This window comes from Arachis hypogaea, chromosome 13 (assembly GCF_003086295.3).
Source record: "Arachis hypogaea cultivar Tifrunner chromosome 13, arahy.Tifrunner.gnm2.J5K5, whole genome shotgun sequence".
Lineage (NCBI taxonomy): Eukaryota > Viridiplantae > Streptophyta > Magnoliopsida > Fabales > Fabaceae > Arachis > Arachis hypogaea.
This window is the reverse complement of record NC_092048.1, coordinates 104,159,740-104,231,828: the sequence shown is the minus strand read 5'-3', so window position 1 is coordinate 104,231,828 and position 72,089 is coordinate 104,159,740. Positions and strand designations below refer to the sequence as shown.

At 40.6% G+C, this 72,089-nt stretch overlaps 3 non-coding genes across 3 annotated transcripts; all 3 read right to left on the bottom strand.

Moving 5' to 3' along the window:
- Positions 1–29,773: 29,773 nt before the first annotated feature.
- Positions 29,774–29,881, bottom strand: LOC112739538 (small nucleolar RNA R71). The gene has a single exon (XR_003170472.1). It is a non-coding gene; the product is annotated as a small nucleolar RNA R71 (small nucleolar RNA).
- Positions 29,882–35,788: 5,907 nt separating this feature from the next.
- Positions 35,789–35,892, bottom strand: LOC112738487 (small nucleolar RNA R71). The gene has a single exon (XR_003169445.1). It is a non-coding gene; the product is annotated as a small nucleolar RNA R71 (small nucleolar RNA).
- A 22,568-nt stretch (positions 35,893–58,460) lies between these two features.
- Positions 58,461–58,567, bottom strand: LOC112739127 (small nucleolar RNA R71). Its single transcript, XR_003170067.1, has one exon. It is a non-coding gene; the product is annotated as a small nucleolar RNA R71 (small nucleolar RNA).
- Between the last annotated feature and the right edge of the window lie 13,522 nt (positions 58,568–72,089).

Below are 72,089 nucleotides of genomic sequence, written 5' to 3'. Positions count from 1 at the left end.
CTACCGAAGGTTGAATGCGGCCACTAGAAAAGATCATTTTTCACTTCCATTTATCGATCAAATGCTCGATCATTTATCCGGTAAATCTCATTATTGCTTCCTAGATGGCTATTCGAGATACTTACAAATACACATTGCTTTAGAGGACCAAGAAAAAAACATTTACTTGCCCTTTTGGAACTTATAGGACAAGCGTATGCCATTCGGCTTATGCAATGCACCAGCAACTTTCCAAAGGTGCATGATGAGCATCTTTGCGGATTTTCTAGAGTAATGCATGGAGGTATTCATGGTTGATTTCACGGTATATGGTGATTCTTTTGATCATTGCTTGGATAGTCTTGAAAAAGTTTGGAAAGATGTACTAAAACCAACCTTGTCTTAAATTTTGAGAAATGTCATTTCATGGTCAAGCAAGGCATTATTTTAGGACATATTATTTCAAAAGATGGTATTTCTGTAGATCCGGCTAAAATTAATGTCATATCTAGTTTTCCTTACCCCTCTTCCGAGAGGGAGGTCCGTTCTTTTCTTGGACATGCAGAATTTTATCGGAGATTCATCAAGGATTTTAGCAAGGTAGCATTGCCTCTCTCAAGGTTGCTACAAAAGGATATTGAGTTTGATTTAAGCAAGGAATGCATGGAGGCTTTCGACAAGCTCAAAGTAGCATTGACCCACGCTCCCATTGTGCGAGGGCCGAATTGGAGTTGGCCATTTGAAATAATGTATGATGCTTCAAATTTTCCGTGGGAGCCGCATTAGCACAACGCGAGGGTAAGAATCCATATGTCTTAGCCTATGCATCAAAAATATTAGATGGAGCCCAATCCAACTACACTACTACCGAAAAAGAACATTTTGGCCATTGTTTTTGCCTTGGACAAATTCCGAGCATATCTTCTCTGTTCAAAGGTGGTAGTGTACTCGGATCATACGGCATTAAAGTATTTGTTGGCTAAGAAGGAATCCAAACCGAGATTGATTAGATAGGTTTTATTGTTGCAAGAGTTTGACTTGGAAATCAAGGATAGGAGTGGTACGCAAAACCTAGTGGCGGACCATCTAAGTCGCATTGAACATACAAAAGGCGATACTACTCCTATCAATGATTCATTTCCCTTTGAGGGCTTGCATGCAATCTCGGAAACCATTCCTTGGTATGCACCAATCGCCAATTACTTAGTATCTCGCTCCTTCGCTCCTAATCTCTCCAAACATCAAAGGGATAAGCTAAAAAGCGAATCCAAATACTATGTGTGGGATGACTCATACCTTTGGAGATGTGGGGCAGATCAAGTAATTCGGAGGTGCATTCCACAAACCGAATTCCACTCAATCTTGGAAGCTTGCCACTCCTCCGAAGGAGGAGGCCACTTTGGACCTCAAAGAACGGCAAGAAAAATCCTAGATTGTGGTTTTTGGTGGCCAACTCTTTTCAAGGACTCTTCTCATTTTTATAAATCTTGTTCTCAATGCATTAGATTTGGTAATATCTCTAAGAAGGATGAAATTCCCCAACAAACTATGCTATTTTGTGAGATTTTTGACGTGTGGGGAATTGACTTCATGGGGCCATTCCCAGATTCTAATGGTTTCCTCTACATTCTACTCGCCATTGATTATGTGTCCAAATGGGTGGATGCAATACCCACCCGCACGGATGATGCTAATGTGGTCCTTTCTTTTGCGAGAAATAATATCATTTGTAGATTTGGGTCGCCACGAGCAATCATGAGCGACTAAGGTTCACATTTTTGCAACAAAAGAATGGACGGACTAATGAGGAAATATGGCATCATGCATAAAGTAGCCACGGCCTACCACCCACAAACAAACGGCCAAGCCGAGATTTCCAATCGGGAGATTAAATGCATCTTGGAAAGGATTCTGAAACCCAATAGGAAAGATTGGAGTGCCAAGCTCACCGATGCATTATGGGCCTACCGAACAGCATACAAAATGCCAATTGGCATGAGTCCCTTTCGGTTGGTATACGGCAAAGCTTGGCATTTGCCGGTGAAAATAGAGCACAAGGCGTATTGGGCCATCAAGGAGTGTAATCCGAGTTTGGGTGGAGCCAGAATTGAGAGGAAGCTACAATTAGCGGAGTTGGAATGTTTGAGGCTTGAAGCTTATGAGAACTCTAGACTTTACAAGGAAAAAATGAAAGCCGTCCATGATAGGAACATAAGAGGCAAATAATTCAAGGCCGGTGATCTTGTCCTTCTTTACAATTCTAGATTGAGATTGTTTCCCGGTAAACTAAAGTCAAAATGGGAAGGCCCATATCAAGTAGTGAAGGCGGAACCCTATGGGGTTTACCATTTGTGCCATCCCTCAAGTTCGGATATCTTCAAGGTCAATGGGCACCGTCTCAAGTTGTATTATGGTGAACAAATGAAGAGCAACAAAGAGATTGAGTTATTCCTTTTGGAAGATGCACCTCTTGGCAAAGAGCAATGAACAAGTGAAAGTCCAACTTAAGGACATTAAACAAAAGTGCTAGGTGGGAGACACCCCACCATGGTAAAATCTATCCTTTATACCCTTTTTGTATATAGCTTTTAAACTCTTAATTAGTTTGTGATTGCTTAGCTATAGTCTTCTTTGATTAGTTTTAATTGTAAATACCTAGGATATTTTACTCATAAAGCCTTGCATTGAATTCTCCATGAATGCTTGATTATGTGGTGGAAGAACACCTCTCTTTAGGTCTTGCATTGATTTTAGGTGTTTTTGACTTCTTTGGCTTGTTTGGCCTAAAAAAAAAGGGTGGGAGGGGGGTGGAGCACGCGTACGCGCACTGTGCGCATATGCGTCCATAGGCTTTCGCAACTTCTGGGCCATTTACTAGAGAGTTGTGCAAATTCTGGGCTAGCTTTGGGCCCTGGGCATAACCAACATCACGCGTGTGCGCACGAGACACGTACGCGTCCATGGTAACTCGCGTAAAAGCGCGTGTGCGCGCACTAGCCGCGTACGCGTCACCAATGCGTTTTGCGATCTTGGGCTATCGTCCAGAGAGTTGTGCCCTGGTTGGGCCAATTTTATGCTACTGGCCCAACTGAACTCACGCGTAGGCGCAGCTGGCGCGCACGCGTACCTCGACCATAATGCCAATCGACACGTCAGTGCACCGTGCGCGTCCGCATCGCTCACCAAATTTTATTTTCTGGTACATTTTCTCGAGAGTTGGGCCATAGTTGTGCCCAACCTATGCTGAGGGTACAACACATATGCACGTGCATGCGCACATGGCGCTCGCGCGCACACCCACATTTCGCTACTTCACGCACACGCGCATTGTGCGCGTCCGCGCCCTTGCTGATTTTACCCATGCACGTGCACGCGTGCATGGTGCGCGCGCGTCGGTTTCGCGGACCAATTGAATTAGAATGCGCCTTTCCCCTTCCTTTTCTTCCTTTCTTCTTACCACCACCCCTCTTCTTCACCTCTCCCCTCCTCTACCATCCCTACCTCCTCTTCTCTGCCACCACCGGCAGCAACCACCACCTCTGGCGGACCCACACCTCTCTTTTCTCTCTTCCCCCCTCTTCTTCTTCACTAACCTTTCTCTCACCTCCATACCCTATCTCATCTTCTCCCTCTCAAGGTACTCCTTATTTCTAATTTTTGTTTCCTTTTCCTTTTTTTCCATTCCCTTAGTTACATGCTCTTACTCTTTTTCTTAAGTAGTTGCATTCTTGTTCTCTTTGTTTGTTGCATTTTATTTCCTTATTTCTTTTCATTTTCTCATGGGTGTTCTTAGTAGAGTTTACTCTTGCATTGAAGAGTTTGTTTGATTTACGTGCTTTCTTTTATATTTAGTGGTGTGATATGATGATTGATGATGCTTTATGGGATGCTACATTGTCACTCTTCTCTAAGTTTTTGTCACAAAGGGATGCACACCAAAGTGTTTGATGAAAGACCCATATGACTTCTTGGAATTATGTATGCATTGAGCTTACTACATTTCTCGCTTCATTTCTCCAAGCTCATCCCCTGTTTTTCTCACCTCTTGTTGTTGATGTTAAGGGTTTGTGCTTCTCATGCTTCTTGTTTGCATGCCTATACCACTCATGCATCACATGCTAGTGACTAGCTATGATCTTCATTATTGCCTTAGTTACATGTTGCAGCTGTCATGTATCTAGGCCATTTATTCTCTTGTGCTTTATCACATGCATGATTATTCTTTCTTGGCACCTCTTTAAGCTTAATTTCACCACCTTTCCTTCTTTTCTAGATGGTGCTCAAAAGAGACAATGGAAAGGCGCCCAAGAAGGCACCATCACGGTCTACTAGCAAAGCACACCAAGGCCTGCGAGCTAAGCCCCTCCTCACCAAGACAAGGAGCATTGCTAACATTGATGTTTTAGAAAAAGACAATCCGGCGAGGGATCCGAACAACTTCCCCAACCGCTATTGTGAACTTGTCTACCCCTTGATCAAGCCACGGACCTATCATGCGGAGCCCCTTCTAGCCCCTTCGGCTCATGTCATACCACTCATTATGCCCTGTCTCGAACGGCGGCAATGGGAATTCCTATTGAGGAAGCCACGGGAGGCGAACTTGTCATGGGTGGTTGAATTTTACACCAACTACCACTCCCCTTCCCTTACATCGGTATTGGTGCGTCGAAGGCAAGTTTCTGTCACAGAGGAGGCCATTCAAAATGTGCTTAAGACCAGACCGTTAGCGGAAGGAGTTGATGCCTATCAAGAGATTTTGTCGGCACAGTGCGAATATGCGTTTAATTGGGATGCTATCCTTAAGGTCATTGCCATACCCGAATCATTCTGGATTCGAGGAAGGATGAGGCCCCGGCCCAAGGGCATTGACGCACATTTTCTCACCAGAGAGGCTCAAGCATGGGCCCAAATTCTAGCCCACTATGTGCTCCCAAGCACCCATGGCTCATCTATCACTGCCGAATTAGCCTTGTTGGTTTAGTGTGTCCTCACCGAGAGACTGGTGCACATTCCCCGTCTCATTCGCTAATCCATGGGCCGCATCCACGCTAAGGGGAATCTACCCTTTCTCGCTCTAGTGACCGACTTAGTTGCCGCAGCCGGTGTTCCCCGAGAGACCAAGGATAGAAGGGCCATGATCCCGGCGGATGGAGATGTTATTCCAAACGGGAGCTACCTTTACCCTCCGGCGGACACCGAAGAGCCATACTTATCCGTCCCCATGAACATCCCCTTTACATCTTCCGCACCACCAAAATCACCCATGCAATGCATAGAGGAACTACACAAGAAGCTTGACCGTTATGAGCGGCGTAACCAACGCCGTTACGCTTTTGTCAAGAAGCTTCTAAGTTGCCTAGCACCACCTATGAAAGAACCGGAAATTTCTACGTCCACCGGCACCGATAATGAAGAAAGCAACGATGAAGAAGTGGATGGACACTCGGAAGCCGATCAACCACTACGTCTCACTCAAGGCACAGAGGACCGTGCCAGCTTCTAAGTATGGGGAGGTCGGTCGGCCGACCGGTCTTTGTAGGTAACACCCGAATAAATTTCTTGAACCTCTTTTCTTAACTAGAGTAGATTGTATACTAGGTCTTCCATTTTTGACATCTTTTGCATATTAGTATCTCTTAATAAATCCACTTGGTTAGAGCAATGACTTCTCCCCTAGATAACTAGAATTTTAGGGCGACCCTACCAATTTTGAAATTTGAAAATCTTTTGATGCTTAGCTTGTTTGGAGGATGTATTTTGGAACATGGAATTAGAATTTGAGCTAAGAACATAAGCAAGCAAGTTTTGAGCCTAATGGTGTGGTTACATCTTATAACCACTTATTTTCCCTTCTTGTGTGCAATTCTTCTCCTCCTACGAATGTGATTTTTGATTTGTTTAATTCTATATGTCCATTATTCCTTGTATTCATGCATTTATATGATTGAGGCCATCGTTTCAATTAACTCACTTACCCAAATAGCCTTACCTCTTATCTTCCTTTGTTAGCCAAATTTGAGCCTACGTTTAACCCACTTTGAGCCAAATTTTCTTTTGGGACATTAGTTGAGAAAAAGGGTAAATTTGTATTTTCGTTGTAAATATTGGGAATTGGGTACATGCTCATGTATTGATTAAATGTGTAGACCTTATGCATTGAAAAAAAATAAAAATAAAAATGGAAAAAATGATGAGAAAAACAAAAGAAAAAAAATATATAGAAAAGCAAGAAAAGAAAAAAAAAAGAGAAAGAAATAAAAAGGGGACAAAATGCCCCAAAGTAAAGTTCAATAAAGATCAATGCACAAGTGTTGAGAAATGAAAAGAAAATGCATGAGTATGTTAAAAGTTAAAGAATGGGTAGTTAGGTTAGCTTTAATATTGTATAAGAGGTCAAAGGTTAGGTGAGAAGTTTAAGCTCATCAAAGATTCAAATTTCAAGGTCACTTGACCAAATATGCATCCTTACCTTGACCCTATCCCCATTACAACCTAAAGAAAAGACCCCATGATACTTGCATGCATGAATGGAATATATGTTGATTGTTAGAAGAAAAACAAATTTTGGAAAAAGCATGAAGTAGGGGAGGATTGAGTGATCAACCCTATACACCGAGCGAATAGAGTGCAAATACTTTCGGTGAGGGGTTCGAAGCTCAACTCCTTGTTCCCAGCTCTCGCGAGCGTTCTTCAAACAAGTTATGCATATTTACTTTGATGACTAGAATTGGTAGAGTTCATACATTGCCCATCATCTTGCCCTATGTGCATATACATATGTGTATTCTAGGAAGATTGAATTGCTCTTGGCCAAGGAGATAGTGGCTTACACCGTAGTGCATTCATGTAGGTAAATTGCATCACATGAGCCCAACGCCCTTGTAGTCCTTTGATCTTTTGCTTTCCCTTAGCATGAGGACATGCTATACTTTAAGTGTGGGGAGGTTGAAAAACCCCGTTTTTAGGGTTTATCATACATAGAATCTAAGGGTTTTATCAATGATCTTCCACACTTATTTATATAAAACTGCATGATTGTGTCTCTTTCCCATTTTACCTCATAGATAAAAATATGCTTCTTTTGCATCAAAATTGAGATATTGTAATCCTCCTCTATTACCATTAGATGCCTTGATCCGTTTGTTAAGTGATGTCAGAAGTTATAGGGCAAAAATGGCCAAAAGGAATGAAGGAAGCATGCATGAATGGAAGGAGCATGAAACAAATTAAAGAATGGAAGTTTGGACATGCACGCGCACGCGCACAATGCGCGTACGCGTGGATGCGCTCACCCAGAGCCAGCGCAGTGGAGCCGAGTGAGGAGCCGGCGTGCCTATATGGCTGGTCCATATCCCTTATGACGCTCGCGCGCACCGTACGCCTACGCGCAGATCGCAAAAGAACCCAAGGATGCGTACGCATGCAGTGCGCGTACGCGTCGATGTGCGCACATGATTTTTTAAATGAAACACGTGCCCAGCGATTTCAGGGGGTTCCCAAGCTCTTTTTTGGAGCAGATTTTGGAGGAAAAAGCTTAAGAAGACCAAGGATCAGGAGTGTTAGGACAATTAGTTACTGGTGCACGAAATTGTGATCTCTGGTAATGGCTCCAAAAACTTGGTGCTCTAATCTCAATTCATAATTTGTCACAACTTCGATACAACTAACCAGCAAGTGCACTGGGTCGTCCAAGTAATAAACCTTACGTGAGTAAGGGTCGATCCCACGGAGATTGTTGGTATGAAGCAAGCTATGGTCACCTTGTAAATCTCAGTCAGGCGGATAATAATTGATTATGGAGTTTTTGAAAATAATACTAATTAAACAGAAAATAGGGATAGAAACACTTATGTAATTCATTGGTGAGAATTTCAGATAAGCGTATAGAGATGCTTTCGTTCCTCTAAATCTCTGCTTTCCCGCTGTCTTCATCCAATCAGTCTTACTCCTTTCCATGGCTGGCTTTATGCAAGGGCATGACCGTTGTCAATGGTTACATCCCCTCCTCTTGTGAAAATGGTCCAAATGCTCTGTCACAGCACGGCCAATCATCTGAGGTTCCCGATCATGCTGGAATAGGATTCACCCTCCTTTTGCGTCTGTCACTACGTCCAGCAATCGCGAGTTTGAAGCTCGTCACAGTCATTCAATCCCAGAATCCTACTCGGAATACCACAGACAAGGTTTAGACTTTCCGGATTCTCATGAATGCCGCCATCAATCTAGCTTACACCACGAAGATTCTGTTTAAGAGATCTAAGAGATACTCATTCAATCTAAGGTAGAACGGAAGTGGTTGTCAGGCACGCGTTCATAGGGAATGATGATGATTGTCACGTTCATCACATTCATGTTGAAGTGCGAATGAATATCTTAGAAGCGGAATAAGTTGAGTTGAATAGAAAAACAGTAGTACTTTGCATTAATCTTTGAGGAACAGCAGAGCTCCACACCTTAATCTATGGAGTGTAGAAACTCTACCGTTGAAAATACATAAGTGAAAGGTCCAGGCATGGCTGAGAGGCCAGCCCCCATGATCTAAGAACCAGGCGTCCAAAGATGATCAAAAGATGTCTAATATAATAGTAAAAAGTCCTATTTATAATAAACTAGCTACTAGGGTTTACAGAAGTAAGTAATTGATGCATAAATCCACTTCCGGGGCCCACTTGGTGTGTGCTTGGGCTGAGCTTGAAGTCTACAAGTGGAGAGGTCATTCTTGGTGTTGATCGCCAGCTTTTGTGCCAGTTTGGGCATTGAACTCCACTTTGCAACTTGTTTCTGGCGCTGGACGCCAGAATTGGGCAGAGAGCTGGCATTGAATGCCAGTTTGCGTCCTTTAAACTTGGGCAAAGTATGGACTATTATATATTGCGGGAAAGCCCTGGATGTCTACTTTCCAACGCATTTAGAAGCGCACCATTTCGAGTTCTGTAGCTCCAGAAAATCCATTTTAAATGCAGGGAGGTCAGAATCCAACAGCATCAGTAGTCCTTCTTCAACCTCTGAATCTGATTTTTGCTCAAGTCCCTCAATTTCAGCTAGAAAATACCTGAAATCACAGAAAAACACACAAACTCATAGTAAAGTCCAGAAATGTGAAAACATCCCTAAAAGTAACTAGATTCTACTAAAAACATACTAAAAACAATGCCAAAAAGCGTATAAATTAACCGCTCATCACAACACCAAACTTAAATTGTTGCTTGTCCCCAAGCAACTGAAAATCAAATAGGATAAAAAGAAGAGAATATACTATAAATTCCAAACTATCAATGAAACATAGCTTCAATTAGATGAGCGGGACTTGTAGCTTTTTGCCTCTTGAATAGTTTTGGCATCTCACTTTATCCATTGAAGTTCAGAATGATTGGCATCTATAGGAACTCAGAGTTCAGATAGTGTTATTGATTCTCCTAGTTCAGTATGATGATTCTCGAACACAGCTATTTTATGAGTCTTGGCCGTGGCCCTAAGCACTTTGTTTTCCAGTATTACCACCGGATACATAAATGCCACAGACACATAACTGGTGAACCTTTTTAGATTGTGACTCAGCTTTGCTAAAGTCCCTAATTAGAGGTGTCCAGGGTTCTTAAGCACACTCTTTTTTTGCTTTGGACCTTGACTTTAACCGCTCAGTCTCAAGTTTTCACTTGACAACTTCACGCCACAAGCACATGGTTAGGGATAGCTTGGTTTAGCCGCTTAGGCCAGGATTTTATTCCTTTAGGCCCTCCTATCCACTGATGCTCAAAGCCTTGGGATCCTTTTTATTTACCCTTGCCTTTTAGTTTTAAGGGTTATTGGCTTTTTGCTCTTGCCTCTTGGTTTTAAGAGCTTTTGGTTTTTTCTGCTTGCTTTTCTTTTTCTTTCTATTTTTTTTTTGCCTATTTTTTTTTTTTTTTGCAAGCTTTGTTCTTTGCTGCTTTTTCTTGCTTCAAGAATCATTTTTATGATTTTTCAGATTATCAAATAACATGTCTCCTTGTCATCATTCTTTCAAGAGCCAACATATTTAACATTCTTAAACAACAACTTCAAAAGACATATGCACTGTTCAAGCATTCATTCAGAAAACAAGAAGTATTGTCACCACATCAATATAATTAAACTAAGTTCAAGGATAAATTCGAAACTCATCTACTTCTTGTTCTTTTTGAATTAAAACATTTTTCATTTAAGAGAGGTGATGGATTCATAGGACATTCATAACTTTAAGACAAAGTTACTAAATACTAATGATCATGTAATGAAGACACAAACATAGATAAGCACTTAACATAGAAAATGAAAAACAGAGAAAGTAAGAACAAGGAATGAGTCCACCTTAGTGATGGTGGCGTTTCCTTCTTGAGGAACCAATGATGTCCTTGAGCTCTTCTATGTCTCTTCCTTGTCTTTGTTACTCCTCCCTCATTGCTTTTTGATCTTCTCTTATTTCATGAAGGATGATGGAGTGCTTTTGATGTTCGACCCTTAGTTGTCCCATGTTGGAACTTAATTCTCCTAGGGAGGTGTTGATTTGCTCCCAATAGTTTTGTGGAGAAAAATGCATTTGAGGCATCTCCGGAATCTCATGGTGATGAGCTTCCTGTGCCTCTTGAGCTCCATGAATGGGCTCTCTTGCTTGCTCCATCCTTTTCTTAGTGATGGGCTTCTCTTCCTCAATGTGAATGTCTCCTTCTATGAAAGCTCCAGCTGAGTAACATAGATGGCAAATAAGATGAGGAAAAGCTAGCCTTGCCCCAGGGGAGGGCTTTTCGGCTATTTTGTAGAGTTCAAGGGAGATGACTTCATGAACTTCTACTTCCTCTCCAATCATGATGCTATGGATCATGATGGCCCGATCCACAGTAACTTCAGATCGGTTGCTAGTGGGGATGATGGAGCGTTGGATGAACTCCAACCATCCTCTAGCTACAGGCTTGAGGTCCAGTCTTCTTAATTGAACCGGCTTGCCTTTGGAGTCAATCTTCCATTGGGCTCCTTCCACACATATGTCCATGAGGACTTGGTCCAACCTTTGATTAAAGTTGACCCTTCTAGTGTAGGGGCGCTCATCTCTTTGCATCATAGGCAAGTTAAACGCCAACCTCACATTCTCTGGACTAAAATCTAAGTATTTCCCCCGAACCATTGTAACATAATTCTTTGGATTCGGGTTCTTACTTTGATCATGGTTCCTAGTGATCCATGCATTGGCATAGAACTCTTGAACCATGAGGATGCCGACTTGTTGGATGGGGTTTGTTAGGACTTCCCAACCTCTTCTTTGGATTTCATGTCGGATCTCCAGATACTCATTTCTCTTGAGTTTGAAAGGGACCTCGGGGATCACCTTCTTCTTGGCCACAACATCATAGAAGTGGTCTTGATGAGCTTTGGAGATGAACCTTTCCATCTCCCATGACTCGGAGGTGGAAGCTTTTGTCCTCCCTTTTCCTTTTCTAGAGGATTCTCCGGTCTTGGGTGCCATCAATGGTAATGGAAAAACAAAAAGCTTATGCTTTTACCACACCAAACTTAGAATTTTGCTCGCCCTCAAGCAAGAGAAGAAAGAATAGATGAAGAAGAAGAAGAAAATATGGAGAGGAGGGGGGAGGTGTGTTTCGGCCATTTAGGGTGGGTTTGGGTGGGAAATTGATTTTGAATTTTGAAGGTAGGTGGAGTTTATGAGGTAGGTTTATGGAGAAGAGTGGATGGATGTGAGTGGTGAAGAGGTGATGGGGAAGAGAGATTGAGGTGATTGGTGAAGGGTTTTGGGGAAGAGTGTTTATGTGATTGTGTGAAAGAAGGGTGAGAAGAAGTGGAGGTAGGTGGGGATCCTGTGGGGTCCACAGATCCTGAGGTGATCCTGTGGGTCCACAGATCCTGAGGTGATCCTGTGGGTCCACAGATCCTGAGGTGTTCAAGGATTTACAACCTTGCACCAAGTTAGGCATGCAAAATGCCCTTGCACACAACTCTGGGCGTTCAACGCCAGATTGGTGCTTGTTCTGGGCGTTGAACGCCCATTTGTTGCCCATTTCTGGCGTTGAACGCCAGAACCATGCTTGTTCTGGGCGTTCAGCGCCAGCTCTTCTCCAGGGTGCATTTCTGGCGTTCAAACGCCCAGATGCTGCCCATTTCTAACGTTCAGCACCAGAACCATGCTCTGTTCTGGCGTTGAACGCCCAAAACATGCTTCTTACTGGCATTTAAATGCCAGTAAGGTCTTCCTCCAGGGTGTGATTTTTCTTCTGCTGTTTTTGATTCTGTTCTCAAATTTTTGATTTATTTTGTGACTCCACATGATCATGTACCTATAAAGACATATAACTAATAGAAATATAATTAAATAAAAATTGGGTTGCCTCCCAACAAGTGCTTCTTTAATGTCAATAGCTTGACAGTGGGCTCTCATGGAGCCTCACAGATGTGCAGAGCTTTGTTGAGACTCCCCAACACCAAACTTAGAGTTTGGTTTTGGGGGTTTGACACCAAACTTAGAGTTTGGTTGTGGCCTCCCAACACCAAACTTAGAGTTTGACTGTGGGGGCTTTGTTTGACTCTGCTTTGAGAGAAGCTTTTTATGCTTCCTCTCCATGGATGCAGAGAGAGATCCTTGAGTTGTAAACACAAGGTTGTCCTCATTTAATTGAAGGATCAATTCTCCTCTGTCCACATCAATCACAGCTCTTGCTATGGCTAGGAAGGGTTGGGTCTTCCAAGGATGATGAATTCATCCTCATACTTCCCAGTATCTAGGACTATGAAATCAGCAGGGATGTAAAGGCCTTCAACCTTTACTAACACGTCCTCTACTTGTCCATAAGCCTATTTTCTTGAATTGTCTGCCATCTCTAATGAGATTTTAGTGGCTTGTACCCCAAAGATTCCCAGTTTCTCTATTACAGAGAGGGGCATGAGGGTTATTCCTGAACCAAGGTCACACAGAGCCTTAAAGATCATGGTGCCTATGGTACAAGGTATTAAGAACTTTCCAGGATCCTATTTCTTCTGAGGCAATGTCAGTTGATCCGGATCACTTAGTTCATTGGTGAATAAGGGAGGTTCATCTTCCCAAGTTTCAATGCCAAATAATTTGGCATTCAGCTTCATGATTGCACCAAGAAACTTGGCAGCTTGCTCTTCAGTAACATCCTCATTCTCTTCAGAAGATGAATACTCATCAGAGCTCATGAATGGCATAAGGAGATTCAATGGAATCTCTATGGTCTCTAGATGAGTCTCAGATTCCTTTGGTTCCTCAAAGGGAAGCTCCTTATTGATCACTGGACGTCACAGGAGGTCTTCCTCCTTGGGATTCACGTCCTCTCCTTCCTTCACAAGTTCGGCCATGGTGATTAATTCAATGGCCTTGCACTCTCCTTTTGGATTTTCTTCTGTATTACTTGGGAGAGTACTAGAAGGGATTTCAGTGACCCTTTTACTCAGCTGCCCCCCTTGTGCTTCCAAATTTCTAATGGAAGACCTTGTTTCATTCATGAAACTTACAGTGGCCTTGGACAGATCAGAGACTAAGTTTGCTAAATTAGAGGTATTTTGTTCAGAATTCTCTGTCTGTTGCTGAGTGGATGATGGGAAAGGTTTATTATTGTTAAACCTGTTTCTTCCACCATTATTAAAGCCTTGTTGAGGCTTTTGATCCTTCCTTGAGAAATTTGGATGATTTCTCCATGATGGGTTATAGGTGTTTCCATAAGGTTCAGCCATATAATTTACCTCTGCTATTGCAGGGTTTTCAGGATCATAAGCTTCTTCTTCAGAAGATGCCTCTTGAGTACTGTTGGATGCAGCTTGCATTCCATTCAGACTCTGAGAAATCATATTGACTTGCTGAGTCAATATTTTGTTCTGAGCCAATATGGCATTCAGAGTATCAATTTCAAGAACTCCCTTCTTCATAGGCGTCCCATTATTCATAGGATTCCTTTCAGAAGTGTACATGAACTGGTTATTAGCAACTATGTCAATGAGTTCTTGAGCTTCTGGAGGCATTTTCTTTAGGTGAATGGATCCACCTGCAGAAGTATCCAATGACATCTTTGATAACTCAGATAAACCATCATAGAATATATCCAGGATGGTCCATTCTGAAAGCATGTCAGAAGGACACTTTTTGGTCAGCTGTTTGTATCTTTCCCAAGCTTCATAGAGGGATTCACAATCTTTTTGTTTGAAGGTTTGAACATCCACTCTAAGCTTGCTCAGCTTTTGAGGAGGAAAGAACTTGGCTAAGAAAGCCGTGACCAGCTTATCTCAAGAGTTCAAACTATCCTTAGGTTGAGAGTCCAACCAGATTCTAGCTCTGTCTCTTACAGCAAATGGAAAAAGCATGAGCCTGTAGACTTCAGGATCTACTCCATTAGTCTTAATAGTATCACAGATCTGCAAGAATTCAGTTAAGAACTGAAAAGGATCTTCAGATGGAAGTCCATGAAACTTGCAGTTCTACTGTATCAGAGAAACTAGCTGAGGTTTCAGCTCAAAGTTGTTTGCTCCAATGGTAGGAATGGAGATGCTTCTTCCATGTAAATTGGAATTTGGTGCAGTAAAGTCACCAAGCATCCTCCTTGCATTATTATTATTTTCGGCTGTCATCTCCTCTTCCTGTTCGAAAATTTCTAAAAGGTTATCTTTGGATTGTTGTAATTTAGCTTCTCTTAGTTTCCTCTTCAGAGTCCTTTCAGGTTCTGGATCTGCTTCAACAAGAATATTATTGTCCTTGCTCCTGCTCATATGACAAAGAAGAGGGCACAGAAAAAATAATAATAATAATAATAGGGATCCTTTATACCACAGTGTAGAGGTCCCTGTGTGAGTGGAAGAAAGGAAGGGGACAAAGAATGTAATGTAAGGAAAGAAACACAAGGGTGAGGAGAGCAGAGAAGTGAGATGAGAAGATGTTAGTAGATGAATAAATAAATAGAATAAGATGAGAGAGGGAGAATTTTGAAAATAATTTTTGAAAAAGAGTTAGTGATTTTCGAAAATAGTTTTTGAAAAAGGTTAGTAGTTTTTTTGAAAATTAAAATAAAAAATTAAAATAATTAGTTAATTAAAAAGAATTTTTGAAAAAGAGGGAAGATATTTTCGAAAATTAGAGAGAGAGAGTTAGTTAGGTAGTTTTGAAAAAGATAAAAAACAAACAAAAAGTTAGTTAGTTAGTTGAAACAAATTTGAAAATCAATTTTGAAAAGATAAGAAGATAAGAAGTTAGAAAAGATATTTTAAAATCAAATTTTTGAAAAAGATATGATTTTGAAAAAGATAAGATAAGAAGATATTTTTGGAAAGATAAGATTGAAATTAGTTTTGAAAAAGATTCGATTTTTAAAAATCACAATTAATGACTTGATTCACAAGAAATCACAAGATATGATTCTAGAACTTAAAGTTTGAATCTTTTTTTAACAAGCAAGTAACAAACTTGAAATTTTTGAATCAAAACATTAATTGATGATCTTATTTTCGAAGATTAGGAGATGAAGATAAGAAAAAGATTTTTTTTTGAAAAATATTTTTAAAGTTTTCGAAAATAACTAAGAAAAATGAAAAAGATTTGATTTTTGAAAAAGATTTTGAAAAAGATAAGATTTTTAAATTGAAAATTTGATTTGACTCATAAAAACAACTAGATTTTAAAATTTTTTGAAAAAGTCAAATCTAATTTTCGAAATTTTAAGAGAGAAAAAGGGGAAGATATTTTTTGATTTTTTTTTGAATTTTTTTATGATGAGAGAGAAAAACAACAAAAATGATGCAATGCATGAAAATTTTGGATCAAAACGATGAATGCATGCAAGAATGCTATGAATGTCAAGATGAACACCAAGAACACTTTGAATGTCAAGATGAACATTAAGAACTTATTTTTGAAAAATTTTATATGCAAAGAAAACATGCAAGACACCAAACTTAGAAATCTTTCATGTTTAGACTCTATGGATGCAAAAATACACATGAAAAACGAGAAAAGATGCAAAACAAGAAAACATCAAGATCAAACAAGAAGACTTACCAAGAACAACTTGAAGATCACGAAGAACACTATGAATGCATGAATTTTCGAAAAATGCAAGATGAATATGCAATTGACACCAAACTTATAACATGACACATGACTCAAACAAGAAACACAAAATATTTCTTTATTTTTATGATTTTATGATTTTTTTTTGTATTTTCCTTTAATTTTTTTTTCGAAAATCATTTTGAATAAGAAAAATAAGGATTCCAAAATTTTTAATATGAATTCCAGGAATCTTATGCTCTTTAGTCTAAAGCTCCAATCAAAGGGTCAGGCATGGCTTAATAGCCAGCCAAGCTTTAGTTAAAATATGAGTGTAATTCATTCAATTTTAAGCCAAAACCTCTGTCCAAAAGAATTTAGACATGGTTTTATAGTCAGCATGCTTCAACATGCTTCATGAAACTCTAGAATTCATTCTTAAAAATTCTGAAGAAAAATATATTTTTGAAAACATTTTTATTTTAAATCTTTTTTTTTTTCGAAAACAAAGGAGAAATTTTTGAAATATTTTTGAAAAAATTTTTGAAAACTTTTTGAAAAGAAAACGAAAAGAAAGTTACCCAATCTGAGCAACAGGATGAACCGTCAGTTGTCCAAACTCGAACAATCCCCGGCAACGGCGCCAAAAACTTGGTGCACGAAATTGTGATCTCTGGTAATGGCTCCAAAAACTTGGTGCTCTAATCTCAATTCATAATTTGTCACAACTTCGATACAACTAACCAGCAAGTGCACTGGGTCGTCAAAGTAATAAACCTTACGTGAGTAAGGGTCGATCCCACGGAGATTGTTGGTATGAAGCAAGCTATGGTCAACTTGTAAATCTCAGTCAGGCGGATAATAATTGATTATGGAGTTTTCGAAAATAATACTAATTAAACAGAAAATAGGGATAGAAACACTTATATAATTCATTGGTGAGAATTTCAAATAAGCGTGTAGAGATGCTTTCGTTCCTCTGAATCTCTGCTTTCCCGCTGTCTTCATCCAATCAGTCTTACTCCTTTCCATGGCTGGCTTTATGCAAGGGCATCACCGTTGTCAATGGTTACATCCCCTCCTCTTGTGAAAATGGTCCAAATGCTCTGTCACAGCACGGCTAATCATCTGAGGTTCCCGATCATGTTGGAATAGGATTCACCCTCCTTTTGCGTCTATCACTATGCCCAGCAATCGCAAGTTTGAAGCTCGTCACAGTCATTCAATCTGAGAATCCTACTCAGAATACCACAGACAAGGTTTAGACTTTCCGGATTCTCATGAATGCCGCCATCAATCTAGCTTACACCACGAAGATTCTGTTTAAGAGATCTAAGAGATACTCATTCAATCTAAGGTAGAACGGAAGTGGTTGTCAGGCACGCGTTCATAGGGAATGATGATGATTGTCACATTCATCACATTCATGTTGAAGTGCGAATGAATATCTTAGAAGCGGAATAAGTTGAGTTGAATAGAAAAACAGTAGTACTTTGCATTAATCTTTGAGGAACAGCAGAGCTCCACACCTTAATCTATGGAGTGTAGAAACTCTACCGTTGAAAATACATAAGTGAAAGGTCCAGGCATGGCCGAGAGGCCAGCCTCCATGATCTAAGAACTAGGCATCCAAAGATGATCAAAAGATGTCTAATACAATAGTAAAAAGTCCTATTTATAATAAACTAGCTACTAGGGTTTACAGAAGTAAGTAATTGATGCATAAATCCACTTCCGGGGCCCACTTGGTGTGTGCTTGGGCTGAGCTTGAAGTCTACACATGGAGAGGTCATTCTTGGAGTTGAACGCCAGCTTTTTTGCCAGTTTGGGCGTTGAACTCCACTTTGCAACTTGTTTCTGGCGCTGGACGGCAGAATTAGGCAGAGAGCTGGCATTGAAGCCAGTTTGCATCATCTAAACTTGGGCAAAGTATGGACTATTAAATATTGCTGGAAATCCCTGGATGTCTACTTTCCAACGCAATTGGAAGCGCACCATTTCGAGTTTTGTAGCTCCAGAAAATCCATTTTGAGTGCAGGGAGGTCAGAATCCAATAGCATCAGCAGTCCTTCTTCAACCTCTGAATCTGATTTTTGCTCAATTCCCTCAATTTCAGCCAGAAAATACCTGAAATCACAGAAAAACACAGAAACTCATAGTAAAGTCTAGAAATGTGAATTTAACATAAAAACTAATGAAAACATCCCTAAAAGTAACTAGATTCTACTAAAAACATACTAAAAACAATGACAAAAAGCGTATAAATTATCCGCTCATCAGTTACATTTTATTTTCTAGAGAGAGAAGCTCCAACTTCTCTCTAGGTTTTCATCCTCCATTGCAAGTATCCTTGGAATTCTTGGTGAGATCTATTGACAATTAACTTTTTATTTTGCTACAAGTGTAGATCTACTCTTCTTCTACTCTTAATTGATGTTCTTTTGATTCAATTCCTTAGATCTAGATTTGGTATGCTTCGTTACTTTGAATTTGGATTAATAAATTGAGGTTTTATTCAATTGTTTGATTGTTGATGATTGTTTGAATTAGATAGCTTTGATTCAATTCTCTTCTCTCAATTGCATCATGTTTTCTATAATTGCCTACCAAATGTTTGTGATAATGACAACCTTAGCTATGGAGTAGATTTCTCTCACTTGGCTTAGGGGTTGAGTTATTGGAGACACTTGAATAGTTGATATCAATTGAAGATTATGAATTGAGAATTGCTAATTAAGTTGGAGTGCACTAAAGCTAGACTTCCCTAGGGTGAGACTAGGACTTGTGACTCAAGTTAGTTACTCTCATTTGACTTTCCTCCATTGTTAGGGGGTTAACTAAGTGAAGCAACAATCAATTCTTATAATAATTGAAGGAGACAATAATGATGGAACTTCCAATGCTAACCCTTGGCCAAGGCTTTAATTTCGATTAATTGTTGATTGCCTTGCTAGTTTAAATTCTTGCACCAATTCTCAAAACCATAAAAGCTTTCCTAATCAATGACGCACATTCTAAAGCAATTCCTAGGGAGAACGACCCGGGATCAATACTCTCGGTCATAGATTTTAGAATTGTTTGATGCGGTATTCGTGTGTTGGTTAGACTATACTCACGATCGGATTTATCACTAGTTTATAACCGGCATGAGAATATTTACATTCATCAGTACCTGCAAGAGACTCCGATGCTTAAGTTAGCAAGGGCTTTAGGCATGTTTTTAGTAGATCAAAATGTGCATATACCTGGGGGGTGCTAGTGTATTTATAGTAGAATTGATAACCACCTTTGTTGGAGTAGTTCCATATTTTCTGATGGATAAGCATTCCCTTTATCTTGGGAGTTTGTTGGGATCTACCTTCTAGATAAGGAAAGGATAACAGGAGAAATTTCTGGGGGTTGTTATCTGCTTCGGGGCAGGTAGAGCTTCGCCCCTTATATCGGTGTCTGACCTCCTTAATGAGGTCAGGTTTGTCATGAAGGCCACCTTTATTGGTGGGCCCTTTTGTCTTATTGAGCCTGGCTTTTATTTATTGGGTCAGGGTATAAATAGTATCCCTGCTTGAGTCTGGATCATTTATAGGTCCGGTTCAAGCATCTCGCAACTTCTGTCTTTCACGTTCATTTTGGTTCTTTTTGAAGGTCGGGTTTCCTGACATTCTTTGAAAAATTTGAATGTTGCCTCTTAATGATGGGTGAACGTTGCGCGGCAGTTGTTCTTTGGAATTCGCGCACGTTTAAAAAGGAGTAAAGGAGCCGTTTTTCCTATTGTTTCTTATAAAAACACTTTCTAGTTCTTCTTCTCTTTATAAAAATGGCAGTTACTCTTTGATCATTTCTTTTGCTTCCAAGATTTCTTTATCTTGGTTTCTGAAGCATTTTCGGTTTTTTCATCGAGAAGAGGATCGGTCATAGTGTTTGTCGCTTAGACATGCCTTCCCTCTTTTTCGTAGTCTTCCTCGAGGTTGTCTCTTGTCTTCTTTCTCTTTTCTTGGACTGTTACTCCTGCTTGCTTATGATTGTTTGTTTGTTTTTATTGAGCTTTCATCTCCACCGTCATTGCCCTTTTTCCTTTTGTTTAGAAAAAAGTTTACTTTTGACTCTCTTGCACTTTTTGTTGGAAAAAATGTTTATTTCCAAAATGATTCTGAAATATTCTATTTTCTCTGGAAGAACCTTTTTGTATTGCCGTAGGTGTTTACTGTTTGTGTGTTGTGTTACCCCTAATGGTGCCACTTTGAAATATGACGACGTTGTATAAGAGAAGCACCATTTGGTTGTGCTGTAGGAGAATTTTTGAAAGGAGTAGCTTTCTTTTTTATTTTGATGATTTACCCAACTTGTATTGGATGAGTTCTGAGTTCTTTTAGTAACGGTCTGCTTCACGATGTGTTATCTTTAATATGTCGACTAAGGTCCCTCCTACTCTTCGAGTTTGGGTAGATAGTAATGTTCTTAGTTCTATCCCTGTGACTGATAAAGAGTATTGTGATGAGTTCCATGGGCATCATAGTATATGTGAAAATAGGGAGGATGGGAGAAGCTATGTTTTAGAATGGCCTTTCTTCTATGCCTACGATTGTTTCTTCACTAGGCTAAGTGTCCGACTTTCCTTTATCGACTTTGAGATGGATGTGCTGCAGTCTTGTAACCTTGTCCCCTCTTAGTTACATTCGAACTTTCGGGCTTTCATGAAAAAGTACCAGCTCCTGTGTCGGGAGTTGGATGTCCGACCTACTTTAAACGTCTTCTTCTATCTTTTTGTTGCAACAAAACCTTATAGTTTCACAAAGAAGTCAGGGTGGATATCCTTCTGAGTTGTACAAGATTGGAAGGTTTTTTCTATCTTTGACAATTTTTTTCATAATTTCAAAAATTACTTTTTTAAGGTTTGGGATGCTGAGGATGTTCAACCTTTCTTTTTACCCGAGAACCAAAAACCTCCGTTCCCCCTGTACTGGCGAGATACCCTTATAACCGTTAGGTGTGATCTAGCCGAGTTAGACAACTTAGAGAGGGGTGTTGCAGATTTTTTGTTGGGTACTTGGCACTAAGCTCCCCATTTGAATACAAAAAGATATTTAGGAGATCCCAGCCTTCTGAAGTCCGATCTTGGTAGTTCCATTTTCCTTTACTTGTTGAATTCTACTTTTGTAATTGCCGTTTCTCACTGTATCCATTTTGTTTTGCAAAAAATATGGCTCCGAAATCTGCTATGAAGTTTTTCGGAACACTAAGAAGACGGTTATGGCTCAAAACCTCCAACAGCAAAAAGAGGTTGGGGCAGGATCCTCTGTCTGATCTTCCCCCAGGAAATCGAGGTCAGGTCCCTTCGATCAGAAGGTCGTCATTCCTACTCCTCTCTCCAAACTTATCCTTTCTGAGCCTTCCCTTCTGTCTCCTCCTTCAACTGAACCTCCCTTCAAAAAACAAAAATTGGTGGAGGAAGAAAGCATTTATACAAGGAATTTTGATGCCTTGGCTTGGGGGGAGAAGAACATCCTCCCCTACCATCATTTGAGCACGTACGATGTGGCATTTCAAAACCTCCTCCATACGGTTGGGGTGTGTACTCTAGGGAGTTGAGGAACTCTCCCATACAGGCCACGGCCAGTGCTTTGGTGGTGGCCCATGCTGATGTGTTGAGGTTGAACGAGATTAAGAAGGAATTAGAGAAGGAGGGGGAGACTTTAAGGACCGAGCTAGAAAGAACTCGGGAGAGAGTAAGCAAGTCAGAGGCTTCTGCTGCTCTGGCCGAGGAGAAGGCAAAGAAGTTTCGGGAGAGCTATACTCGTGTCTTTGGGGAGATGTTGGCATTGGAGGAGGAATTGGAGAAAATGAAGGAGAATTTGGTCGAGTTTCAGCAGTCAGCAACATTGGGGATGGATGAGATGTTCGAAAACCTAAAGGCTCAGGTTAAGGTCTTTGCTTCCGACCTTGACCTTTCCCTTTTTAATACAAACAACATAGTGGTGGACGACAAGATAGTCCTTGCGTCCGAGGAGGATGAAGAGGAGGAGCCTGCGCTGGATCCGAAGACCTTGGGGGCCTCAGGACGGGCAGACCTCAACTTTGGAAGGCAAACCCGAAGCTGGTGCCGTAGAGACCTCTCCTTCTCCTAAAAAAGATGATGTTACTTGCAAGGACCTCACTCCCCTTTAGGCTTTTTATATTTTGTTTCATATAACTGGTATGGCCCGACTTGTGGGCTTATAACACTTTAATTTCTTGTAATAGTTTATAGTTTTTCGAACACTTTACCTTTCACTTTTGTTGTTTTTTCAAAACTTTTATGAAGTAATGTTCAAAACTTTATTAGAGTTGTGAAGTACCCTTTTGTTAAACTCTTGTAGTAAGGTACAATTTGTTTTTACTTTAGAGTCTTAACAAATTCGAAAGTTTATTAATTTCCTTACATAGGTCCGACTTCAAGTAATCGGCCTTTCTTAAGTTACTTTTACAACTCATTTTTTATCCTTCCTGTTTGAGGTTGCTTTGTACGAGTTGTTTGTATAACTTTTTTCATTAACCTGTACCTCGTTGCTTCATCTTGCCAACCACTTTAGGTCGGGCAATGTATTTTTATGGTTTATCAAACTTAAATTAATGCGTTCAAGATAGGAAACCTTTGAAGAGAGAAATAGAATAGGAATTTTTATTAATATTTAAGAAATTCCTTTACAAAAGCATACTAGGGGTGTGGACATCTCTAGCCCTCGTGTTGGTGCCTCGTTAAAAAACCCTTGAAATCGGGAAAAAGAGTGCACCAATTGAGCAAGGTTTGCTGCTTAGCTGTAGTATTTTTTTAGGTTACAAGCGTGCCAGGACCTCGGGAGCTCCATGATGCTAGGGCATCTTGGCCAGTTTCACTAACCTTTTCTTTACTATTTTTAGGTTAGTTTCATGCATTTCTTTAGGAAATAAGCTAGTTTTGGGTAGATATTCACTTATGCCTTGATTCAAGCATACATTTTGTATTTTACATAATTTCATGAGGATTTTGCATAAGTTTAGTGACAAATATTATGTTGCATTACTCATGACTTGGACTAGAGCTTTGATGCACTTTATTGCTTGATTTCAGGACCAAAAGGAAGTAAGAAAAGGGGAGGTAACTTGCAAGGTTAATGAGAAAAGTGATTGCCAATAACACTCTCAAAAAAAAGCCATCAATGCCCACGTTAGAGAGTCACGTTAACTAAGTTAACGTGAACTCTAACGTGGAGAAGAGAAGTTGAGCCAACGTTAGTGACACTTAACATTGTCACTAACGTTGGCAATTACTCAGAAGTGGCCACGTTAGAAGCCACGTTAACCTAGTTAACGTGGCCTCTAACATTAAGGGGGGAAGAGAAGCCAACGTTAGTGACACTCAACATTGTCACTAACGTTGGCCTATGGTGCAAAGTACCACGTTAACTCCCACGTTAACTTGGTTAACGTGGAAACTAACGTAAGGGATGAAGAGTTGTCGACAACGTTAGTGACACTCAACATTGTCACTAATGTTGAAGTAACCACACAACCCCCAAGAGTCACGTTAACTTCCACGTTAACTTGGTTAACGTGGAAGCTAACGATGAAGAATGAAGGATGAGCCAATGTTAGTGACACTCAACGTTGTCACTAACGTTGGGATGGCTAAAGATGGCCACGTTAGAAGCCACGTTAACCTAGTTAACGTGGACTCTAATGTGAGACCTAGGGGCACATTGGAACGTTAGTGACAATGTTGATTGTCACTAACGTTCTCGAAGGATGGCAAGGGCCATGTTAGAAGCCACGTTAACCTAGTTAATGTGAGCTTTAACATGAAGCAAGAAGGGGCACACTGGAACGTTAGTGATAATGTTGAGTGTCACTAACGTTCTCGAAGGTTAACAAGGCAACGTTAAAAGCCACGTTAACCTAGTTAACGTGGGTTTTAACGTGAGGCAAAGGGGTGCATTGGAACGTTAGTGACAATGTTAAGTGTCACTAACGTTCTCGAACTTATATTCTCACTAAATATTAACACCCCTAACGTCCTAAACTAAAGTCTCCGCCCACTTCGCACTTTCTCTCTGCAAGTAAAGCCATGCTCAAATAAAGAAAGGAACTGCTTCAAACTCAAGATCCAAAGGCCCAAGACTTGAAGAATCACACTAGAAGCTGAGAAGAGTAGTATATATAGGAGTAGCTTTGAATTGAGAAGAAGTTCTGGAGGCTGGGAAAAAGAGAACTACTCTCTGTATTTTACTTTCTTTGCAATTTCTAGTTTTATGATGTATTCTCCATCTTTGTTTTCATTTTCAAGAGCTATGAACAACTAAACCCCTTTCATTGGGTTAGGGAGCTCTGTTGTAATTTGATGGATCAATACTAATTTTCATTATTCTTCTTCTATCTTTCCTCTTGATTTTACTTGAAAGCTTTCGATCTTCATCCAATTGAGTAGTTATCTTGGAAGAGAAGCTATTCAAACTTGGATCTCTTTTGAACCTTGAAAGAGGAATGAAGAGATCAAGCTAGAAATGCTTTCTCATGCTGGACCAAATTGGGTTTGGATGGGTATGTGACTATAACCCTCTCAATACTTGATTTGGGAAATGCATGTGGTATAATCAGTGACCATACTTCATCTCTTCTCATGAGCAGTTGACCAAGGAATTGGCTATTGATCAAGATTTGAGAGATTGAATTGCAAGAAATTGTAATTCAATCACTTAAGATTGCCAAGGAGATCAATGAGTGCATTGATTGAGGAAGAGATAAAAATGAACTTGATCCGGAGAATTGCAACACCTCCTAAGCCCAATGAACTCCCCATCTCTGATCTTACCCATTCTCTTTAATTTCTGCCATTTACTTTTATGAGCAAATCCCCCATTCCCATTTACAATTCTGCAATTTATTTTCAGTCATTTACTTCCAGTCCTTTAATTCTAGCATTTACTTTTCTGTTATTTACATTCCCGCCATTTTATTTTCTGCAACTCTCAACCCAAATTCTGGATTCGCTCAACTAGAACATTCTTCTAATTAAAGTTGCTTGATCAATCAATCCCTGTGGGATTCGACCTCACTCTATTGTGAGTTTTTACTTGACGACAAATTTGGTACACTTGCCGAAGGGAGATTTGTTGAGAGATAAGTTTTCCGTGCATCAAGTTTATGGCGCCGTTGCCGGGGATTGATTGTGCATCAACAATGATTAAATTGGAAGATCACTAGATTGAGCATTTTTATTTTGTGAATTTCATTTTTCTGTTTGAGTGATTTACTTTTTGTTTTAGTTAAACTTCTTCCCTTCCCCCTCTACTCTTTTGTTTTTCTTTGTTATTTTCAATTCTGTTTGCTAACCCACTAACTGTTTGATATATTGCATCACCCACAACTAACAGCAATTCTGACACAAATACTGTCTGCACCTATTTTCTTTGCTTGTACTTGTTGGTTGTATGACAGGGAGAAGAAGCAGGGCTTCAACTTCCTTTGATTCTAAACCTGAGAGAACCTTCCTTAGACTAAGGAGGGAGGCAAAAGAAAAACGTGTAGTTGGTGCTGAAGAAGAGGAGGAACACTTTGAGGAATACTTTGAACCTAACATGGAAGAAAACATGGAAAATCATCATGAAGAAGAGACTCACAACCATGGCAGAGGAGGTGGAGCAAATCATGCTGGGGAGGTGATGAGCGGATAATTTATACGCTTTTTGACATTGTTTTTAGTATGTTTTTAGTAGGATCTAGTTACTTTTAGGGATGTTTTTAATAGATTTTGTGTTAAATTCACATTTCTGGACTTTACTATGAGTTTGTGTGTTTTTCTGTGATTTCAGGTATTTTCTGGCTGAAATTGAGGGACTTGAGCAGAAATCAGATTCAGAGGTTGAAAAAGGACTGCTGATGCTGTTGGATTCTGACCTCCCTGCACTCAATGTGGATTTTCTGGAGCTACAGAACTCGAAATGGCGCACTTCCAATTGCGTTGGAAAGTAGACATCCAGGGCTTTCCAGCAATATATAATAGTCCATACTTTGGCCAAGAATTGACGACGTAAACTGGCGTTCAACGCCAGCTTTCTACCCAAATCTGGCGTCCAGCGCCAGAAAAGGATCCAAAACCAGAGTTGAACGCCCAAACTGGCACAGAAACTGGCGTTCAACTCCACAAATGGCCTCTGCACGTGCAACACTCAGGCTCAGCCCAAACACACACCAAGTGGGCCCAGGAAGTGGATTTATGCATCAATTACTTACTCATGTAAACCCTAGTGACTAGTTTATTATAAATAGGACCTCTTACTATTGTATTAGGTATCTTTGGTCTCAGTTTTATTCCATTATTCATCTTAGGAGACTATTGATCACGTTTTAGGGGGCTGGCCATCTCGGCCATGCCTGAACCTTCACTTATGTATTTTCATACGGTAGAGTTTCTACACTCCATAGATTAAGGTGTGGAGCTCTGCTGTTCCTCAAAGATTAATGCAAAGTACTACTGTTTTCTATTCAATTCTTCTTATTTCGCTTCTAAGATATCCATTCGCACCCAAGAACGTAATGAAGGTGATGATTATGTGTGACGCTCATCATCCTTCTCCCTTATGAACGCGTGTCTGACAAACACTTCTGTTCTACATGAATTAAGCTAGAATGAGTATCTCTTAGATCTCCTAACCAGAATCTTCGTGGCGTAAGCTAGAATGATGGCGGCATTCAAGAGAATCCGGAAGGTCTAAACCTTGTCTGTGGTATTCTGAGTAGGATTCAATGATTGAATGACTGTGACGAGCTTCAAACTCGCGAGTGCTGGGCGTTAGTGACAGACGCAAAAGGAGGGTGAATCCTATTCCAGCATGATCGGGAACCGACAGATGAATAGCCGTGCCGTGACAGGGTGCGTGAGCATAAGATTCACTGAGAGGAGGGGATGTAGCCACTGACAACGGTGATGCCCTTGCATACAGCCAGCCATGGAAAGGAGTAAGACTGATTGGATGAAGATAGCAGGAAAGCAGAGGTTCAGAGGAACGAAAAGCATCTCCATTCGCTTATCTGAAATCCCTGCCAATGAATCTACATAAGTATCTCTATCCCTTTTATTGTTTATTTTAATCTAATAAAGTATCATGTTTAAATCCGCCTGACTGAGATTTGCAAGGTGACCATAGCTTGCTTCAAGCCAACAATCTCTGTGGGATCGACCCTTACTCACGTAAGGTTTATTACTTGGACGACCCAGTACACTTGCTGGTTAGTTGAACGGAGTTGTGTCCACACATAGTAAAGAGCCATAATAATGATTCCATACAATAACAAAGAGTACTACATTAATGTGATCACAATTTCGTCCACCAAGTTTTTGGCGCCGTTGCCGGGGATTGTTCGAGTATGGACAACTGACGGTTCATCTTGTTGCTCAGATTAGGTAATTTTCTTTTTGTTTTGTTTTCAAAAATTTTTCAAAAATCTTTCAAAAATTCCTCACTTGTTTTCGAAAAAAAAAAATTTTTACTAAAAATAATATTTTCAAAAATAAATTATTCTATGGCTTCAAAATTTTTAAGAATGAATTCTAGTGTTTCATGAAGCATGTTGAAGCCTGTCTGGCTGTAAAGCCATGTCTCAATCCTTATACCCAAGAGAAGAGCTTCTTTATCTTTCTTAGCCAATTGGCTGTTGAATGTAAGGAATGTCAGGCGTGTCATGTCTGAGTTACATACTAAAGCTTGGCTGGCTATTAAGCCATGCCTGACCCTTTGATTGGAGCTTTAGAGCATAAGATTCCTGGAATTCATATTGAAAATTTTGGAATCCTTATTTTTCTTTTCCAAAATAGTTTTTCGAAAAATATAAAATAAAAATCCAAAAAAAATTAGAAAATCATAAAAATCAAAAATATTTTTGTGTTTCTTATTTGAGTCTTGAGTCATATCATAAGTTTGGTGTCACTTGCATATGCATCTTGCATTTTTCGAAAATTCTCATGCATTCATGGTGTTCTTCATGATCTTCAAGTTGTTCTTAGTAAGTCTTCTTATTTGATCTTGATGATTTTTTGTTTTGTGTCTTTTCATGTTTTTCATATGCATTCTTGAATTCTTAGTGTCTAAGCATTAAAGAATTCTAAGTTTGGTGTCTTGCATGTTTTCTTTGCATTAAAAATTTTTCAAAAATATGTTCTTGATGTTCATCATGACATTCAAAGTGTTCTTGGTGTTCATCTTAACATTCATAGCATTCTTGCACGCATCACATGTTTTGATTTAAAAATTTCATGCATTGCATCTTTTTAGTGTTTTTCTCTTGCATCATAAAAATTTCAAAAATCAAAAAAATATCTTTCCCTTTTTCTCTCATCAAATTCGAAAATTTGGATTGACTTTTTCAAAAATTTTTTAAAAATCAAAGTTGTTGCCAATGAGTCAAATCAAATTTTCAATTTGAAAATCTTATCTTTTTCAAAATCTTTTTCAAAAATCAAATCTTTTTCAAAATTATTAGCTATTTTCGAAAATTTCAAAAATATTTTTCAAAAATCTTTTTCTTATTTTTATATAAAATTTTCGAAAATAACTAATCAATTAATGTTTTGATTCAAAAATTTGAAGTTTGTTACTTGCTTGTTAAGAAAGATTCAAATTTTAAGTTCTAGAATCATATCTTGTGATTTCTTATGAACCAAGTCATTAATTGAGATTTTAAAAATCAAATCTTTTTCAAAACTAATTTCAATCATATCTTTTCAAAAATATCTTCTTATCTTATCTTTTTCAAAAATATCTTTTCAAAATATCTTCTCTAACCTCCTAACTTCTTATCTTTTCAAAATTTGTTTCAACTAACTAACTAACTTTTTGTTTGTTTCTTAACTTTTTCAAAACCACCTAACTAACTCTCTCTCTCTAATTTTCGAAAATATCTTCCCTCTTTTTCAAAAATTTATTTTTTATTAACTAATTATTTTTATTTTTTATAAAAAAAAAAATTTCGAAAAAAAAAAAAAAACCATTTTCAAAAATCACTAACTATTTTTCAAAATAATTTTCGAAAATTATCCTTCTCTCTCATTCTATTCTATTTAATCATTCATATCCTAACATCTCATCTCACATTCCAATCCTCACAGTTGTGTTTCTTCCTTTACATCACATCCTTTATCTCCCCCTCTTCTTCTACTTACAAAGGGATCCCTATACTGTGGTATAAAGGATCTCTATTATTATTATCATTTTTCTGGCCATTCTTCCTTGTCATACGAGCAGAAGCAAGGATAAGAACATTCTTGTGGAAGCAGATCCAGAACCTGAAAGAACTCTGAAGAGAAAATTAAGAGAAGCTAAAATACAACAATCCAGAGATAACCTTTCAGAAATTTTCGAACAGGCAGAGGAGATGGCAGCCGAAAATAATAATAATACAAGGAGGATGCTTGGTGACTTTACTGCACCTAATTCCAATTTACATGGAAGAAGCATCTCCATTCCTGCCATTGGAGCAAACAACTTTGAGCTGAAACCTCAATTAGTTTCTCTAATGCAGCAGAACTGCAAGTTTCATGGACTTCCATCTGAAGATCCTTTTCAGTTCTTGACTGAATTTTTGCAGATATGTGATACTGTTAAGACTAATGGAGTAGATCCTGAAGTCTACAGGCTTATGCTTTTCCCTTTTGCTGTAAGAGACAGAGCTAGATTATGGTTGGATTCTCAACCCAAAGACAGCCTGAACTCTTGGGATAAGCTGGTCACGGCTTTCTTAGCCAAGTACTTTCCTCCTCAAAAGCTGAGCAAGCTTAGAGCTGATGTTCAAACCTTCAGACAGAAAGAAGGTGAATCTCTCTATGAAGCTTGGGAAAGATACAAACAGTTGACCAAAAAGTGTCCTTCTGACATGCTTTCAGAATGGACCATCCTGGATATATTCTATGATGGTTTATCTGAGCTATCAAAGATGTCACTGGACACCTCTGCAGGTGGATCCATTCACTTAAAGAAAACGCCTGCAGAAGCTCAAGAACTCATTGACATGGTTGCTAATAACCAGTTCATGTACACTTCTGAAAGGAATCCTGTGAATAATGGGACGCCTATGAAGAAGGGAGTTCTTGAAGTTGATACTCTGAATGCCATATTGGCTCAGAACAAAATATTGACTCAGCAAGTCAATATGATTTCTCAGAGTCTGCATGGAATGCAAGCTGCATCCAATAGTACTCAAGAGGCATCTTCTGAAGAAGAAGCCTATGATCCTGAGAACCCTGCAATAGCAGAGGTAAATTACTTAGGTGAACCTTATGGAAACACCTATAACTCAACATGGAGAAATCATCCAAATTTCTCATGGAAGGATCAAAAGCCTCAACAAGGCTTTAATAATGGTGGAAGAAACAGGTTTAGCAATAGCAAGCCTTTTCCATCATCAACTCAGCAACAGACAGAGAACTCTGAACAAAATGCTTTTAATTTAGCAAATCTAGTCTCTGATCTATCTAAGGCCACTGTAAGTTTCATGAATGAAACAAGGTCTTCCATTAGAAATCTGGAAGCACAAGTGGGCCAGCTGAGTAAAAGGATCACTGAAATCCCTCCTAGTACTCTCCCAAGCAATACAGAAGAGAATCCAAAAGGAGAGTGCAAGGCCATTGACATAAGCGCCATGGCCGAACCTATGAGGAGAGGAGAGGACGTGAATCCCAAGGAGGAAGACCTCCTGGGACGTCCAGTGATCAATAAGGAGCTTCCCTCTGGGGAACCAAAGGACTCTGAGGCTCATCTAGAGACCATAGAGATTCCATTGGACCTCCTTATGCCCTTCATGAGCTCTGATAAGTATTCCTCTTCTGAAGAGAATGAGGATGTCACTGAAGAGCAAAATGCCAAGTTTCTTGGTGCAATCATGAAGCTGAATGCCAAATTATTTGGCATTGATGCTTGGGAAGTTGAACCTCCCTTGTTCATCAATGAACTAAGTGATCTGGATCAACTGACATTACCTCAGAAGAGACAGGATCCTGGAAAGTTCATACTACCTTGTACCATAGGCACCATGATCTTCAAAGCTCTGTGTGACCTTGGTTCAGGTATAAACCTCATGCCCCTCTCTGTAATAGAGAAACTGGGAATCTATGGGGTGCAAGCTGCTAAAATCTCACTAGAGATGGCAGACAGCTCAAAAAGACAGGCTTATGGACACATAGAAGATGTATTGGTAAAAGTTGAGGGCCTTTACATCCTTGCTGATTTCATAGTCCTGGATACTGGAAAGAAAGAGGATGAATCCATCATCCTAGGAAGACCTTTCCTGGCCACAGCAAGAGCTGTGATTGATGTTGACAGAGGTGAAATAGTCCTTCAATGGAATGAGGACTCCCTTGTGTTTAAAACTCAAGGATCTCCCTCTGCAACCATGGAGAGGAAGCAGAAAAAGCTTCTCTCCAAGCAGAGTCAACCAAAGCCCCCACAGTCAAACTCTAAGTTTGGTGTTGGGAGGCCACAACCAAACTCTAAGTTTGGTGTTGAACTCCGATATCCAAACTCTAAGTTTGGTGTTGGAGAGTCTCAACAAAGCTCTGCACATCTGTGAGGCTCCATGAGAGCTCACTGTCAAGCTATTGACATTAAAGAAGCGCTTGTTGGGAGGTAACCCAATGTTTATCTAATTCTTATTTTTATTGTTTTTCATGTTTTCTTAGGTTCATGATCATGTGGAGTCACAAAATAAACAAAAAAATCAAAAACGGAATCAAAAACAGCAGAAGAAAAATCACACCCTGGAGGAGCATCTGTCTGGCGTTCAAACGCCAGAACAGAGCATAGTTCTGGCGCTGAACGCCCAGAATGGGAGCATCCTGGCGCTGAACGCCCAGAACAAGCATGGTTCTGGCGTTCAACGCCAGAAATGGCAGCAAAGGGGCGTTGAACGCCCAAAAAGGGCACCAACCTGGCGCTGAACGCCCAGAGTTGTGTGCAAGGGCATTTTACATGCCTAAATTGGTGCAGGGATGTAAATGCCTTGACACCTCAAGATCTGTGGACCCCACAGGATCCCCACCTACCTCATCATCTCTCTTTCCATTCATGATCATCCCTTCTTTTTTTCCATTTACCACTCACATCCATACACCCACTACCTTCAAAAATTCAACATCTCTCTCCCACCCAATCCCACCCATATGGCTGAATACACACTCCCATCCATCTCCTCCATATCTTCTTCTTATTCTTCTATTCTTTCTTCTTTTGCTCGAGGGTGAGCAACATTCTAAGTTTGGTGTGGTAAAAGCATAGCTTTTTTGTTTTTTTCCATAACCATTGATGGCACCTAAGGCCAGAGAAACCTCTAGAAAGAGGAAAGGGAAGACAAAAGCTTCCATCAAGGGTCTATAGCTCAGTGGTAGAACATTTGACTGCAAATCAAGAGATCCCTGAGATACCTCAGGGGATTCATTTTCTTCCACACAATTATTGGAAGCAACTAAGGGTGGAACATCAGGAGCACTCCATCATCCTTCATGAAATCAGAGAAGATCTAAAAGCAATGAAGGAGGAGCAGCAAAGACAAGGAAGAGACATAGAAGAGCTCAAGGACATCACTAAGGTGGACTCATTCCTTGTTCTTACTTTCTCTGTTTTTCATTTTCTATGTTATGTGCTTATCTATGTTTGTGTCTTCATTACATGATCATTAGTAGTTAGTAAATCTGTCTTAAAGTTATGAATGTCCTATGAATCCATCACCTCTCTTAAAATAAAAACTGTTTTAATTCAAAAGAACAAGAAGTACATGAGTTTTGAATTTATCCTTGAACTTAGTTTAATTATATTGATGTGGTGATAATGCTTCTTGTTTTCTGAATGTATGCTTGAACAGTGCATATGTCTTTTGAAGTTGTTGTTTAAGAATGTTAAATATGTTGGCTCTTGAAAGAATGATGACTAGGAGACATGTTATTTGATAATCTGAAAAATCATAAAAATGATTCTTGAAGCAAGAAAAAGCAGCAAAGAACAAAGCTTGCAGAAAAAAAAAATAGAAAAAAAAATAGGCGAAAAAAAAATAGAAAGAAAAAGAAAAAGCAAGCAGAAAAAGCCAAAAGCTCTTAAAACCAATAGGCAAGAGCAAAAAGCCAATAACCCTTAAAACCAAAAGGCAAGGGCAATAAAAAGGATCCCAAGGCTTTGAGCATCAGTGGATAGGAGGGCCTAAAGGAATAAAATCCTGGTCTAAGCGGCTAAACCAAGCTGTCCCTAACCATGTGCTTGTGGCGTGTAGGTGTCAATTGAAAACTTGAGACTGAGCGGTTAAAGTCAAGGTCCAAAGCAAAAGAAGAGTGTGCTTAAGAACCCTGGACACCTCTAATTGGGGACTTTAGCAAAGCTAAGTCACAATCTGAAAAGGTTCACCCAATTATGTGTTTGTGGCATTTATGTATCCAGTGGTAATACTGGAAAACAAAGTGCTTAGGGCCACGGCCAAGACTCATAAAGAAGCTGTGTTCAAGAATCATCATGCTGAACTAAGAGAGTCGATAACACTATTCGAAATCTGAAGTTCCTATAGATGCCAATCATTCTGAACCTCAATGGATAAAGTGAGATGCCAAAACTATTCAAGAGGCAAAAAGCTATAAGTCCCGCTCATATGATTGAAGCTCTGTTTCATTGATAGTTTGGAATTTATAGTATATTCTCTTCTTTTTATCATATTTTGATTTTCAGTTGCTTGGGGACAAGCAACAATTTAAGTTTGGTGTTGTGATGAGCGGATAATTTATACGCTTTTTGACATTGTTTTTAGTATGTTTTTAGTAGGATCTAGTTACTTTTAGGGATGTTTTTAATAGATTTTGTGTTAAATTCACATTTCTGGAATTTACTATGAGTTTGTGTGTTTTTCTGTGATTTCAGGTATTTTATGGCTGAAATTGAGGGACTTGAGCAGAAATTAGATTCAGAGGTTGAAAAAGGACTGCTGATGCTGTTGGATTCTGACCTCCCTGCACTCAATGTGGATTTTCTGGAGCTACAGAACTTGAAATGGCGCGCTTCCAATTGCGTTGGAAAGCAGACATCCAGGGCTTTCCAGCAATATATAATAGTCCATACTTTGGCCAAGAATTGACGACGTAAACTGGCGTTCAACGCCAGCTTTCTACCCAAATCTGGCGTCCAGCGCCAGAAAAGGATCCAAAACCAGAGTTGAACGCCCAAACTGGCACAGAAACTGGCGTTCAACTCCACAAATGGCCTCTGCACGTGCAACACTCAGGCTCAGCCCAAACACACACCAAGTGGGCCCAGGAAGTGGATTTATGCATCAATTACTTACTCATGTAAACCCTAGTGACTAGTTTATTATAAATAGGACCTCTTACTATTGTATTAGGTATCTTTGGTCTCAGTTTTATTCCATTATTCATCTTAGGAGACTATTGATCACGTTTTAGGGGGCTGGCCATCTCGGCCATGCCTGGACCTTCACTTATGTATTTTCATACGGTAGAGTTTCTACACTCCATAGATTAAGGTGTGGAGCTCTGCTGTTCCTCAAAGATTAATGCAAAGTACTACTGTTTTCTATTCAATTCTTCTTATTTCGCTTCTAAGATATCCATTCGCACCCAAGAACGTAATGAAGGTGATGATTATGTGTGACGCTAATCATCCTTCTCCCTTATGAACGCGTGTCTGACAAACACTTCTGTTCTACATGAATTAAGCTAGAATGAGTATCTCTTATATCTCCTAACCAGAATCTTCGTGTCGTAAGCTAGAATGATGGCGGCATTCAAGAGAATCCGGAAGGTCTAAACCTTGTCTGTGGTATTCTGAGTAGGATTCAATGATTGAATGACTGTGACGAGCTTCAAACTCGTGAGTGCTGGGCGTTAGTGACAGACGCAAAAGGAGGGTGAATCCTATTCCAGCATGATCGGGAACCGACAGATGAATAGCCGTGCCGTGACAGGGTGCGTGAGCATAAGATTCACTGAGAGGAGGGGATGTAGCCACTGACAACGGTGATGCCCTTGCATACAGCCAGCCATGGAAAGGAGTAAGACTGATTGGATGAAGATAGCAGGAAAGCAGAGGTTCAGAGGAACGAAAAGCATCTCCATTCGCTTATCTGAAATCCCTGCCAATGAATCTACATAAGTATCTCTATCCCTTTTATTGTTTATTTTAATCTAATAAAGTATCATGTTTAAATCCGCCTGACTGAGATTTGCAAGGTGACCATAGCTTGCTTGAAGCCAACAATCTCTGTGGGATCGACACTTACTCACGTAAGGTTTATTACTTGGACGACCCAGTACACTTGCTGGTTAGTTGAACGGAGTTGTGTCCACACATAGTAAAGAGCCATAATAATGATTCCATACAATAACAAAGAGTACTACATTAATGTGATCACAATTTCGTCCACCAGGAGGATAGAAGAGTTTTGGGCTCTTACATCAATCCAAACCCAGGCAATTGTGGAAGTAACATCCAAAATCCAACAATCCATGCCAACAACTTTGAACTTAAACCACAGCTCATCACCCTTGTTCAGAACAACTGTTCGTTTGGAGGAGGTGTTCAAGAAGACCCCAATCAACATTTGACCACCTTCCTGAGAATATGTGACACAGTGAAATCTAATGGTGTTCATCTTGACGCCTATAGACTGCTCTTATTTCCCTTCTCACTCAGGGACAAGGCAGCCAAGTGGCTGGAATCCTTCCCAAGGGAGAGCTTGACAACTTGGGAGGATGTGGTGAACAAATTCTTAGCAAGATTCTACCCTCCTCAACGAATCAATAGGCTGAGAGCTGAGGTTCAAACTTCCAGGCAACAAGATGGTGAGACTCTGTATGAAGCATGGGAGAGGTTCAAGGACTTAACAAGGAGGTGTCCATCTGACATGTTCAACGAATGGGTCCAGCTGCACATTTTCTATGAAGGGCTCTCTTATGAGTCAAAGAAGGCCGTAGACCATTCATCTGGAGGATCCTTGAACAAGAAGAAGACCATTGAGGAAGCCATAGATGTTATTGAAACAGTAGCAGAAAATGACTACTTCTATGCTTCCGAAAGAGGAAACACAAGAGGAGTGATGGAGCTAAACAATGTAGATACTCTGTTGGCCCAAAACAAGCTCATTACCCAGCAGCTGGCTGACCTCACCAAGAAGATGGAGAGGAACCAAGTAGCAGCAATCTCATCTTCATCAACAATCCAAGAAGGAGTGAATGAAGAAGCAGAGGGGAGTCAGGAGTAAGCCAACTACATTGGGAATTCACCAAGGAAAAACTATGATCCATACTCCAAGACTTACAACCCTGGATGGAGAAACCACCCAAACTTTGGGTGGGGAAGTGAGCAAGATCAAAAGCAAGTCACACAGAGGACGTCTCAACACCCCCACAACAACACTTCTTCATAAGATTATCAAAATCAAAATAGCACATCTTCTCCGAATCACCCATCAATTGATGACAAGCTCTCTAAGATCGAAACCTTCATTGAAGGAATATGCAGAGACATTCAAGACAGTAAAGCATTCAGGGAGGAAGTGCAGTCAAACATGCAGAATCAAAATGCTGCCATCACAAAACTGGAGACACAAATCAGCTATCTGTTTGAGCAGCTTCCTAACCACAATTTTTGCTATGATGCCCATTCAAGCAAAAGGGAGGAGTGTCAAGCTATCACACTTAGGAGTGGGAAGGAACTGAAGGAACATCCCCAAAAACCACAAGAAGAAGGCTCAAATGAAAAGGAAGAAGAGCAAGATGGAATGCAACCCCCCACGCCAAGTCTGCAGAAAAAAAAAAAGATACCCCAACTGAACGTCTCAAGAGCTCCATACCCCCCTATTGAAGAAAAAGGAAGATGACAACCAGTTCTTGAGATTTTTGGAAATCTTCAAGAAGCTACAAATCAACATACCATTTGCTGAAGCCATAGAATAAATGCCACTTTATGCCAAGTTTTTAAAGGAGCTAATGACTAAGAAGAGAAGCTGGAAGAACAATGAGACTGTGATACTAACTGAAGAGTGCAGTGCTATCATTCAGCATAAACTACCTCAGAAACTGAAGGATCCTGGGAGTTTTCAGATCCCTTGCATTATAGGAGAAATCACAGTAGAAAAGGCTCTTTGTGACTTAGGGGCCAGCATCAATTTGATGTCAGTAGCTATGATGAGAAAGATGAAAATTGAGGAGGCTAAACCAACAAAAATGGCTCTACAACTGGCAGACCGGTCGTTCAAATTCCCTCGCGGGATAATAGAGGATTTGCTAGTAAAAGTAGGAGATTTCATATTCCCAGCAGATTTTGTGGTGCTGGACATGCAGGAAGACGCCAAGACCTCCATCATCTTGGGAAGGCCATTCTTGGCCACTGCTGGAGCTGTCATTGATGTTCAGAAGGGTGACCTCACCCTGAGATTACACAATGAAAAAGATGACATTCAATGTGTTCAAGGCCATGAGTTATCCACCGGAACAATTGGGAGAATGCATGAGGTTAAATGCACTTGAGGATGAAGTGCAGGAGAATTTTGAAGAAGATGAACCTGAAGAGAACGAGAGATTGGTGGAGGAAGAATCTGAATCAAGTGAAGAGGTAGCTACAGCAGAAATACATATATCAGATGCACCAAAGGAAGGGAACGAAAAATCAGAAGCACCCAAACCTGAACTCAAAACATTGCCACCCACTCTCAAATATGCATATCTAGGAGAAAATGAAAACTACCCAGTGATCATAAATTCATCCCTCAGTCAAGATCAAGAGGACGAGCTACTCAAGGTGCTGCGGGAGCATAAGGATGCCATTGGATGGACCCTTGCTGACTTAAAGGGAATCAATTCAGCCATATGCATGCATAAAATACTGTTGGAAAATGATGCCAAGCCATCCATTCAATCCCAAAGAAGGCTGAACCCAATCATGAAGGAAGTGGTACAGAAAGAGGTTATGAAGCTTTGGCAAGGAGGGGTCATATACCCAATTTCGGACAGCCCTTGGGTTAGCCCCATACATGTTGTGCCAAAGAAGGGAGGGATCACTATGGTTACCAATGAGAAGAACGAGCTCATACCTACAAGGACCGTCACAGGATGGCGGATGTGCATAGACTACAGGAAACTCAATGAGGCTACACGAAAGGACCATTTTCCCCTTCCATTCATGGATCAGATGTTGGAAAGACTTGCAGGGCACGCATATTATTGTTTTCTCGACGGTTATTCAGGATATAACCAAATAGTGGTTGATCCAAGAGACCAAGAGAAAACCTCATTTACCTGTCCATATGGAGTGTTTGCCTATAGGCGCATGCCATTTGGATTATGTAATGCCCCTGCAACTTTCCAACGCTGCATGCTTTCTATCTTTTCAGATATGATAGAAAAATTCATTGAAGTTTTTATGGATGATTTCTCGGTATTCGGAGATTCTTTTCCTAGTTGCCTACATCACCTCGCCTTGGTATTGAAAAGATGCCAAGAGACCAATTTGGTCTTGAACTGGGAAAAATGCCACTTCATGGTGACAGGAGGAATAGTCCTTGGTCACAAGGTCTCTCACCAAGGTATTGAGGTTGATAGAGCTAAAGTAGAACTTATTGAAAAACTACCCCCACCCAGTGATGTCAAGGCAATTAGAAGTTTTTTAGGGCATGCTGGTTTTTACAGAAGGTTCATTAAAGATTTTTCAAAGATAGCCAAGCCCTTAAGCAATCTCCTTGTATCTGATACACCATTCATCTTTGATGAAACATGCATGCTAGCATTTGCACATTTGAAAATGAGGTTATCTTCTGCTCCTATCATTTCCCCACCTGATTGGAACCTACCATTTGAATTGATGTGCGATGCATCTGATTTTGCAGTTGGGGCAGTGTTAGGACAAAGGAAAGATAACCTAGTTCGTGTGATATACTATGCTAGCAAAGTCCTTAATAAAACTCAAAGAAATTATACCACTACTGAAAAGGAGTTGCTAGCAATAGTTTTTACATTTGACAAATTTAGATCATACCTCATTGGTGCTAAAGTGATTGTTTTTACAGATCACACAGCACTTAAATATTTGTTTGCCAAGTAAGAATCAAAGCCAAGACTAATAAGGTGGATCTTACTGTTGCAGGAATTTGATATTGAAATCAGAGATAAGAAATGAGTGGAGAACAAGGTGGCAGATCACCTATCCAGAATCCCTCCCGATCAAGGTGGAGAAAATGATACAAATGTGAACAAGCTCTTCCCTGATGAGCAGTTGATGACAGTTCACAAAGCACCATGGTTCGCAGATATTGCAAATTTCAAGGCAACTGGGGCATTACCCCCAGGGATCAATAAACATCAAAAGAGGAAGCTCATGAATGATGCAAAATACTTTGTCTGGGACGAGCCATATCTCTTCAAGAAATGTTCAGATGGAATTCTTAGAAGATGTGTTTCGGAAGAGGAAGGGAGAGAAGTCCTGTGGAACTACCACGGTTCATGCTATGGCGGGCACTTTGGAGGGGACAGAACTACTGTAAAGGTGTTACAAAGCAGATTCTTTTGGCCCACCCTTTTCAAGGATGCCAAGGAACTAGTAAAAAGCTGCAATGAATGCCAAAGATCTGGAAACCTGCCCAAAAGAAATGCCATGCCACAAAATTTCATCTTGGAACTGAAACTGTTTGATGTGTGGGGAGTTGATTTCATGGGACCATTCCCAACCTCATATGCAAACAAGTACATCCTGGTAGCAGTGGATTATGTTTCCAAGTGGGTAGAGGCTATTGCAACCCCAACTAATGATAACAAGGTAGTCATGAACTTCCTCAGGAAGAATATCTTTAGCCGGTTTGGAGTCCCAAGAGCCCTTATCAATGATGGAGGGAGCCACTTTTGTAACAAACCACTAGAAGCTCTCTTCTTACGATATGGGGTAAAACATAAAGTAGCCACACCTTACCATCCTCAAACAAGTGGGCAAACTGAGATATCCAACAGAGAGCTGAAGAGGATCCTGGAAAAGACTATGGACGCATCTAGAAAGGATTGGTTGAAGAAGTTGGATGATGCTCTTTGGGCATACAGAACAGCATTCAAAACTCCACTTGGAATGTCTCCATATCAACTAGTCTATGGGAAGGCTTGTCATTTACCACTAGAGCTGGAACACAAAGCTCTTTGGGCTATCAAGATACTAAATTTTGACAGCATTGCTGCTGGTGCAAAAAGGATCTTGCAGCTACAAGAGATGGAGGAATTCAGGTCACAAGCCTATGAAAACACTAAGATGTATAAAGAGAAGGCAAAGAGAAAACATGACATGCATCTGGCACCCAGGAGTTTCGAAAAAGGGCAGCGAGTACTCCTTTACAATTCTAAATTAAGGCTGTTCCCAGGAAAACTCAAGTCAAGGTGGTCCGGACCTTTCATGGTTACAAAAGTATCACCATATGGCCACATCGAAATCACGGATGAAGGTTCAGAGAGGACTTTTACAGTGAATGGACAAAGACTCAAGCATTATCTGGGCAACATGGGGAAAACCCCAGAGTAAAGTACCATCTCAAGTAATTAAGGACTCGTCGAGCTAGCGACGATAAAAGAGCGCTCTGTTGGGAGGCAACCCAACCTCAGGTAGTTTCACTTTCATCTTTATTTCATTAAAAATCACAAAGTTGTTTCCCCTGTATTGTAAGGAGCTAAGTCTGGTGTTCCACACCAGAACAATCCAAGAGTGATAGTGTAGTTCTAAGTTTGGTGTTCCACTAAAGGACATTGGTAAGAATTACACTCCACTCCAAAAGAACATCGCTAGCTCCATCCAATCAAGAGAAACCACTTAGATGTAGTTAGACCATAGGTGATCATTGCTTTGCTGATAACAAGATATGAGGGTCTCTGCATATATGCAATATTTTGTACTGGGCAAAGAACTAAGTTTGGTGTTCACACACCAAATTGAGTTCGAGAGGCACAAGCATACATGTAAGCTAACTATGTCTCAAGTGCTTTGGGAACAAGCAACTTCCAGTAACCTTGCAGGAATCTTATAAGGAAATGGTGCACCTTCACCCAAAGAAGCGAGGCAGCAAAAACTAGGATGATGACAAAGAGAGAGGGGGACCAGAGATCATCACCCGAAGGTTGTATTGTTACCTAATTCCATTGTACTCGGAATTGTTGAAAGTTGGAAGTCCGAATGCACTTTTGATTTGTAGTTACTCATAGTTGAACCCTTTTTAAATTCTGTCTTTTAAGTTCTGAATAGGTCTATGTGCATTAGTCTTTATGTTACTGCACCATCACTTAACTTACTTGTATGCTTGTCCCTTTAAATCAAATAAAAAGAGAATGATTGTTTTCAAAAGACCAGAGTAGAGTTCATATTGTGGAAGTGCATTCATGAATCTTTGGGGTAGTCATAAGTTAGCTAAGTTGGTTCAACCACAAGGCTGGGATGACAATTATCTGGCCTGAATACTGTGCTTTGGATACACTCATGAGACTAAGTTAATAACAAGATCCTAAGAAGAGAAAAGGGAAAGAACAATGGAAGTGAAAAACAAAAGAAAAAGAGTAAGCAATAAGGCTAGGCATCAATGGTTTTAATCTTGAGGCAAGTGTCTGTGGTGCTCCTGTGTGAGGGATCTACTTGGATGAATAAGCTCTTAGGGGTGCCTTATCACTTGGTAACTTGGGTTAACTAACTCGGGATTATCAACTGAAAGTCCACTATCAAGAGTAACCTTCACTACAGAACACTTAGTAACCCAAAGAGGTGCTGGACACCAAGGTCTCAAGAAAAGAAAATAAATAAACTAAATGCCTGTAGTGTGTATGTATGGGGGATAGGCTTGAGGGAGTAAGTCCTTAGGGGTGTCTCAACACCTAGCACCTTGAACCAACTGGTTCGGGAGTGTTGGGCTGAAAGCTTATCTTAAAGAGTTGCCCCCTTATAGAGCACTTAGCCTAAATAACACAAACAACCCTTGAAATAACAATAAAAGGATCAATGAATAAAAGTCTCATGGGATATAAACAAAGAGGGTGTTTTAGGACATGATAAAGGTCTGAAAGCCAGTAATGGAATGAACCTAAATTGCTATGCATGAAACCACCATAAAATCAGTAACATAACTTCCACAAGAATGACTCATTCCTCTGGATATTCCATTCATCATTCTCTTGTTCCAGTACTTGCTTAGGGACAAGCAAGCTTTAAGTTTGGTGTTGTGATGCCAGGGCATCTTGGCCAGTTTCACTGACCTTTTCTTTACTGTTTTTAGGTTAGTTTCATGCATTTCTTTAGGAAATGAGCTAGTTTTGGGTAGATATTCACTTATGCCTTGATTCAAGCATACATTGTGCATTTTACATAATTTCATGAGGATTTTGCATAAGTTTAGTAACAAATATTAAGTTGCATTACTCATGACTTGGACTAGAGCTTTGATGCACTTTATTGCTTGATTTCAGGACCAAAAGGAAGCAAGAAAAGGGGAGGTAACTTGCAAGGTTAATGAGAAAAGTGATTGCCAATAACACTCTCAAAAAAAAGCCATCAATGCCCACGTTAGAGAGTCACATTAACTAAGTTAATGTGAACTCTAACGTGGAGAAGAGAAGTTGAGCCAACGTTAGTGACACTTAACATTGTCACTAACGTTGGCAATTACTCATAAGTGGCCACGTTAGAAGCCACGTTAACCTAGTTAACGTGTCCTCTAACGTTAAGGGGGGAAGAGAAGCCAACGTTAGTGACACTCAACATTGTCACTAACGTTGGCCTATAGTGCAAAGTACCACGTTAACTCCCACGTTAACTTGGTTAACGTGGGAACTAACGTAAGGGATGAAGAGTTGTCGACAACGTTAGTGACACTCAACATTGTCACTAACGTTGAAGCAACCACACAACCCCCAAGAGTCACGTTAACTTCCACGTTAACTTGGTTAACGTGGAAGCTAACGATGAGGAATGAAGGATGAGCCAACGTTAGTGACACTCAACATTGTCACTAACGTTGGGATGGCTAAAGATGGCCACGTTAGAAGCCACGTTAACCTAGTTAACGTGGACTCTAACGTGAGACCTAGGGGCACATTGGAACGTTAGTGACAATGTTGAATGTCACTAACGTTCTCAAAGGATGGCAAGGGTCACGTTAGAAGCCACGTTAACCTAGTTAACGTGGGCTTTAACGTAAAGCAAGAAGGGGCACACTGGAACGTTAGTGACAATGTTGAGTGTCACTAACGTTCTCGAAGGTTAACAAGGCAACATTAAAAGCCACGTTAACCTAGTTAACGTGGGTTTTAACGTGAGGCAAAGGGGTGCATTGGAACGTTAGTGACAATGTTAAGTGTCACTAACGTTCTCGAACTTATATTTTCACTAAATATTAACACCCCTAACGTCCTAAACTAAAGTCTCCGCCCACTTCGCACTTTCTCTCTGCATGTAAAGCCAAGCCCAAATAAAGAAAGGAACTGCTTCAAACTCAAGATCCAAAGGCCCAAGACTTGAAGAATCACACTAGAAGCTGAGAAGAGTAGTATATATAGGAGTAGCTTTGAATTGAGAAGAAGTTCTGGAGTCTGGGAAAAAGAGAACTACTCTTTGTATTTTACTTTCTTTGCAATTTCTAGTTTTATGATGTATTCTCCATCTTTGTTTTCATTTTCAAGAGCTATGAACAACTAAACCCCTTTCATTGGGTTAGGGAGCTCTGTTGTAATTTGATGGATCAATACTAATTTTCATTATTCTTCTTCTATCTTTCCTCTTGATTTTACTTGAAAGCATTCGATCTTCATCCAATTGAGTAGTTATCTTGGAAGAGAAGCTATTCAAACTTGGATCTCTTTTGAACCTTGAAAGAGGAATGAAGAGATCAAGCTAGAAATGCTTTCTCATGCTGGACCAAATTGGGTTTGGATGGGTATGTGACTATAACCCTCTCAATACTTGATTTGGGAAATGCATGTGGTATAATCAGTGACTATACTTCATCTCTTCTCATGAGCAATTGACCAAGGAATTGGCTATTGATCAAGATTTGAGAGATTGAATTGCAAGAAATTGTAATTCAATCACTTAAGATTGCCAAGGAGATCAATGAGTGCATTGATTGAGGAAGAGATGAAAATGAACTTGATCCGGAGAATTGCAACATCTCCTAAGCCCAATGAACTCCCCATCTCTGATCTTACCCATTCTCTTTAATTTCTGCCATTTACTTTTATGAGCAAATCCCCCATTCCCATTTACAATTCTGCAATTTATTTGCAGTCATTTACTTCCAGTCCTTTAATTCTAGCATTTACTTTTCTGTTATTTACATTCCCGCCATTTTATTTTCTGCAACTCTCAACCCAAATTCTGGATTCGCTCAACTAGAATATTCTTCTAATTAAAGTTGCTTGATCAATCAATCCCTGTGGGATTCGACCTCACTCTATTGTGAGTTTTTACTTGACGACAAATTCGGTACACTTGCCGAAGGGAGATTTGTTGAGAGACAAGTTTTCCGTGCATCACTCCAGCCCTTGGAGGTCACTCACCTTGTAGGAACCTTTGCTTAGGAGCTCTACTATCTTGTAAGGTCCTTTCCAAAGCTAGCTTTTCTTCTCCTGACTTCTGTATTCCGATATTATTTTGGATCAGGACAAGGTCATTGGTGGTGAAGTTTCTCTTGATCACCTTTTAATTGTATCTTAGAGCCATCAATTCCTTCAAAGCTTCCTCTCTAATTCGAGCTCTTTCTCAGAATTCGTAGAAGAGGTCGAGCTCTTCCTTTTACACCTAGGTGTTAGCTCCTTCATTGTAAAATATGACTTTAAGTGATTCTTCAGCTACTTCTATGGGGATCATTGCTTCCATTCTGTAAGTATGTCGGAAGGGTGATTCTCCCGTTGTGGAGTGTGGAGTAGTCCGATATGACCATAAGACTTGAGGGAGCTTGTCGATCCAAGCCTCTTTTGCATCTTGTAGTCGAAGTTTTAACCCGACCAATATGAATTTATTGGTAGCTTTAGCCTATCTATTGGCCTGGGGGTGCTCTACTGATGTGAACTGATGTTTTACTTTTAGGTCGGCCACCAAGTTCCTAAAGGTTGAGTCAGTGAACTGAGTCCAATTGTCTGTGGTGATGGAGTGGGAAACTCCAATCCTTGTGACAATATTCTTATACAGGAATTTTCGACTTCTTTGAGCAATAATAGTTGCTAAGGGCTCCGCCTCAATCCATTTGGTGAAGTAGTCAATCCCTACTATTAGGTATTTGACTTGGCCTGGTGCTTGCGGAAATGGTCCAAGAAGATAAAGGCCCCATTTTGCGAATCGCCATGGTGAGGTAACACTGATAAGCTCTTTAGGAGGTGCCACATGGAAATTAGCGTGTTTCTGGCAAGGCGGACATACCTTAACAAACTTGGATGCCTCCTTCTATATGGTCGGCCAGAAATAGCTAGCTCGGATCACTTTTTTGGCCAATGACTGAGCTCTCAAGTGGTTTCCACATATGCCGCTATGTACGCCACCAAGACTTCCTTTGTATTGGAGGTCAGGACGCACTTTAAAAGGGGTGTTGAGATCCCTCTTTTGTATAAGATATTGTGGACCAGTGTGTAATTTTACGCTTCTTTTATGAGTCTTCTGACTTCCTTTTCATTTTTGGGGAGTACGTCGAATTTGAGGTAGTTGATTATGGGAGTCATTGATAAACCCATATTTCATGAGTTCTTTTGTGCTTAATTTGAGTGATTTATTCAATCCTCCACCTACTTATTCATATTAACTGCACGGTTTTACTTTCCCTTCCTTATTATGTCATATTGTGAAAAACATGTATTTCTAAGCTTTAAAAATTAATTATTTTAATTACCTTTATTTCCATTTGATGCCGTGATTAGTGTGTTGAGTAGTTTCAGATTTTCTAAGGCAGAATGACTTAAAGGATGAAAAAGGAAACATACAAAAATGGAAGGAGAAAGCAAAACGGAGCTTTGAAGGAAACTGGTATTCACGCGATCGCATGGACGACGCGATCGCGTGCCAGAAGCGAAGATGCAGCGACGCGGCCGTATGACTGACGCGACTGCGTGACATAAGCAGAACACATACGACGTGGACGCGTGACTGACGCGACCGCGTGGCAAGGAAAAGCTCCGAATGACGCGACCGCGTGACCCACGCGGACGCGTGACAGATGCCACGTATCAGAATTTACAGAATACGCCCCCAGCGATTTCTGAAGCCCTTTTTGGCCCAGATCCAAGTACAGACAGCATAGACCAGAGGTTATAAAGTGTGGGAATGCACCCATTTAAAAGGGAGCTCGCATATTTTATTTTTCAATGATTTAGATTTAGTTGAGAGGGAGATCTTCTCCTCTCTCTCTTAGGATTTAGGATTTCTTTTCGCTTTAAGAGTGACTCTCAATCCAGGTTTTATATTTCTTTGTTTTAAACTTCCCTTTCACCTTATTTATTTATTTCAGTATCTGAGTTGGCTATTTACCTTTATAATTGAATCTATGAATTCTTCCATGTTACAGACTGTTATTTGAATTAATGATAATTGAGGTATTTTCAGTTTATGATTGTTCTCTTTGATTTAAGTTACCATTGCTTCCCATCTAAGGACATTTTTATTATTCCAGCAATTTTACTTTTTCCCCTTTTGGTCCTGGTTAAGAATTCAGTAACTCAACAGTTATTAAGCTCAACATAATTGATAATCGTTATCTTGCTAATTGAGCTGAACTTAAGTAATCCCAACCTTTTCATAGGAAATAAATAGGATTCAAGGGTCAATTTAATTAGTCCCTTGACTTTTCTTTGCCCTAGTAAAGGTTGACCAAGTGGAGTTTAGATTCAACTTTCATTATAGTTGAGAGAGATAACTATGTTGGACCTCCAACTTCTCTTACCTTGCCAAAAGTATGCTTTACAGTATTTATTTATTTTAATTTCCATTTACTTTACTTGTCATTTAAATTACTTGCTTCTCATCTTCTAAACCCCGATTACAACCTTTATAGCCAATAATAAGAACATACCTCCTCGCAGTTCCTTGAGAAGACGACCCGAGGTTTGAATACTCGGTTAACAATTTTTAAAGGGGTTTGTTACTTGTGACACCCAAAATGTTTGTACGAAGGGATTTTTGTCGGTTTAGAGACTATATCTACAACGCGACTGTTTTTATGACATTCTTTACTGGCAAAAATCCTAACGTCAAAATGGCGCCGTTGCCGGGAAACTGCTAACGTGTGCCTTATTATTGGTTATTGTAAATATTTTTCTTTTGCTTGTTTATTTATTTTTGTTTTTTTTTTCTGTTTATCTTTATTTGCTACCATGAACTCTCACCCCTCTCGCTTTGAGTTTGGTTCTAATATTGTTAAAGGAAATAGAAGTTACAGCAGGAACGCGCATCAAGGTCAGATCAATCAAAGATGGATGGAACCAAGAGGATCTAATCAACCCTTTTGGCAGCAACACCCTCCGAGATATCCTGGACAAAGACCATTCTACAATGCATACCCAGCTGAAAGATATGGTGGACAACCTTGTAACTACCAACAAGCCCCACCCCGTGCATGTAAACCATCCTTTCAATATAACCTCGAACCACCACACTCACAAGCTTCTCTTCACCATTCGCCACCATATGATCCTTCCTTACCCCAGTGCCAATCCAATCGCTCCCAATCACCACCACTTTCCTTTGTGTCATGTCCAAGTCCAGCAACCCGAGAAGCAGAGGTTCGCCTAACGAAAACAGTAAATAAATTTCAAACAACCATTCAACAACTGGAGCAAGCAATAATTCAATGGGTTTCTAGGCGCTCAAATACACAAGGATCAGCCACAGCCCCATGTGAAAAGTCTAACGAAGAGCGTAGCATGAAGGAGATACCAGAAACTCCAGTGGATAAGACAGAGAATGAATTCATACTAGAACAAGTAGAAGAAGCTGTCATCGCTCAAGAAGAAGAGTTGGTTGAAGATCTAAGAGATGCTGAACCTCCATGGGAATCCAGAATTGAGGAACACGCCGTCAAGGAGACTACAGTTGATGCTAAGGAGGATATTTCTCCAAGGCAAGTCGTTTATGAAGAATCAGACGGAATAATCCAAGAAACAAATTCCCTCGATAGTGATAGTCACACGTCTAGCTCTCTTAGTGATGAACTTGCATCCGCAAGTGAATTCTCTGAGATCGAAGAATCTTCCCCAAGTGAATATGAAGATGATGCAGAGGTAGATTTCTCTCAACCTCCAATCTATGACTCAAGTGATAAGGAAGACACAAAAGACTCTGACCAGGACACAGATACAATTGAAGATCTTTGCAAAGAAGTGGAGGAATTCACAGAAGAGCACAACGAAATGGAACTTGCAGAACCACCAAAAACACCTATCCCAAGGCCATTACCACCTAATACAAGCTTCAAGTGGGTACAATCCTTAACTTATAACTTTACTTATTCACTTGAATATGGTTTGCTTGAAACAGATGGCCAGCTTAGAGCTCTCTGCGGCTTTAAGAGTAAGAGAGAAATGGCTCATACTCAGAGCTGGTGCACAAGGTTCAATAAGGTTCCACGCTTCACCTCGAAGTACACGGATTGGTATCATGCTCAATTGCATGGATCACGGAAAACGTTTGGTCACCAAGGTGAGATTCTACTTTTTAAACCTCCCGAATGGAAACATGTAGATCAAGACGGAGGTGGATTTAAAAGCAAGGCTTGGAATCCTGGACTCTATCCTGACATTCGTCGTCCCAGGAGCCTGAAAATCTGTTTGGAGCTACTCAGAAGGTTTGCATGCTTGGTTTGGGACCCCGGAGGCTATTGGCATTTCAAGCACTGGTGGAGATTTTTAGACGAATTTAAACATAAGCCGCCATAACAGGATACTCCTCCAATGTCCAACTTAAGGACTTTAACTAAAAGTGCTAGGTGGGAGACAACCCACCATGGTATGGTCGCTTCTTTTTCAATTTATTTCTTGTTAATTGCTTTCATTTTTCCTTTTTTATTTTAATTTATTAAACCTGGAATCATGCATAGCATTCATGTTAATCATTGCATTTTGCATTTTTCATGCATATATAAAAAAAAGGGTGCACGACGCGACCGCATGCCCCATGCGATCGCGTCATATTGCGAGAAACACCACCCATGCGACCGGATGACCCACGCGGCCGCATGATATATATATATCGGCGTAAGGATCCAACGAACAGAAAGTTAGGCTGGAATCGTGCGGCCCTTGTGCGTTTCGCACAAATTGGCCCACGCGATCATGTCACTTGCACAATACCAATCCCACGCGACCGCGTGAGCGACACGATCGCGTCACATGGATTGCACATCACCCCAAAAGGAGACAGAGAGTTGCGCTAAAACGGCGCTGGAGTCGTGCGTTTAGCATGAATTCCAGCGACGCGATCGCGTGACCCACGCGATTGCGTCACCCCTCTTTCCCCCCTCTCATGCGATCGCGCGCCCCACGCGATCGCGTCACTCCCATTTTCACCCAACCACGCGAGCGCATGTCCCACGCGGCCGCGTGGATATGAAAATATAACCTCCCAGCCACGCGAACCCTATCAGTCGTGCAACCCCCCACCCCCAACCCTCTTCTCCCTCTCTGCTTCTTCTTGCTCCAGCCACCAACCAGCACCACCCAGCCGCCACCGCGCCACCACCCAGACGCCGCCGCCGTCCAAACACCGCCGCCGTACCACCCCCTCCCCCTTTTTCTTCTTCTTTCTTCTTGTCTCATCCCCTCTCTGCCACCACCCAGAACCACCACCCACCACCGCCGGCCTTCCAGCCGCGCCCCCCCCTCCGCCACCCACCCGCAACCCCCTCCCTTCCTCTATCACTAACCCTAAGAACCTATCCCCATCCCCCTCCGCCGCCACCGCGCCGCCGTGCCCCGCCACTGCGCCGGACACCACCGCCGCCATCTCCCAACCGTTCTGCTTCTTTCGCTTTCTAGGTTCCGCAACACGCACTCCCTTTTATCCGTTCGTCGTTTTTCTGTATTTTTTTTTCCATTTTTGTTCATACTTAGGATAGATAGATATGCATGCTGTGGTAGATCTTTAGGTTGTTAGGAAGCTTAGGCTGTGGTTAGTGGATCTAGGTCTGTTTACTTGCACTGTTCCTGTTTCTGTTTTATCATAACTGCAATTCTATTGTTCCTGTGACCTCGTTCATATGCTGTGATTTCTTGCATTTGCTGCTTGTTACTCTGAATTTTCTTGTTTCTATTAATTATAGGTAACTACAGCAAGTTTTTAATTCATAGGCACTGCTATGATTGCTGTTTATTTTCCGAGACAATCCAATTTTAGCCGGAATGCTGTCCAAATTTTTTGTAAATTGTTTTCATTCATGTTTTGGTTTGGCACTTCTGAACTCTGTTTTACTCTGCTTTACCCAAACTATTTCATGAATGCTATGGAAGAGTTTCTTACCCTTTTTGGTTTCCTGATTCATAAACTGCATTTGTGATTCACTGATTCCAATTTTTGCTTTCTTTATTTCTATTCGAATCAACATCACCCTGTTTTCCTTGTTCGATTATGAGTACTTCTATTCTTACCTATGAATCCTTGTTATATGGAATTTTTCTCTATGCCACTTACTTTAACCCGCACTTTACTAACTCACTAATTTTATTTTACTAATATCTTCTTCAAATTCTAACCATACTAACCATTTTGATCTCTTTTCTATTTATTTTCACTTTCCTCTAACTTTCTAACCATGGCATATTGATTATTTTTCCATTTAACATAAATTCAATCACATTTCATATACTCATTTTCCTTATTTTATTTCTCATTTGCCGCTTTGTGTTTCCTTTGTTTAATTGCCTATTTGCTTTACTATTTTTATCCATATCCTGGTTTTCTGTTTTTCAGGATGTCTGCCTCACAAAGGAAAGGAAAAGGCAAGGCTACTGGCAAGCGCAAGCGAGGAGATTCCTCCCAGTCCATCATTGCCCTCATGCACGATTCCTCATGGCGGGAGAAGAACTTCACACAGCAGGAAAAAGCTGACCAGCTGCTCCCTGCAAATGATCCTATAAAATTTGCAAACCAGTACTGTGAGCTGAAGTACCCGGCTTTTGCAAACTCCAGAAATCTATACCTGGAGCGAACTCTGAAGATTCCAGAAGTACTCCAGCAGTACACCACTGAGCAAATCAAGCAAAGGGGCTGGTTCTTTCTGGAGAGAATACTGACAGAGGTCAACGCATCTTGGGTCCGGGAATTCTACTGCAACTACTACCTCACCATCCTAGATGCAGTGAACCTGAGAGCAAAACAAATTCTAGTCACTGAGGAGGCCTTAGAGGACATTCTTTAGCTCCCAGCCAAGTCCGATCAGCCTGATGGTTATTCGAAGGCTGAGGAGGACATGCGCCAGATGCAGTTTGATTGGGATCCTGTGAAGGCACGGATAGCTCTGGACCCGACTGTTCCTTGGGAGATGGGTCAGGACACCAGCATGCCTAGAGGGATCAAGAGGGCGTACTCAAATGATGAGGCTCGGTTATGGCACCAGATCTTGAGTAATTATGTGATGCCGAGTACTCACGAGACGGAGATCCCGGCTGCTATGATCACCCTCCTTTGGTGTGTGATGAAGGGGAAGGACCTTTATCTGCCATGCTTTATCCGGCATTTTATGGCCAGGGTCCACGTCCGAGGCACCCTCCCTTTTCTGTATCTGGTTACACAGCTAGGCCGTCAAGCTAACGTGCTATGGGAGGATGCCGATGAGACACCACCAGCGGCGGATTGCAGGAAGATCATTCCTCACAGCAGAAACTTCTTAGCTTTGGGCTACAGACCACCACCCTTCACTACTACCGATGTGCCAGCCCCACCGTCTCCTGAACCCTCTTCATCCACAGCTGCCACTGCTACTCCTGCTGCTACCACTGCACCTTCACCTGCCTCTGAGCCAGTATACCGCCTCTTGCACCGCCTATTCCGACAGCTTGATCAGATGGAGCACCGTAATCGGCGCTGGTATGCGAGATTGGAGCGTCGCAACAAGCGACGCAATGAGCACCTGAAGCTGATGATACGATCCGGCGACATCCCCTCTGAGCCCAACACACCATCTGAGCCATCAGAGGAGGAGGAGGATGGGCACGAGGAGGAGACTCATTTCCAGGAGGAGACCCATCAGCAGGCAGCCACAGAGCAGGCTGCCCCGCATCAGGAGGTTATGCCTCAGATAGAGGCTGCGGATCCGGAGATCCCAATTCAGTCAGCCCCACCTCTACAGCAGCTAGACCCTCAGCCCACCACCACCACAGAGCCTCCAGCTGCCATCCCTACCAGTGATGACACCCCTTCACACCCGGCTTGATTGAGCATCAGGGACGATGCTTCATTTTAAGTGTGGGGAGGTCGCCATCTCTGGCTTTTATTTTGGTGAACCACTACATACTTTTTCTTTTATTTTGAATATTTTCTGTATTTTTCTTTTTACTGTTATTTTCTGAGTACTTATACATTGCTTTTATGTATTTTTACTCTATTTTTGCATATTGCATCTTTAGTTCATATTTCTAGTTATTTAGTTTAGTTTGCAATTCTGATTTATTAGTGGATTAATTAGTATAGTTTACCCTTTTTAGCATAAGATAGTATAGTTTAAATTAAAAAATATAAAAAGGAAGTAAGCTAGGAAATTAAACATATCATCAACCTTGTATATATCATTACATGATGTAGTTAAGCTGACAACATTTCATCAAGGAGGAACATTAAAACTTTAAAAGCTACCCTAAATAATTTTTTTATGAGAATAATGGGAATTTTTAACTAAACCTGCATAACATATATGAATGATATATGATGCTTGAGTTAGAGAACACACAGCCTGTGAGTCTTGAGCTTAATTGTATGGTTGCATTCAAACCATAACTTCATTCCTGTGTGTTTCGCTTCTTTTTATTCTGATGTTCTTTACTTTGCTTTAATCTATATGTCCAATTATAGAATATAGAATAGATACATACCAAAAGAATGATTGAGGCCATCATTTGATTTTAGCTCACTTACCCCAGAATAACCTACCTTTCACATCACCCTTGTCAGCCCCCTTGAGCCTTTAAAATCCCTTTTATTCTATTTAGCCACACTACTAGCCTTAAGTAGAAAAACAAAATAAAATCCCAAGTTGAATCCTTGGTTAGCTTAAGATAGAAAATTATGAATAGATTAGAACATGGAAAACCTATTGGGAACATGGATGATAGAAACAAAAGGGTAGAGAAGTTAAAAGAAATAAAATAAATTTGGGAAGCATGCTCATGAGAAAATCAAAGTGATTTAATTGCCATGTGCCTTGAAAAATTTTTTTTTTCAGCATTTAATAAAAGGGGATACAAAAGAAATTCCCCAATGCAAAATAAAAGCAATGCACATGGAATTAAAAAATAAAAAGTGAAACATGAGCTTGTAACAATAAGTGGGATAATATGGGAAAATAGGTAAAGAGATTTTGTTTTACTAAATATGTATGTTAAGGTGAGATCTTAGTCTAATTAAGGATTCACTTATTAGCTCACTTGACCCTATACATAAATCCTTACCTTTACCTTGACCCCATTACAACCTCAATTAAAGGCCTCATGACTTTTTGGTATGACTATATTTTATAATTGTTGATTGGTTAGATGAAAAACAAAGCTATAGAAAGTAAGAATAAAAAGAAAAGTAGAGTGAATAAACCCAGTAAACACTGAGTGACTAGAGGGTAAACACAAAATCCAGTGAGGGTTCAATAACTCATCAACATATACCTGTACTTAATTTACTAATTGTTTTGCAAGTTTGTACAATGTTTTCTTTCCCATCTCATTTGCTGAAATGCTTCATTATTTAAGGTTGGCTATACATATACATAACTCCTTGAGAATATGAACTAACTTGACTACATGTAAGCTTTATATATGAGTGAATAATTTAGAGTTGCATGATGCATCATTCATTTAGGTAGTTGCATTTAAATTAGGTTGCATTGCATGACATTCCATTACTTTAACCTTAATTATTTACCTTGGATTTAGCATGAGGACATGCTAGTGTTTAAGTGTGGGGAGGTTGATAAACCCATATTTCATGAGTTCTTTTGTGCTTAATTTGAGTAATTTATTCAATCCTCCACCTACTTATTCATATTAACTGCATGGTTTTACTTTTCCTTCCTTATTATGTCATATTGTGAAAAACATGTTTTTCTAAGCTTTAAAAATTAATTATTTTAATTACCTTTATTTCCATTCGATGCCGTGATTAGTGTGTTGAGTAGTTTCAGATTTTCTAAGGCAGAATGACTTAAAGGATGGAAAAGGAAACATACAAAAATGGAAGGAGAAAGTAAAACAGAGCTTTGAAGGAAACTGGTATTCACGCGATTGCATGGACGACGCGATCGCGTGCCAGAAGCGAAGATGCAGCGACGCGGCCGCATGACTGACGCGACCGCGCGACATAAGCAGAACGCATACGACGCGGACGCGTGACTGACGCGACCGCGGCAAGGAAAAGCTCCGAATGACGTGACCACGTGACCCACGCGGACGCGTGATAGAGGCCACGTATCAGAATTTACAGAATACGCCCCCAGCGATTTCTGAAGCCCTTTTTGGCCCAGATCCAAGTACAGACAGCATAGACCAGAGGTTATAAAGAGTGGGAATGCACCCATTTAAAAGGGAGCTCGCATATTTTATTTCTCAATGATTTAGATATAGTTGAGAAGGAGATCTTCTCCTCTCTCTCTTAGGATTTAGGATTTCTTTTTGCTTTAAGAGTGACTCTCAATCCAGGTTTTATATTTCTTTGTTTTAAACTTCCTTTTCACCTTATTTATTTATTTCAGTATCTGACTTGGTGATAAACCACTATTTTATAGTTTATCTTGTGCTCAATTGAATGGATTTCATCAACTCTTTACCCACTTATTCATAATATTTGCATGGTTTTATATTTCCTTCCTGATCTTGTGCTATGATTGATGATCCGTCTATATACAGACTCTATATTACTGGGTTTTCTATGCTTTTCGTGTATTCGACAATAAAGTCAGCAAGGTACTGAAACTTAATGGCTGTCCGAGCTTCGTATGTTAGGTCGAACTGGGACAACTCTATCGTCCATTGTAGCATTCTACCTGCCAAGTCCGTTTCTTATAGGATGTGTTTCATGGGTTGATGATGCCAGGGCATTTTGGCCAGTTTCACTGACCTTTTCTTTATGGTTTTAGGGTAGTTTCATGCACTTTCTTAGGAAATAAGCAAGTTTTGGGTAAATAATCACTTACATCTTGATTCAAGCAAACATTGTGAATTTTACATGATTTCATGAGAATTATGCATGAATTAAATGACAAAATTGAATGATGCATGTCTCATAACTTGGATTAGAGCTTTGATGCACTTTATTGCTTGATTTCAGGACAAAGGAAGCAAGGAAGAACCATGTTAGTAGCCACGTTAGTCTAGCTAACGTGACCACTAACGTGGAATGGAGGCTAGCTTGCAACGTTAATGAGAAAAGTGATCGCCATTAACGCCTTCGTGAGCCATCATAGCCCACGTTAGTTGCCATGTTAACTATGTTAACATGGAAGCTAACGTGGAAGAGAAGTAGAACTCCAACGTTAGTGGTAAAAGTAAGTGCCACTAACGTTCCAAAGTGGCAGCTGGCCACGTTAAGAGTCACGTTAACTCAGTTAACGTACACTCTAACGTGGATGAGGAAGATAATGCCAACGTTAGTGACACTCACCTTTGTCACTAACGTTGGACTAAGCTCATATTTGCCACGTTAAGAGTCACGTTAACTTAGTTAACATAGACTCTAACGTGGAGGGAGCAAGGAATCACCAACGTTAGTGACACTCACCTTTGTCACTAACGTTGGATTAAGCCACTATGAGCCACGTTAGTTGCCACGTTAATTACATTAACGTAGAAGCTAACGTGGAGAAGAGGGATGATGAGCCAACGTTAGTGACACTCACCTTTGTCACTAACATTGGAGATGGCTCTCAATACCACGTTAGAAGTCACATTAACCTAGTTAACGTGAACTCTAACGTGGGAAGTAGGGGCGTTTTGAAGCGTTAGTGACAAAGGTAAGTGTCACTAACGCTCTCGAAGATTTGGCAGGCCTACGTTAAAGGCCACGTAAACTATACTAACGTGAACTCTAACATTGGGAGAAAGGGGTACTCTCAATGTTATTGGAAAAGGTGAACCCCAGTAACGTTTGCGAAGGGCTAAAAAGCAACGTTAGTGGTCACGTTAGTGCCACTAACGTTGAAGTTAACGTGGACCATTTTTGGGTTAAGAACGTTAGTGAAAAAGGTGATTGTCACTAACGTTCTCGACCCCACAGTTTCAATTAACGTTAACACCACTAACGCCCCAAGCTAAAGTCCATACCTACTGTACACTTTCTCTGCAAGTAAAGCTGAGCCCACTGAAGAAGATAAATGCTTCAACTCAAGATCCAAAGGCCCATATCCAAGACATGAAGAAGCAACTAGAAGATTAGAAGAATAGTATAAATAGGGAGAACTTTGAACTAGAAAGGAGCTTTTGGGCATTATTAGAATTACTCTCTGTATTTTTTTACTTTCTCTGCAACTTCTAGTTTAACTTTTGAGAATGCATTATCCATCTTTGTTTTCCATCCCCAAAGCTATGAACAACTAAACCCCTTTCATTGGGTTAGGGAGCTCTGTTGTAATTTGATGGATCAATAATAGTTTTCATTATTCTTCTTCTTTCTTTTCTCTTGATTTTACTAGAAAGCTTTCAATCTTCATCCAATTGAGTAGTTATCTTGGAAAATAAGCTATTCATACTTGGATCTCTTCGGAACCTTGGAAGAGGAATGAAGAGATCATGCTAGAAATGCTTTCTCATGTTGGACCAAATTGGGGTTTGGATGGATATAGTGACATATAATCCTACCAACACTTTGATTTGAAAATACATGTGGAATAATCAGTGACCATACCTCATCTCTTCTCATGAGCAATTAGACCAAGGAAATGGCTATTGATCAAGATTTGAGAGATTGAATTACCAAGGAATTGGAATTCAATCACTTAAGATTTCCAAGGAGATCAATGAATACATTGATTGAGGAAGAGATGAAAATGAACTTGATCCGGAGGATGCAACATCTCCTAAGCCCAATGAACTCCCCATTTCTGATCTTACCCATTCTCTTTAATTTCTGCCAATTACTTTTATGATCGTCTTCCCCATTCCCATTTAAGATTCTGCAATTTATTTTCCGTCATCTATTTTCAGCTCTTTATTTCCAGCATTTACATTTTCTGCTATTTACTTTCCCGCCATTTAATTTCCTGCAACTCTCAAACCAAATTCTGCTTAGCTCAACTAGAACATTCCTCCAATTAAAGTTGCTTGACCAATCAATTCCTGGGGGATTCGACCTCACTCTATTGTTAGTTTTTACTTGACGACAATTCGGTATACTTGCCGAGGGAAATTTGTTAAGAGACAAGTTTCCATGCATCAAGTTTATGGCGCCGTTGCCGTGGATTGATTTTGTATCAACAATGATTAAATTGGTGGATAACTAGATTGAGCATTTCCCTTTTGTTTGATTTAGTTTCATCTGAGTAATTTACTTTCAGTTTTAGTTATTTCTTTCCCTGTACCTTTCACCCATTAGTGGTGTTACCTGCATTTTGTTTTAATATTTGGTTCACTGACCCACTAACTGTTTGATATATTGCATCACTCACACTAATAGCATTTCTGCAGAAAATATTGTCTGCATCTTTCTTTCTTGCTTGTGCCTTATTGGGTGTATGACAGGTAGAAGAAGCAGGGCTTCAACTTTCTGAACCTGAGAGGACCTTCCTTAGATTAAGGAGGGAAGCAAGAGGGAAGAGAGTAGTTGGTGCAGAGGAAGAGAAGGAGTATTTTGAACCAGACATGGATGAGAATATGGAGAACCATCATGAAGAAGAGGCTCACAACCATGGCAAAGAAGGTCCAGCACATCAGGCTGGACAAGAGAGAAGAGTTCTGGGTTCTTACATCACCCTTGTAAGTAGCATCCAAAGGCCAACCATACATGCCAACAAATTTGAACTAAAATCACAGCTCATCACCCTTGTTCAGAACAATTGTTCATTCGGAGGAAGTGTCCAAGAAGACCCCAATCAACATCTAACCACCTTCCTGAGGATATGCGATACTGTGAAGTCTAATGGTGTTCACCCTGACACCTATAGACTACTTCTGTTTCCCTTCTCACTCAAGGACAAAGCATCTAAATGGCTGGAATCCTTTCCAAAGGAGATTTTAGCAACCTGGGAAGATGTGGTGAATAAATTCTTGGCAAGATTCTATCCTCCTCAACGAATCAACAGGTTGAGATCTGAGGTATGAACCTTCAGGCAGCAAGATGGTGAGACTCTATATGAAGCATGGAAGAGGTTTAAGGACCTGACAAGAAGGTGCCCACCAGATATGTTCAACGAATGGGTGCAGTTGCACATTTTCTATGAAGGCCTTTCGTATGAATCAAAGAAGGCAGTAGACCACTCATCCGGGGGATCTCTGAACAAGAAGAAGACCATTGAAGAAGCCATAGATGTCATTGAGACTGTAGCAGAGAATGACTACTTCTATGCTTCTGAAAGAGGCAACACTAGAGGAGTGATGGAGCTGAACAATGTGGATGCACTGCTAGCTCAAAACAAGCTTATTACCAAGCAGTTGGCTGACCTTACCAAAAAGATGGAGAGGAATCAAGTGGCAGCAATCACCACCTTAGCAGCAGCTCAAGAAGGAGTGAATGAAGAAGCAGAGGGTAATCAGAAATAAGCCAACTACATTGGAAATTCACCTAGGCAGCACTATGACCCATACTCCTAAACATATAATCCTGGTTGGAGGAACCACCCGAACTTTGGGTGGGGAAACCAACAGGATCAAGGCCAAGATCAGAGACGCCACAACCCCAACAACAATGCAGCTCACCAACACTCCACACAGAGGTCATATCAACACCCACCTAACAACACCTCTCAACATCCATACCAAAGTCAAAATGGCCCTTCTCATCCCTCCAATCTCGACTAACCATCATCTGAAGATAGACTCTCAAGGATTGAAACTCTACTTGAAGGCATATGCAAGGAGATCCAAGATAGTAAGGTGTTCCGAGAGGAAGTGCGATCCAACATGCAAAATCAAGATGCTGCCATCAAGAAACTTGAGACACAAATTGGCTACCTATTTCAGCAAGCTCCTGGCCATGACCTTTATAGCAACATTGAGTCAAGGCCAAGGGAGGAGTGTCAAGCTATCACCCTCAGAAGTGGGAAGGAATTGAAGGAGACTTCCAAGTAACCACAAGAGAAAGATTCAATTGGAAGGAAGGAGGAACAAGATGAAGTTCAAGTCTCCACCTCCAACTCACATCAAAAGGAAGAAGAGCTGAAGCCATATGTTCCGAAAGTCCCATATCCTTAACAATTGAGGAAGAAGGGGGATGACAGCCAGTTCTCTAGATTTTTAGAAATCTTCAAGAAACTACAGATTAACATACCCTTTGCTGAAGCAACAGAGCAAATGTCGCTCTATGCCAAGTTCTTGAAGGAGTTGATGACCAAGAAGAGAAGCTGGAAGAACAACGATACTGTGATACTAACTGAGGAATGCAGTACCATCATTCAGCATAAACTGCCCCAGAAATTGAAGGATCCTGGGAGCTTCCAGATTCCTTGTATTATAGGAGAAATAACAATGGAGAAGGCTCTATGTGATTTAGGAGCCAGCATAAATCTGATGTCTGTAGCTATGATGAGAAAAATGAAGATTGAGGAGGCCAAACCAACAAAAATGGCCTTACAACTGGCAGACCGATCATTCAAGTTTTCTCACGGCATAGTGGAAGACTTGCTAGTGAAGGTAGGAGACTTTATCTTTCCAGCAGACTTTGTAGTATTAGACATGAAGGAAGGAGCTAAGGCTTCTATCATCTTGGGTAGACCATTCTTAGCTACTGCCGGAGCTGTCATCGATGTCCAAAAGGGCGAACTTACCCTTAGACTACACAATAAAACAATGATGATCAATGTGTTCAAGGCCATGAACTACCCACAGGAACCATTGGGAGAATGTATGAGGTTGGACTCACTGGAAGATGTAGTACAAGAGACTTTTGAAGAAGAAGAACTTGAGGGGTTAACAGAAGAGGAGGAATCAGCATCAAGCGAAGAAGCTGCAACAGCTGAGGTTCAAGCTCAACGCACAATAGAGGAGAAGAATGAAAAGAAAGAAGCACCCAAACTTGAACTAAAGGCACTGCCACCCACTCTCAAGTATGCATATCTAGGAGAAAATGAAAGTTATCCAGTGATCATAAATTCATCCCTCAGCCAAGAATAAGAGGAAGAGCTACTCCAAGTATTGCAAAGGCACAAAGATGCCATAGGATGGACCCTTGCTGACTTGAAGGGAATCAATTCGGCCATATGTATGCATAAGATACTATTGGAAGATGATGCCAAACCATCCATTCAACCCTAAAGGAGGCTGAACCCAGTCATGAAGGAAGTGGTACAGAAAGAAGTCATGAAGTTGTGGCAAGGAAGAGTGATCTATCCAATCTCAGACAGCCCATGGGTCAGCCCTGTACAAGTTGTCCCAAAAAAGGGAGGAATCACTGTAGTCCCCAATGAGAAGAACGAACTAATCCCTACAAGGACCGTCACAGGATGGCGGATGTGCATAGACTACAGAAAACTCAATGAAGCTACACGAAAAGATCATTTCCTCCTTCCTTTCATGGATCAGATGCTGGAAAGACTTGTAGGACATGCATATTACTGTTTTCTCGATGGTTATTCAGGATATAACCAAATAGTGGTTGATCCAAGAGACCAAGAGAAAACCTCCTTTACTTGCCCATATGGAGTGTTTGCCTACAGGCGCATGCCGTTTGGGCTATGCAATGCACCTGCAACCTTATAACGCTACATGCTCTCCATTTTCTCAGATATGATAGAAAAAATCATCGAAGTCTTTATGGATGACTTCTCAGTATTTGGATATTCCTTTCCTAATTGTCTAGATCACCTAGCCCTGGTGTTAAAGAGATGTCAAGAGACCAATCTGGTCTTGAACTGGGAGAAATGTCATTTCATAGTAACAGGAGTAATAGTCCTTGGTCATAAGGTGTCTAACCAGGGCATTGAGGTAGACAGAGCTAAGGTGCAACTCATTGAAAGATTACCTCCACCAAGTGATGTCAAGGCAATTAGGAGTTTTTTAGGGCATGCTGGCTTTTACAGACGGTTTATTAAAGATTTTTCAAAGATAGCCAAGCCCTTAAGCAATCTCCTTGTATCTGATACACCATTTGTCTTTGATGAAAAGTGCATGCTAGCTTTCAAAAGCTTGAAAAAGAGGCTGTCCTTTTCCCCTATCATTTCCCCACCTGATTGGAACTTACCTTTTGAACTGATGTGCGATGCATCTGACTTCGCAGTTGGGGCAGTGTTAGGACAGAGGAAAGAGAACTTAGTCCATGTAATATACTATGCCAGCAAAGTCCTCAATGATACTCAAAGAAACTATACCACTATTGAAAAGGAGTTGTTGGCAATAGTTTTTGCAATTGACAAGTTTAGATCATACCTCATTGGTGCCAAAGTAATCGTTTTCACAGATCACACAGTACTTAAATATTTGTTTGCCAAGGAAGAATCAAAACCAAGACTAATAAGATGGATCTTGTTGTTGCAGGAATTCGACATTGAAATTAGAGACAAGAAGGGAGTGGAAAATAAGGTAGCGGATCACCTGTCCAGAATCCCTCATGATAAAGGTGGAACACATGGTACAAGTGTGAATGAATGTTTCCCGGATGAGCAGTTAATGACGGTTCACAAAGCACCTTGGTTTGCAAACATTGCCAATTTCAAGGCAACTGGGGCTTTACCTCCAGAGATCAACAAACATCAAAAGAGAAAGCTCATTAATGATGCAAAATATTTTGTTTGGGATGAGCCATATCTATTCAAGAAGTGTCCAGATGGAATCCTGAGAAGATGTGTTTCGAAAGAAGAGGGACGAGAGGTCTTGTGGAACTGCCACGGCTCATGCTCTGGAGGCCATTTTGGAGGAGACAGAACTGCAGCCAAGGTGTTACAAAGTGGATTCTTTTGGCCCACCCTTTTCAAGGATGCCAAAGAACTGGTAAAGAATTGCAATGAATGTCAAAGAGCTAGAAACTTACCCAAAAGAAATGAGATGCTACAAAATTTCATCTTAGAACTGGAACTGTTTGATGTGTGGGGAATCGATTTCATAGGACCATTCCCAACCTCATATTCAAACAAGTACATCTTGGTAGCAGTGGATTATGTTTCCAAGTGGGTAGAGGCTATTGCAACCCCAACGAATGATAACAAGGTGGTCATGAATTTCCTCAGAAAGAATATCTTTAGCCGGTTTGGAGTCCCACGAGCACTCATCAGTGATGGAGGGAGCCATTTTTGTAACAGACCACTAGAAGCTCTCCTCCTACGATACGGGGTGAAACACAAGATTGCCACACCTTACCACTCCCAAACAAGTGGGCAAACTGAGATATCTAACAGAGAGCTAAAAAGGATTCTGGAAAAGACTGTGGGAGCATCAAGAAAGGATTGGTCAAAGAAGCTGGATGATGCTCTTTGGGCATAAAGAACGGCATTCAAAATACCAATCGGGATGTCCCCATACCAACTGGTGTATGGAAAGGCTTGTCATCCACCATTGGAGCTGGAACACAAAGCCCTCTGGGCTCTCAAGCTGCTAAATTTTGATAGCAATGCTGCTGGTGAAAAGAGGGTCTTGTAGCTACAAGAAATGGAGGAGTTCAGATCTCAAGCCTATGAAAATGCCAAGATTTATAAAGAAAAGGCAAAGAGAAGGCACGACCTCCATTTGACACCCAGGAGCTTCGAAGAAGGATAGCAAGTGCTCCTCTACAACTCCAAATTAAGACTTTTTCCTGGGAAACTCAAATCAAGGTGGTCAGGACCCTTTCTTGTCACAAAGGTCTCGCCGTATGGGCACATAGAAATCATGGAGGAAAGTTCAAAGAGGACGTTCACTGTGAATGGACAAAGGCTCAAACACTACATGGGCAACATGGGGAAAAACCCCAAAGTGAAGTATCACCTCAAATAATGGAGGAATCATCGAGCTAGCGACGCTAAAAGAGTGCTTCGTTGGGAGGCAACCCAACCTAAGGTAGTTTTCTTTTCATTTGCATTTCAATAAAAAATCACAAGTAGTTTTTCCCGTATTGTGAGGAGCTAAGTTTGCTGTTACACACCAAAGAAATACAAGAGTGAGTGTGTAATTCTAAGTTTGGTGTTCCACCAAAGATTTCAGTTAGAATCACACTACACTCCTTCAAGGGCAAATTGCTAGATCCAAACAATCAGGGGAACCACTTAACAGTAGTTAGTTTCTAGTTCATAGTTGTTTTGCTGATAACAATACATGAGCTTTTCTACATGTATTCAACCTGCTGTATTAGGCAAGGAACTAAGTTTGGTGTTCACACACCAAGTTAAGTTCAGAAATTCACAAGCATACATGCATACTAACTATTTCTCAAGTGCTTTGGGAACAAGCAACTTCCAACGACTTTGCAGGAATCTCCTGGAGAATTGGTGCACCATCTTCCAAGAAGGCGAAGAAAAATGAAAAAATTATGGATGATGACAAACAAGAAGGAGAGCGCGAGCACCCCCATGAGTAAAAGGTGGTGGAGTTCCCTCATTGTCCCATCTTTTTCAAGTATTAAATAAGGAAAATCATGTATGAAATAGAACATGCTTCCATGGTAGTTTAGGATTTTCAAAGCTGTCTTTAGTATTTTTCTTGCCTTTTTCATATGTGTGCTGGTTCAAGTTACCTATCTTCATCTGCATCTTGCTTATTGTATGTTTGTCCTTTTAAGCTAAATAAAAAGAGATGTTATGAAAGACCAGAGTGGAGTTCAATTTGTGGAGTAAGTCCTTAAATTTGTGGTGTAGTAATCACTTAGCTAAGTTAGTTCACCAACAAGGTGGGAAGGCAACTATCTGTCCTGAATCATATGCTTGAAACACACCCCATGAGACTAGCTAAATAATAAGATCCCAGTAAGAAAAGGGAAAAGAACACTAAGAGTTGAAAAAGAAAGAAAGGTAATAAAAAATAAGGCTAGGCACCAAGGGCTTAAACCTTGAGGGATGTGTCTGTGGTGCTCTTGTACCAAGGATCTGCTTGAATGAATAAGTTCTTAGGAGTGCTTCATCGCTTGGTAACTTGGGTTAACTAACCCGGGATTATCAACTGAAAATCCACAACCAAGAGCAACCTTGCTACAGAACATTTAGTAACCCAAAGAGGTGCTGGACACCAAGACCTCAAGGAAAGAAAATAAAAAACCATGTGCCTGTGGTGTGTATGTATGGGGGAGAGAGACTTGAGGGAGTAAGTCCTTAGGGGTGTTTCAACACCTAGCACCTTGAACCAACTGGTTCGGGAGTGTTGGCTGAAAACTTATCTTAAAGAGTCGCCCTCTCACAGAACACTTAGCCTAAGGATGCAATAAACCTTGGAAAGACAAAGGGATCAATAAATAACAGTCTCAAAGGGTGCCATCAAGTGAGTATTCCAAGACATGATAAAGGTCTGAAAGCCAGTAAAGGAATGAACCTAAGTTGCTATACATGAAACCCCATAAAACCAAGGACATGACTTCCACAAGAATGATTCATTCATCTTGTCATTTCATTCATCATTCTCTTGTTCCAGTACTTTCTTAGGGACAAGCAAGCTTTAAGTTTGGTATTGTGATGCCAGGGCATTTTGTCCAGTTTCACTGACCTTTTCTTTATGGTTTTAGGGTAGTTTCATGCACTTTCTTAGGAAATAAGCAAGTTTTGGGTAAATAATCACTTATATCTTGATTCAAGAAAACATTGTGAATTTTACATGATTTTATGAGAATTATGCATGAATTAAATGAAAAAATTGAATGATGCATGTCTCATAACTTGGATTAGAGCTTTGATGCACTTTATTGCTTGATTTCAGGACAAAGGAAGCAAGGAAGAACCACGTTAGTAGCCACGTTAGTCTAGCTAACGTGACCACGTTGGAGGCTAGCTTGCAACGTTAATGAGAAAAGTGATCGCCATTAACGCCTTCGTGAGCCATCATAGCCCACGTTAGTTGCCACGTTAACTATGTTAACGTGGAAGCTAACGTGGAAGAGAAGTAGAACTCCAACGTTAGTGGTAAAAGTAAGTGCCACTAACGTTCCAAAGTGGCAGCTGGCCAAGTTAAGAGTCATGTTAACTCAGTTAACGTGAACTCTAACATGGATGAGGAAGATAATGCCAACGTTAGTGACACTCACCTTTGTCACTAACGTTGGACTAAGCTCATATTTGCCATGTTAAGAGTCACGTTAACTTAGTTAACGTGGACTCTAACGTGGAGGGAGCAAGGAATCACCAATGTTAGTGACACTAACGTTGGATTAAGCCACTATGAGCCACGTTAGTTGCCACGTTAATTACATTAACGTAGAAGCTAACGTGGAGAAGAGGGATGATGAGCCAACGTTAGTGACACTCACCTTTGTCACTAACGTTGGAGATGGCTATCAATACCACGTTAGAAGTCACGTTAACCTAGTTAACGTGAACTCTAACGTGGGAAGTAGGGGCGTTTAGAAGCGTTAATGACAAAGGTAAGTGTCACTAACGCTCTCGAAGATTTGGCAAGCCTACGTTAAAGGCCACGTTAACTATACTAACGTGAACTCTAACGTAGGGAGAAAGGGGTACTCTCAACGTTATTGGAAAAGGTGAACCCCAGTAACATTTGCAAAGGGATAAGAAGCAACGTTAGTGGTCACGTTAGTGCCACTAACGTTGAAGTTAACGTGGACCATTTTTGGGTTAAGAACGTTAGTGAAAAAGGTGATTGTCACTAACGTTCTCGACCCCACAGTTTCACTTAACATTAACACCACTAACGCCCCAAGCTAAAGTCCATACCAACTGCACACTTTCTCTGTAAGTAAAGCTGAGCCCACTGAAGAAGATAACTGCTTCAACTCAAGATCCAAAGGCCCATACCCAAGACTTGAAGAAGCAACTAGAAAATCAGAAGAATAGTATAAATAGGGAGAACTTTGAACTAGAAAGGAGCTTTTGGGCATTATTAGAATTACTCTCTATATTTTTTTACTTTCTTTGCAACTTCTAGTTTAACTTTTGAGAATGCATTCTCCATCTTTGTTTTCCATCCCCAGAGCTATGAACAACTAAACCCCTTTCATTGGGTTAGGGAGCTCTGTTGTAATTTGATGGATCAATAATAGTTTTCATTATTCTTCTTCTTTCATTTCTCTTGATTTTACTAGAAAGCTTTCAATCTTCATCCAATTGAGTAGTTATCTTGGAAAATAAGCTATTCATACTTGGATAACTTCGGAACCTTGGAAGAGGAATGAAGAGATCATGCTAGAAATGCTTTCTCATGTTGGACCAAATTAGGGTTTGGATGGATATAGTGACATATAATCCTACCAACACTTTGATTTGGAAATACATGTCGTATAATCGGTGACCATACCTCATCTCTTCTCACGAGCAATTGGACCAAGGAATTGGCTATTGATCAAGATTTGAGAGATTGAATTACCAAGGAATTGGAATTCAATCACTTAAGATTGCCAAGGAGATCAATGAATGCATTGATTGAGGAAGAGATGAAAATGAACTTGATCCGGAGGATGCAACATCTCCTAAGCCCAATGAACTCCCCATTTCTGATCTTACCCATTCTCTTTAATTTCTGCCAATTACTTTTTTGATCGTCTTCCCCATTCCCATTTTCTGCTATTTACTTTCCAGCCATTTAATTTCCTGCAACTCTCAAACCAAATTCTGCTTAGCTCAACTAGAACATTTCTCCAATTAAAGTTGCTTGACCAATCAATCCCTGTCAGATTCGACCTCACTCTATTGTGAGTTTTTACTTGACGACAATTCGGTATACTTACCGAGGGAGATTTGTTAAGAGACAAGTTTCCATGCATTAGTTGATTAGTACGAACTTTAATGATGTGAGCCTGAAAGTAAGGCCAAAGCCTTCGAGATGTGAGAATAAAGGCATAAGCAACCTTTTCTATCATTTGATAATTCAACTCGGCCACTTGTAGGGCTTTGCTGATGAAATAGATAGGTTGCTGCCCCATTTTATCTTCTCGAACAAGGGCTGAAGCTATAGCCCGGCTTCCAACTGATAGATATAGCACGAGCTCTTTCCTTTTGATAGGTCGGGTAAGTATGGGTGGTGGTAGCACGAATTGCGAATCACACTTTTCACAACGCGTACCACTGATCAGCAAGTGCACTGGGTCGTCCAAGTAATACCTTACGTGAGTAAGGGTCGAATCCCACAGAGATTGTTGGTTTGAAGCAATCTATGGTTATCTTGTAAATCTTAGTCAGGAAGTCAATTATGTTTATCAGTTGAATTATGAATAACCAGTAGAGCATAAATTAAAAGTTACTTGTTGTGTAGTAATGGAGAATATGTTGGAGTTTTGGAGATGCTTTGTCTTCTGAATCTCTGCTTTCCTCTGTCTTCTGATTCACGCACGCACATCCTCCTATGGCAAGCTGTGTGTTGGTGGATCACTGTTGTCAATGGCTACCTTCCATCCTTCCAGTGAAAACTACGCTCACGCGCTCTGTCACAGCACGGCTAATCACCGGTTGGTTCTCGATCCGGTTGGAATAGGATTTACTATCCTTTTGCATCTGTCACTAATGCCCAGCCTTCAGGAGTTTGTAGCTCGTCACAGTCATTCAATCCTTGAATCCTACTCGGAATGCCACAGACAAGGCTTAGAATTTCCGGATTCTCATGAATGCCGCTATCAGTTCTAGCTTATACCACGGAGATTCTGATTAAAGAATCTAAGAGACACTCATTCAATCGGACATAGAACGGAGGTGGTTGTCAGGCACACGTTCGTGGGTTGAGGAAGGTGATGAATGTCACAGATCATCACCTTCATCACAGTTAAGCGCGAATGAACATCTTAGATAGGAACAAGCGTGTTTGAATGGAAAACAGAAATACTTGCATTAATTCATTGAGACACAGCAGAGCTCCTCACCCCCAACAATGGGGTTTAGAGACTCATGCCGTCAGAGAATACAAAGTTTAGATCTGAAAATGTCATGAGATACAAAATAAGTCTCTAAAAGTTGTTTAAATACTAAACCAGTAGCCTAGGGTTACAAAATATGAGTGGACTATAATGGATGATGTAGAGATCCACTTCTGGGGCCCACTTGGTGTGCTGGGGCCCACTTGGTGTGTGCTGGGGCTGAGACTTTAAGCAATTCACGTGCAGAGGCCATTTGTGGAGTTGAACGCCAGTTTTTGTGCCAGTTTGGGCGTTCAACTCCAGTTTTTGATCCTTTTCTGGCGCTGGACGCCAGATTTGGGTAGAAGGCTGGCGTTGGAAAGCCCTGGATGTCTACTTTCCAACGCAATTGGAAGCACGCCATTTCGAGTTCTGTAGCTCCAGAAAAGCAACTTTGAGTGCAGGGAGGTCAGAATCCAACAGCATCAGCAGTCCTTTTTCAGCCTGAATCAGATTTTTGCTCAGCTCCTTCAATTTCAGCCAGAAAAATACCTGAAATTACAGAAAAACACACAACTCATAGTAAAGTCCAGAAACATGAGTTTTTCCTAAAAACTACTGGAAATAAACTAAAAGCTAACTAAAACATACTCAAAACTATATGAAATTATCCCCAAAAAGCGTATAAAATATCCGCTCATCACAACACCAAACTTAAACTGTTGCTTGTCCTCAAGCAACTAGACAAATAAAATAGAAGACTAATAGGTTGAGAAGCAATAATATCTCAGAGTTTTTGATTGAAGCTCAGATCCTAATTAGATGAGCGGGACTAGTAGCTTTTTGCTTCTGAACAGTTTTGGCATCTCACTTTATCCATTGAAGCTCAGAGTGATTGGCATCTATAGGAACTCAGAATTCAGATAGTGTTATTGATTCTCTTAGTTCAGTGTGATGATTCTTGAACACAGCTTCTTTATGAGTCTTGGCCGTGGCCCTAAGCACTTTGTTTTCCAGTATTACTACCGGATACATAAATGCCACAGACACATAACTGGGTGAACTTTTTCAGATTGTGACTCAGCTTTGCTAGAGTCCCCAATTAGAGGTGTCCAGAGTTCTTAAGCACACTCTTCTTTTTGCTTTGGACCTTGACTTTAACCGCTCAGTCTCAAGTTTTCACTTGACACCTTCACGCCACAAGCACATGGTTAGGGACAACTTGATTTAGCCGCTTAGGCCAGGATTTTATTCCTTTTTGGCCCTCCTATCCACTGATGCTCAAAGCCTTGGGATCCTTTTTATTACCCTTGCCTTTTGGTTTTAAGGGCTTTGGCTTTTTCTGCTTGCTTTCTCTTTTTTTTCTTTCTCTCTCTCTCTCTTTTTTTTTTTTTCTGCAAGCTTTGTTCTTTGCTGCTTTTTCTTGCTTCAAGAATCATTTTTATGATTTTTCAGATTCTCAATAACATGTCTCATGTTCATCATTCTTTCAAGAGCCAACATATTTAACAGTCTTAAACAACAAATTCAAAAGATATATGCACTGTTCAAGCATTCATTCAGAAGACAGAAAGCATTGCCACCACATTTAACTAATTAGAATTTCTCTTATTAAAACTCGAAATTTTATTGCTTCTTATTTAAAAGATCTACTATTTTATTCATGTTTGCTGATGATGAGAAAAATAAACTATAGCTTAATTGGAGATAAAATCAAAATAGACTAATTACTACTATAATTAAAATAAGAACAGTTATCACAGAGTTAAGGCTAAGATTAGAACTCAACAACCTTGAGGTTTGGGAAGTGGATGTTCCTCTAGTCTGTGAGGTGCTTGGTCCTTCAAGAGAGAATTTCTGGCGCTTCAGTTCCTTTAAATCACGCCCTTGCTCCTCTTGGAGTGGGTTGTTTTCCTTTAGGGGCCATGATCTTAGTGATCACGGATAAGCACACCAAACTTAGAGCTTTGCTTGTCCTCAAGCAAAAGAAAAAGAAGGAGATGGGTAGAAGGAGAGCTCCTCCCCACCATCCTGGCATTTGAACGCCCAAACACTGCCTGTTTTGGGCGTTCAATGCCCAATTGCTGCTATCCTGGGCGTTCAACACCCAGTTGTTGCCCTTTTCTGGCGTTGAACGCCAGATAGCTATCCTTACTGGCGTCCAGCGCCCACTGGATGCCCATTTTGGGCGCTGAACGCCCAAAATGGCCTTGCCAGTAAGCTCCCTATCTCTGTTTTGTGTGTAGATTCCTTCTGTAACCCTGTAAACTTATGCAAATGATTCTTTACCTTAGTGTCAGTGAACTTTATATAAACAAATAAAAATAAAAATAGGGCAAAATGCTTAGAGGATTGTTGCCCCATGGCTGGGTTGCCTCCCAGCAAGCGCTTCTTTATTGTCTTTAGCTGGACCTTGCTGAGCTTTTAATCTAGCTTCAGCCTTGAGCATTCTTGCTCAGTGTTGCCTTCAAGATAATGCTTGATTCTCTGTCCATTGACAATGAACTTCTTATCAGAATCAATATCTTGAAGCTCCACATAACCATATGGTGACACACTTGTAATCACGTATGGTCCCCTCCACCGGGATTTCAGTTTCCCGGGGAATAGCCTGAGTCTAGAGTTAAACAACAGGACCTTCTGTCCTGGTTCAAAGATTCTAGATGACAGCTTTCTGTCATGCCATTTTTTTTATTTTTCTTTATAAAGCTTGGCATTTTCGAAAGCTGTGAATCTGAATTCCTCTAGCTCATTTAGCTGGAGCAATCGTTTTTCTCCTGCTAATTTGGCATCTAAGTTTAGGAATCTGGTTGCCCAATAGGCCTTATGTTCCAGTTCCACGGGCAAGTGGCATGCCTTACCATACACGAGTTGGTATGGAGAGGTCCCTATAGGGGTCTTGAATGCTGTTCTGTAAGCCCACAGAGCATCATCCAAGCTCCTTGCCCAATCCTTTCTACGGGTATTTACTGTCCGTTCCAGGATTCTCTTTAATTCTCTGTTAGAGACTTCAGCTTGCCCGTTGGTTTGTGGATGATATGGAGTGGCCACTTTGTGGCGAATTCCATACCGAACCATGGCAGAGTAAAGCTGTTTATTGCAGAAGTGAGTGCCCCCATCGCTGATTAACACTCTAGGGACACCAAACCTGCTAAAGATATGTTTCTGGAGGAATTTCAGCACTGTTTTAGTATCATTGGAGGGTGTGGCGATAGCCTCAACCCATTTTGATACATAGTCAACTGCCACCAGAATATAAGTGTTTGAGTATGATGGTGGGAAAGGTCCCATGAAGTCAATTCCCCATACATCAAACAACTCTATTTCCAAGATTCCTTGTTGAGGCATGGCGTAACCATGAGGCAGATTACCAGCTCTTTGGCAACTGTCACAATTACGTACAAACTCTCGGGAATCTTTATAGAGTGTGGGCCAATAGAAGCCACATTGGAGGACCTTGGTGGCTGTTCGCTCACCTCCGAAATGGCCTCCATATTGAGATCCATGGCAATGCCATAGGATTCTCTGTGCTTCCTCTCTGGGGACACACCTACGGATAATTCCGTCTGCACATCTCTTAAAGAGATAGGGCTCATCCCACAAGTAGTACTTTGCATCAGTAATTAGTTTCTTTTTTTGTATTCTATTGTACTCCTTGGGTATGAACCTTGCAGCTTTATAGTTTGCAATATCGGCAAACCATGGTGCTTCCTGAATGGCAAATAGATGCTCATCAGGGAACGTCTCAGAGATCTCAAGGAAGGGGAGGGACGTCCCTTCCACTGGCTCTATCCGGGACAGATGATCAGCCACTTGGTTCTCTGTCC